The following is a 52,058-nucleotide window of genomic DNA, read 5'->3' as shown; positions in this document are numbered from 1 at the left end:
CTTCTGCTTTTTCAAACACCAGCGCTTCCTTGACAGCCTCTTGAAAGGTCAGCTCTTCCTTCGCAAAGAGCTTCCCCTGAATCCTTTCGTCCCGGAGGCCGCATACGAACCGGTCGAGAAGCATTTCTTCCAGGTCTCGGAAATCACATCTTCATGCAAGATGACGAAGCACAAACACGTAAGCTGGAACAGACTCACTGGCAGCCTGATCTCGCATGTAGAAGGCATGGCGGCATGCAATATGGGACAGCTGGGGCAAGTCTTCAGGAGGGCCACGATGTTCTTATAACTGGTAGCCCTTAATTCTGCTGGTGCCACAAGATTCTGGGCGATTTCAAAAGTGGCAGAGCCACAGACGCTGAGCAAGGTGGCCCCCTTTAGGGTGGCATTTTTAACTGCGTTGGCCTTCAGGAAGAATTCCAGACGTTCTGCATAAGTGTCCCATAGCTCTGGGGACGCTGGATCAAATTCCCCAATGTGACCTTGGGTGGTCATGGTGGCAGCTCAACAGACGTATGGAAGCCGGTCTTCTTTCTTTGTCTGGGGCGACAATTCCCCAGTGGTGAATCAGCTCTTGGTTCTCGTGTTGTTCAACATGGAGGAATAGGATCCCACCTTTGTCGCCAGTGTTATATAGTGGGTCCATGTGAATAAAAGAAGGCATAGTGATAACAGCTCAATACGTTTATTCCATCTTCAGAACAGAACATTGCTGAATACAAGGCAAACCCCTGGCTTTTTATAGCCTTTTACTCCACCCAGACTTCCCATGATTGGTGCAATTGAAACCTTACTAGAGGGCCAATCAGATGGTAGGATTTCGATCCATCACCCGATTGGCCAGCCATAAGTCTGGGCCAATCGATTATGCAGGATTTCAATCCTGTATAACTTACATACATAACATATGGATTAAAATAAAAATATGGCAATATATCCAGTGTAATACTCCATTACAGTGCTAAATTCCTTCCGAGCGTGTGGAATCCTTGGAGAGTTGTCACAAATTATTTACAGGGTTAGGTCTTCTATGGATCCATTGTAAGCACCTGAGAAATGACCAGTTTATCTGAGATAGGCAGCATCTGAGACCAGCAAAAAAGTCAAACAAAATGTTTTGTGGCCAGAGGCTTATTTATTAAATGTGACTACTAGGGAGCTGTTAGGACCATACCCAGATTTGAGTAGCTCAGTGGGTCAGCTGCAGTGAAGTGTAGTGAAGCTGCTTTAAAATTGGAGCAGTAGAATGACTATGTAGGTATATTATACCTTTGTGTCCCTGTTCCATTTTTATGCTCTTCACATATCTATAAAACTTACAAGCTTGTAATGGTCCTTGCTCTCTGCAAGACCTCTGAAGAACACCAGTTGCTTTTATCTTGGAAACTAATGGGTGTTCATGTGAAAAAGTCTGGGTTTCTTCTGTAAGAGTTTGTGCTGGATTTTAAGACCTGCTTCAGCAATTACTTCAGTGAAGTAGATGAAGAGTAGCACGTGTATGACACAAGGCAGGATTCTGAGGGAATCACTGTGTATTGCTGGACTAATTGCTTGCCATTACTGAAGGAGAACCTATTTCCTTGAAACCTTAGGAAAGCAAGGACAAATTTCTGCAAACACTTTCCTGGGTGTGGAAGGAAGCTCCATTGAACACAATGGGAGTTATTTCTGAGTAGATACGCATAGGATTGTGCAAATTTGATAATAAGGGGACATGGAAACATCAGGTGGGAGAGCAGCTAAGTCTTTGGAAATAGCTTGGGAGGCAGTGAAGCAAGAACCTTCCTCACTAAGAACCAGAGTTCAAAGAGGCTAAAAAATCCTGGAAGAATTTCCAGTATTCATTCCCAAAGCCAGCACCTCCGTAGATGCAAAGTGTACTCCACATAAGAGACCATTCTTATTTTATTTGATAATACTGTTTATTGTCCGAAGACTCAAATGTCCACATATGAATTATACAAAGCGTCGGAGACATGCACAGTCTGCTTGTCTATTCAACAACTTTCATGTGTTCCCAGCACAAGAAAATCTCAGCTTTCAGAATCCAACAACAACAACAAAAAATATTCCCCTACCCCCAATATTACTCCACCCCCAAACAACATCCCAGCCCCAGCTCCCCAATAAGCTTTAAATTATGGCAGCAAGTTAGATACTTATTTTTCATACTTACCAAGCAAATATCTGAAAATAATGTAAACTTTTTTTTTTTAAATATTTGTAGTTGCTGGCATGAAGAAGGGGAAACTGTGTCTGTCTCTCTGTGTGTGTGTATATATATATATCTCTATCTATCTATCAGGGAAGGTTCAGTGTGGCACTAAAACCAACAGCTATAAATTAAGCCAATTGAAAAGCCTTTGAAACTGCTTTTCTAGCAATAGATCTTTTACAATGGCTGCTTTTCACACTGCTACTGGAATGGCAACCCTATCTTGCTCACTGGCGGTCACTGAACTGCAGTTTGGCTAGCAAGAAGCAGTCATGTGTCACAACCAGCCTCCAGCTTAGAACAACCTGTGCGTGTTGCAGGGGGAATGAGGAGGGAGGCAGAAGTACTACCCCACAGGTATTCAGAAATAAATGGAGGACTCCACCCTCCATACATTTTTGACATTCTTCCCACTGTATGTTGAAAGCTTCCAATGCAGAACCCCTTTAAAAAAATAATAAGTGCAAATCTAACAGCTAAACAAGGAAGTTAAAAAAAAATAATAGAGCACAGGAATGATACAACTGATTGCCAAAACAAATGGAAAACATTAAAATCAATCAGCAGAGAGAGAGAGAAAAAGAGAGAGAGAGAGAGAGGTAAATGTCACATATGATATAACCATACAGGAAGCAAAACAGGAGTCTTATATTGGACTGAACAGATTTTTTTCCTTTTTCAGTTTTTTTTTTTTTAAATATATTGAAATCAAACAGACTGGTCCAATATGACATCTTTAAAAACTTTACCTTGATGAACAGCATGAAAAGGGCACAGGGTGCAGGCAGGTCTGCCTGGGAGTACTTCAGAACATCTCTCCCAATCAATTTTTTCATCTTGCAAAGTGGGAGGGGGGGAGTACTATGCAGAGCTCAGGGGTCAGAGCAAAAGAACATAATTGGCTCAGAAGAAGAAAGGGTTGAAGGCAGAGCTGGTGACACAGTTCTCTTACAAGCAGCTAGGATCATTTTGTTACTCCAAAAGCACATTTAAACTCACAGTTTAGGCAGGTAGGCCTTGACTTGCCAGTTCTTGTAGTCACATGTTTGGGAGGGGAACACAAACTCTTTGCCTTCTGGAAAGCACTTTTCACTAAGGCTGATTTCTATATAGGGCAGACTATAAGGTCTTAAGCAACTTTTGGCCATGTTAAAAATAATTACTTTGTATAGCCAGAAAAGAGGAGGAGGAAGTGGATTCATTGGTCTGCATAATATAGAATATTTAATGGGACTAGCAAGTCTTTCCACTAGTTGGGAGGGGTTTTGGCACTTGAATTACATCAATGGCACAAGCATGCACAGGAAGTTGATACAGCATCTGGTTCAATTAGGAAGTCTACTGGGCTAACCCAGAGTCTGAAACTATAGTCAAAAGAGCCTTTTATAGTCAAAAGAGATTCTGCACACATCTCTTGCTTACCAACATAGACAGGGCTTAACAAGCAGTAATTAAACTTTGTGACTTGACCAGTCATCACAAAAATATTGTTCCTGAAAACAGGGGCTGCCCTCAATGGGGTGCTTTGACATTTGAAAAGGAGTGCAACTCTTTGCCAATGGAAGGGGATACTGTGACAAAACGGTAATCTTTTGTTGTTATGAGGGCTAACAGGCATGTTGCTCTCAGCCCACCAGACATGCATATAAAGGAAATAAAAGAGAAGGGAATTATTCCAAAGCAGAGTGTAGTTTAATTTGTGATGTACATTTGGAAGATAACATGGGGTTTTACACAGGCAGAAGCTAGTAGAGTAGGGAACTGAAGGGGTGGAAGCTGTTCCCACAGTGAGAGACACCCCCGCTCAAGGCAATAAGAACCTGGTAGGCCTGCTACACAGAATCAGAGGCAACACATCTCCACCACTCATACTGTTCATTCTGGTTCCCTCCACTGCGCCTTAATATATTGGCAATGGTGATCCAGACTCTAAGAAACCATAACACAGGAGAGGAAACCTACTAAGCAACATACGAGAGGCCTTGACATCCCCTTCCTTAACCCCTCCATCTGCCACCATTGTGCCTGCCCGGAAGACCTTATTTTCATGCTGTTTCCAGGAAGTGATGTCAGAGGTGGACCAGTCTAATTTCTTGAAGGCTTTGTTTCTTTTGGCTACTGAACTTTCATGGCCTTGGGGACTCAAGGGTCCTCGATGTCAAGAAACTCTTGCTTTGGTGGGGCCACTCCACGATACCACGCACATGAACCATCACTCCGTTTGATACAGGCATAGTGCTTTGCCTGCCGCCCATTGATGTTCTTCTCTGTCACCCAGTCTGTCCACAGACATTCATCCTGAGAAGAGACATAGCAGGGGATGGAGGGGCAGCGGGAGATCTGCAGACAGAACAGACACCATAAGCTTCTATGATTTGCCATGGCTATTGGTCCAACAGTCATTCCAGTTGCTAGTAAATATTGCACAACACCAGGGGGCTGACATTTCTCCCCAAAACTCATCTTTCTCAAGATTGAAATAGTTGTGATCTTGAGGATCAAATCAGGGAGCAAGTGAACCCCTCTTTCCCATCCCCATCCCCCAACTACCAAAGAACCAATCACTATAACTGTACAGCAGCAGTTATGCAAGTCAATGCATCAGACTGCTGTTTAGGCTTATTAGGGATCTCAATTTGCTTAACATTCAAGATGTAGTCTTCTCAAGAAATCTGTCTTATTGAATAGGAAATGCAGAGTTCTCAGTTGTTGCAGGAGACCTAAATGGCTTCCCTGTCCCCATTCATCCTGCTAATGCTTTGGTTGCAAAACAATTATTTTTTTTCAAACATTCACATAGGTTAGTACAGGTGCCCACCACTTAACAACCTTCCCTTAACAGACATACATGATGGTGGTCAAAGCACAACAAAGAGGCTCTTAATGAGGGAGTCAGTACTCCCATAGCCTGCAGCAGTGTCTGTTTACACAATAAAAAGACCCTTAATGCGCAGAAGAGGCAATCTATCTCTAGTAGCCTGTACAGCCAGCTAGTTTCTGGCAGGGAGTTTACACATCAAAGGCACTAGACTGGGCTGAATGTTCACTTAACAACCTAATCGCATAACAACATAGATAGGAGAATGTATCCCTGTCGTTAAGTGGCGCAAACCTGTGCTTGGAAATAGCAATTTCCCACCCAGCATATGCTTCCATTGCAGTTATGTCAGAGAGAGAGAGAGATTGAGACTGCCTGTGGACATATGCAGTGTTTATTCCTTCATAAATGAAAAAGCAGTGAATAAGTAGGACCATGGGCAGGGTACTGTAATGTATAGCAGAACACTGACATTTCATTTGAGAAATTAAGCCCTAGGGGAAAATACTCTAGTGATTCTGTACAAACTGATGGACTGTCAGGGCTACGCACTCATGCCATTCTTCCAAAATAGTAATTAAATTTTCATTAATATCCTTGGACAAATCCATGCAATGAAAAGTGACTAGAGGTGGGAGAAAACTGTTTTATTTTTTCCACAGAGTTCAGTGTTTTCCAAGGTTAGAAGAGCAGAAAGCAGTGTTACGTGTTTTTATTTCATTAGCACTGTTTTCTCCCAGCTCTACAAATGACAAAAGGAAATCTTTCTTCCCTGATTAGAGTCAAACAACTCAAATTGGAACATGGGATATTCTGTGTGTACAATTTGGCAGAAGTTCTAAAAACTGAAGTGTTCCCATTTGGGCTTACCTTGCACTCACAGCCCATCTGGTATCGCTGATTTAGACTCTTCTTCTGGGTAGCACTCAGGGAATCCCAAGGAATGATAAAGTCGCACAGTGTGATGTGCATCCTGCCATTGCCCTCAGATTTGCCTAGCAAAGCAAAATGGTTTTTAGTTGAGCCACATGTACCACATGCCCACAGAGTTACTGGCAATTCACAAAAAATATCTTTTTTATCAGCTTCCAGTCAGTTCATCCACTAGCAAGTGTTGGTCTTGGCTGGGGGTGTTACAAAAAAAAAAGACATTAATACAAAGCACTTCTCCTATCCTGGGATAGCTTTCTGTTAAATCAATAGATGATTACTGAGGTGCTGAGTCAGACCAAAGTTCTATCTTCTCAGCACTCTGTCTTCCAACAAGCAGCCAGCCAGATGCCACAGAGTACACACACCAGAACCAATCTCCTGTTCATCTCCAGTAGGCGGTAGCTAAAACCAGACCATCCCTGAGCCTCAAGGCTGCAGTTCAGCTGTCATGGCTGATAGCCACTGATAATATATAGAGGATATCCATTTTAAAAGCCATTTCTGCTTAAAGTCAATACAACATATTGAGGCAACAAATGTCATAGATTAAGGGCACAATCCTAACCAGGTCTACTCAGAAGTAAGTCCTATTTTGTTCAATAGGACTTGCTCTCAGGAAAGTGTGGTTAGGATTGCAGCCTAATTTTGTGTGGTGTGTTGCCAGACATATGAATCTGCCTTATAAAGTTTCAGGCTTCTGGTCCATCTATTTCTTGTCTTGCATTGTTTACCCTGGCTGGCATTGGCACTCCAGGGTTTCAGACAAAAGTCTTTCCCAGCCCTACCTAGAGATGCTGCCAGGGACTAAACCTGGAACCTTCTACCCCTAAGCTATGACCCTTTCTCCTCACTGAATTGCTCTACATTTTTCCATTCTGAAAGAGCAAAAGCCTTTCCCTTTTTTGTCTCTCTATACTGCTCCTGTCCTTAAAAAACTTCTGTTGTGTGGTTCTACAGTCAACTTTTTTTCATGCAGAAAAGCCACAGTAATTAAAAGCTTATCCAGGCATGGATTTTGAAGAGCCCTGAACATGTATTTTATCAAAGCAGTATATCACTGCTTGCCAACTGTAGTGCTTATAGTACTTTTAAAAACTGCAGGCTTAGCTTTCTCATCTGGGTTTTGCCAAAAAAGGATTTGGCGAAAAGACAGAAGACGATGGAGCAGTAGATCCACAACATTTGTCCTCCATTGTAAGGAGTAGTGTTGTGTCTGTGCTCCTTTAACCATACATAGTGGAGAAATTCCTCACCGTCGTCATCATCATTTTGCCATCTGTATCTAATTTTTTTCTAGGTATACTATTTACTATAATGCTAAGGATCATGGGTAATTAATCACAACAGTGCATCATTTGCTGGATCAAATGATATCTGGGCAATTCAGTCATGAAACTATTACAGTGAAATAGTTCATCTGAACTGTCTGTTATTTGAGGAATTATTCTGCTTCCATGAGTAGGGAAAAAATGTGTTGTCCAGACAAGGCCTACTTCATAAGGAGTTTCAAAATACCAGGTTCTAACAGACTCATGCCTACCCTGTAGATTACTGCATAACATGCCTTATTACAGCCCCAAGGGCCCTGTTAAGAATGAGCTGGCAACAGAAATGATAACAGATGTTCTTTCATGGAAACACCAGTAGGTGGTGCTTGGTACAGCACTACAAAGAGAATTTAAAAGCAAAGCAGCCCAAGGGCTTCACCTCTAAACTTGTACTTGAACATCAGGGCAGCCAGGAATCCGCACCACCATGTCATGTGGCACACACTTAGCAAAATAACTGGATTTAGTGATGCACACTAGCAGACCCTCTTTTAGCAACTAAGTAACTTTTTAAAAAATGTGTTTTAAGAGCTCATGCAACAATGTGCACATGTGATGGGAGATGTAACACCTGTGTCACAGGTGTCAGGCACTAGCCAACAGAGGTATGTGACATTTGTACAGTCACATTTCACAATGCACTTGCCAAGCTACACATGGCATTGGGAATCATATTTTCACTGCAATGACAAATTCTGGTTGGAGGATGTCCACATCTACATAAAGCCCTGGAGAACTGGTGCTAGCCAATATGGCTCGATGCACCAATGCTCTGACTCAGCTGAAAGCATCTTCATATATTCATTAGCATTTACATAATACTTTCAGGTGTTCATAGTATTGGGTATACATTATTCTCCTTCTCTGGCCGCTTTTTCTCCCCCTCCCCACCCTGGGCTAGCATGAAAACTGACTTGTTTTTTTCTTTCTCCCCTCCTCTCCTGGGTCAGCTCTTTCTTGCTCCTGGAAATAGATGCAGCTGCTGCACCTTCATCTGGCCATCTCCTTCTCCTTCCTGCACCCTATGCCTTTTGGAAAGACAAGGCAGGCATGGGAAGGAAAATGGAAGTTGGGGAGAACGGTAGAGACCAGAGTGGTCGTTTAGACTCCTCACCAGCTGAAGTCTCTGCTGCTCTCCCCAGCTTCCTTCTTCCATCCTGGGACAAGCCTCAGTCTTTTTCAAAAGGTGGGGAGACAGGATGGACTGTAAAAAAGAAAAAACTTCCTGTTTTCATCATAAAACCGGAAGCGGTCCCCCCCCTTTTTTTTTTACAGGACCTTGGGGAGGGCTGCAAAAGGGGGTTGCAGGCTCCTTGGAGCCTCCAGAGAGAACCCACATTGCACCACACAGGGTTAACTGCATTCATTTTAGTTCAGCATGCATTGAATTCAGCAACTTCTAGCCCAGTGATTTTCAACTTTTTTTGTCTCACACACACCGGCAAGGCACTAAAATGGTCAAGGCACACCATTCGTTTTTTGACCACTGACAGCACACTGTGCTGCCAATGAGGGGCTCACACCCCCCAGTGGCCCTACTAATCAACATTGGCATTCTTCAGTCTCGGGAGACTATGTATTGCGCTCTGAAAAGTGGTTCTGGAACAGCGTCTAGTGTGGCTGAAGAGGCCAATTCGGGAGTGACAATCCCTTCCTCACTGGGAGCAAATGTAAACTGCTGCTTCCTGTGTTGTGCCAACGTTGTATGGTGAAATTGGAGTGTCCTCTCCAGTGCATGAAGCTTGGGTAAAGAAGGTATGGAGGATAGGCTGTTACCCCTGCAGCAAAAAAACCCTCTCCACATCACTGAAATGGCCCAATGGAAAGGCAGAAGCCAATATGGTTGGTTCCAGCGGCGTTGCAAGAGTTGCCAGAACATGACTGTATACAGCCGCGCACTGCCTCAGGGACTCCGGCTCCTGATTTTGCCTCAATGTTGACTCCTGAAGCCTTTTCCAAAACTGGATGTAGCCACAAGGCAGTGCAGGTTTAGGATCAGAGTTTTCCTTCTCTTAGATGAGCTGCCTTCCCAGGCTAACGAGTCCCACCTACCCAGTGGCCCTACTAATAAATGACTGTTTTCCAACTTTCTGTGGCATACCTGGGGACCATTCGCGGCACACCTATATGCCACAGTTCAGTGGTTGAAAATGGCTGTTCTAGCCAGCACAGCACTTAAGGCAGGTAGCAGTCTTGTTAAACCCTAAGAGGGCTCTTGGATTTGTGATATTTGCATTCCACCCTTCCTTCAAAGAGCTGAGGGCAGTGTTTGAGCCTCACAACAACCCTGCAAGGTAGCCTATACCAAGTGACAGTGACTCACTCAAGGCCATAACCAGCAGGCCTCATAGCTAAGTACAGATTTATTTATTTATTTATTTGCAAATTTATACCGCTCTTTATCTCCTAAATGGGCATTCAAAGCGGCTTACAAAAAGTCAATAAAAACATAAAATACAATATAAAAATATAAATATTAACAGTCCCTCAAAAAAAGTGTGTAATCTAAAAGTCTAATTAAAAGCCAGGAGCAAAGAGCAGAAGAACCAACAAACACTAAAAAGTACAGAAGCCCATAAAAGTAATGCTTAAAAACTTTAAATATCCATATTAAAAGCTAGAACCTTAGAAAATGAGAGTAAAAAGAAATGTCTTTAAGCCCCACCGGAAAGCCTTTAAGGAGGCAGCAGTTTGTGAACTGAGAGAGGGAATTCCATAGAATTGGTGCCACTGTGGAGAAGGCCGTACTCCTTGCGCCTACCCCACCCACCTCCATAGGTGGCGGCATCCATAAAAAGGCCCTCTAAAATGACAAGAGAAGACCAGCCATATTATATGGAAGAAGGCAGTCTCTCAAATATCCTGGCTCCAAGCTGCATAGGGCTTTAATGGTCAAAACCATCACCTTGAATTGGACCCAGAAACAAATGGGCAGCCAGTGCAGTCACCAGAGCAGTAGCCCGACAGAGTCAAACTGCCACCCTCCAGCTAGCACATGGGATGCCGCATTCTGCACTAGTTGCAATTTCTGAACGTTCTGTACTAGTTGCAGTTTCAAGAGCAGCCCCACGTAAAGCAAGTTACAATATTCTAGCCTTGATGTCACTGTGGCATGTATCACTGTGGCCAGGTCTCTATGATCGAAATAAAGTGGCAGCTGGCGCACCAGCCAAAGATGGGCAAAGGCTCCCCTGGCCACAGCTGCCTTTTGGGAATTCAGGAGCGGCTGTGAATCCAGGTGAGCCCCCAAGCTGCAGACCTACTCCTTCAGAGGGAGCACAACCCCATTCCGTGCAGGACGATACTCTAGCATCTGCATTGTGGATTTCTGAACCAGGAGAACCTCTGTCTTGTCTGGATTTAATCTCAGCTTTTCAACCCTCATCCAGTTCCCAAGCACTTCCAGGCAACAGTTCAGAGCCTCCACAGCCACCTCGGCATTTAAACTTGGGTTTCCAATAGCCAAACCCAACACCACTCCGTCCACTCTCCTCCAGGCTCAAATGGCATCCTCCAAGAAACACAGTGACACTTGTTGCTCTTCCCCTTGATCTTTGCGAGTCAATGACTTTCAATAAGAGACAAGATATTCCTTACCTGCAATGAGATATTCCTTCTTGCCACTAACGTCCAGCGTTACTCCACACACTGCTGAGGAAGGAGCCGTGTAGATAAATTCAATGTCCTGGTCAGGCCCTTTAAACATCTGGAAGGGGAAGTAGTTGGTGAGACCAAGGGCTGGAGAGAGCAATGCAGTTATGCTATGAAGTTAATCTTAAGGACATAAGACAGGACATTACTAGGCCAAAGATCATGGCACCAATAGCTGCTGAGATATTTAATCTATCCATCAGCACTGCCAGTGAGACCACTGTCTAGCCATCTGTATGACAGTGTCAATGTTTAGCCTGTTCAACCATAGCCAATGTAACTCATTTCTAGTGGGGAGGGAGTGCATATTCTACAGGTGCTCAACAACCTCAAGTACTTCCTTTTAGCGCCCCCCCCCCCCTGCAAAATGTTTGGCCAGATAGAGCTGGAGAAGGTAAGGGAATGCAAGGGAACTCAGTAATTGGTTACATGCTGCCTAAGGGTAAGCGGGAGGCACTGACCCAGTTTGGTTCAGAGTGGGAAAGAGTGCACTGTGACCCAAGTTCAGCGAGCTCAAGTATCTAAACATGCTATGGGATAGAAGGTGCAGGTGTGTACTTGCTGCAGGGGCCTTTCAAGCCATTTCTTTTTCCTGCTCATCCTCAAACTGACCCATTCTCTCAATCCCAAAATCTCCTTTGCCTGCAGATGTGTCTGTGAAACACATACAAGGAAAACAACCTCTGCCATCAAGCATGTCTCATTAAAGCAAGGAGTTATCTAAGGAAAACTACCACATGGCTCTTGACTCCTCAAGCATTTTGTGTCTGACTCCACAACTTGTGGAATGAATTGTTGTTCATCATTCACATCAGTCTTTGCATGCTGGCTGCCATAAACTATCGTCTCTGATTTTGCTGTATTAAGGTCATTCTGGGTCCTATCAGACTCTGGTCGAGTTGGCCAGTCCCAGGCTAAGAACCCTTTGGCTCTTGCCCTTAGGCTCACAGCTCTGGGCAAGCCCAGCGTTTAAGTACCTGCAGGTCAAGCAGATGGGCAGGAACAGCAGCAGGCCCCGCCTCCAGCTAATTCCCCTTAGTTCCCCAGGCAACACAGCTCCCATCAGTCTATTTAGTACATCCAAATATAGGTTGTCCCTTGTTATCTGCTGGGGTTCCATTCCAGAACCCCTAGTGGATAAAAACAACAACCGTGGATTAAAAAACAGTGGAAAAATAGATTTAAAGACCCACTTCCAGGTTTCTTGCCCCTCCATTGCTCCTAATGGAATAAGGTCTTGCCTTGACATCTGCAGGGGTTTGATTCTGGGACTCCCTGCTGATACCATCAAATGTGTTAAATAAAAGCAGTTAAAAAAATTAAAAAGTGCGTCCCTTTACAATTATGGTTTAAAAACAGCTTTTCTTACTGTTGTAGAGAGGCAGTCAGCAATTAGAAATGCAAAAGACTCCCTGCCTTTGCCTGGCTCAGCTGAAGAATGGAATGATCGCTTGCAGGACACCTCCACAGGGCTCCCCAAGCCTCCAACTGAGTAAAAATAACGATTGGAACCACTTCCGGTTTTTGATTGTGAAACTGGAGTAGTTTCCAAACATTATTTTTATTCATTTGGAGGCTTGGGGAGCACTGAGGAAGCCCAGAGGAAGACTCCCTGAGGAGTCTGCAGGGCTCTCCGCACAGGCTAAATACTGACACTGTAGGCGTTTGGGAATCCCAACTACCACTAATGCAGACATACCAAAGACACATACTATATCCGGTGGGGGGGGGCAGTCGTGGAGGTTTCCTTGAGGTAAGGAAATGTTTATTTCCTTACCCTGGGGCAAGCCTCTGCTGCCCCAATGGGTCTCCCTTGATGTGCCCCAGCTCTTTTGCTAGCTCAAGTCCAAGGAGAGTAAGGGAGAGGGAAGGGATCAGAGGACAGATTAGGATCTGATACATGCTAATGCTGCCAAGATCCACCCCTCCCTCTCCCATTCTGTCTCCTGCCGGCTCCCTTCCCCACCCAGAAAGACTCCTATTACCCCCCTGCCCACCCTGTAACATCCACCCCAACTGCACTCTCTTGTTGCCACCAACTTACTTTTGCTACCCAAGGAAGTCAGAGTGACAGCAGGCCCCTAGTTGCGCACTGCACATGCCACCATATGGCCATTTACAACAGTGGAACAGTTGTAACATTGTACAGTACAACGTAACAGTGTTCTACTGCTGAAAAGGACAGCCCAGTCTTAGATAGGATGGGTCTGTATGTTGCTGTAGTTTCATAAACAAAGGTAAGTGTGGGTGTGTGGTGCCCAGGGCAAATGCCCCATCTTGTCACGCCCTAGATACACACCCTTGATCATGTTGGCTTTGAACATAAGGCTGGATACATGCTTGTCCAATATCCATGAATTCTCAGAAGCGGTTAGAGGAAAGATGATTGACAGCACCAGACTAGCTCTGCTTTTTCCATGAATAAACCCTCAGATGGAATGAATATGTGCTTGCAAATCTCACATGGTTTGCCACTCATGGATGCAACTTCCCACAAATGTACCGCATGCTTAGTTTGGGCCTAAGAGCAATAAAATTCTGATAGCTTGAATGGTGATGTTCACTCTCTTCTCAGGGGTCAGGGTAGGCCATGTTATTTGAAAGCAACAGGCTTTCAGTACAAAAGTAAGTCCCGCTGTGATCAATGTGGCTTACTCCCAGTAAGTGTGTATATAACTGCAGCCCTATTATTCTTGGCTCAGCCAGGTTTCTAGCAATATAAGTGGTTGAGGTTATCACCAAGGGCCAGACAACCCTGAGTGATTCATATCCTACAGTCTCTTTCCCCTCTCTTTGGAAAATCATCTTACAAGTTCATAAGCATTTGCCAGTTATGGGAGATGTAGTCCGCCTCCCTCCCTATCCTGAGATCATTATGACCCAAAGGACTCCAGGATTTTTGAGGTCCTTGTTTCCCTCACTCAGGTGATGCTTTTATCATAAAACAGGCTGGATGCAAGTATTTCTGTCTTGTTGGCCTGTGGTATGCCAAATTGGAAGTTACTTCAGTTGCTCCAGTCTTGGGCAGTTAAAGACCTGAACCAGGAAAGCCTGTTTCATAAAACCTTTAGGATCCTGGAATTACTTTGGATGGTAGTAACCATCCACCCAACCATCTTTCAAGGTCCTGTTTGCCAACAGTTGTATTGTACTAGTTAGAACAGCAACAAAGTTTATAGGTTTTCTCTGTTTTTATTCTTAATACTGTTTTATGCTTCTCTTTAAAAAAAAAATTAACAACAATAACACTTTGACCAAGTTCCATATGAGATCCCTGAGATACTGCTTGTTTGTTACCTTTATCTGTTTGATCTCATACTGGATGCGTTTGATGGGGTTCCCATAGATGTCATTACCAGAATCCACCTCTTTCTCAGAGACAGCCTTTGCTCTGATCACTGAAACAAAAGACATAGAGTAAATTAGTGGTCAGATACACTATCAGTCCAACTCTTTTCAGGCTTCCTACAATGCCACAGAATGATGAAGAATGCTAATTCTTCATCAACAGGTAAAACCTGAAGTCATTCATCTCTGTGTATATTCACAGGACAATTTATGCAGCCTGCTGCAATCAACATAGTGCCCTCCTCTTCAGCAGTAGAGCACAGCTGACTATTATAAAGAGAGCCTGGAAATGCCCTCTTACTCTGTTTGTTCCAGAGCAAAAGGACAAAGATCTGCACCATCTACAGCCAGGGTAAGGAAGGCTGCTGAAAATGAAGCATGTCACTGAAGGAACTTTTAAAATGCAGTACTGGTTGTTACAATGTGCAGGGCTTAATACAATACAGTAGTTGTTCCTGTTAAACCAATTTGCTATTAAATGTCAGGCCCTCACCTTGTCCTTAGTGAAATTGTCCAGTTTCACACACTGAAACTCCTTCCATGAAAAAATTTCATATTTGGCTCCTATTTAAAATCCTCCAAGAGTTTAATATGAATATCTACTGCTGTGCTGATCATAGCATTGTAAAGCAAAAAAGACAACGCCTAGGGGAGAGCAAGACTGGGCCAAGTTGGCTATAGTGATCAGAGTGTGCACTTGACCAACCTGACCCCCAAACTTTCAGCACAATCAGGGGGCAGGTGAGGGAGGTTCCAGTGCAAGATGTTGCTTCAGGGCTCCCAGCAACTGGATGCTGGGACTGCAATGCCTGGCATTACATACTCTCATCAACTAAAAGGACATTGACATTCCCATGTAAAGCTCAATCCAACCAATAATGGATGGATGTACCTCATTATTCGGTCTCCTATCATCACACATCACAAGGAAGTCCACAAACAGGACATACAATGGCAAGACACAGCCACTGTTACTCCTCAGCAGTTGACAGTATATTGATGCTCTACATACTTCTTGCGTGGCTTCCAATAAATCTATCCTTTGTTGGTAGTCCTATCTAGGGAGTAAGGCTGAACTTGAACCTGAATCCAAAAATCAATTCAGATGTTTTATTTTCTCCTCCAGTAAACTGTAATTGAATCTCATCCTAGAATTCTCTTTGTTGCCTTGAACTGGAACCAGAACTGAACTCCTACACACAAAATGTAGTAAGTGGCTCAAACTAAGTGAATCAATAATAAGCCACTCAGGAAATGCTTCTGAGGGGTGGTGAGGGCTCCTCTCTGCTTCAGCTGTATTTGGAGAAACTATTTTCCAATGAGTTCATCTAAAAATGAGGGAGGGAGGAGGTGAGATGGGTAAGTGGGCTTGTGGTCTTCCTGATTGTTGAGTAGAGGCTTCCCCTGTTGTCCAGCAATAGGGCTTTAGTGTGGAGGATTGTTGAGTTGAGATTGCTGGAAGTTTCCTGTGTTTCTGGAAATTTTTATTAAACATATTTTGTTGGGAAGGTCTTTTGAATTAAAAAAAAGCACAAAATATATTTTGCAAGTTAAATAATTGTTACCATACAGTATACAATTTATACAGTTGCACTGCAAAGAAAGGATTTTATTTTATTCTGTATGAAATGTATCTAAACAGGTTCAAAGTGTCTGAACAATTACCTATGTACTTTTTAATGCCTGAACCAGAAATGAACCAGAAGGTAAAAAAATAATAACTGGTGAACCTTAACCAGAATTGAAACCAGTCTTTTAAATTGTTCCAACTCCCTGAGTCTTTCCATTATCTCGCTGTTTTTAAAAGCCACCTGTGCAGGTAGTCAGCACACCTGACTGCCATAGTTGAAAAATCAGAAATAGGTAGGCTTAAACCTGGCCCATAATGTCCCATGCCCTGAATTAATTCTGGAATGAGGAAAAGGTGTTTTGTACACACGGTTGTTCATGTATTCAGGGAGTGAGAACTGGCATCGAAAATGGGTTCCAAGTCCTGATAAAAGCAGGTTGAAACTAAACCCTGTGCATTTTCTCAAGGCATAACAATGTGATCAAGGGCCAAATGCAAATTCCTGTCAAAATGCATGACCATTCACACATTAGTCTCCCACCGATCAGTCACACATTAGAGTCGCACATTACAGACCGCACTGTACCACAAGTAGGAAGCAGGAGCTTATCAGGTAAACCACACCTAAGAGCACAAAGAGCATAATCATACACCCAGAAACAGAAGAGAGTCAACCCACACATTACAGGGTGTGTGTATGGGTGGGTGTGCATGCATGCTGCAGATTGTTTAGGAATTAGGAGCGCTTATTGCTTAGAAATAAGTACAATAAAATGACTAAAAGGGGAGGGGGTCATAGCTTCTTAATTTTGCTGGATAGATGAATAAGAAGAACGTTGGGTAAGTAAACCTCCAACTCTTTAAGGCCCTGGATTTCCCATTCCATTGCATAATTTGAGGTAGGTTGAGCAACTCTCCTGTTTTCAATACTTTCTCTGCAACTATGAGGGCAAAGGACTCGTGTTTTGAAATTAAATTATAGACGTTGGGAAACTGAACTGAAAACACCATAGTAATGTTTTGGGTGATTTAAAATTTTTTTTTTTCACAATAGCATCATCAGGTCTGGTCATCATCATAATATCCTATATGACAAGTTCCATCAGTCAACTGCAATGCATTAAAAAGTACTGTACTTCCTTCTGTTTGTCATACATATGTTGCCAATCAGTTTCATTGGATATAAATTCCAAAGGGGTAACCATGTTAATCTGTAGCAATGAAAACAACAAAGGTTTTGTGGAACTGTAAAAACTAACACATTTCTTGTCGCATCAGCTTTTGCTCTGATCAGCTTATTCAGTCTGATGCCAGAATAAATGTGTTAGTCTTTGAGGTACCCTAGGTTTCTTTGTTGTTTTTATTGGATGGAGAGTTTCTCTGCTTTGAGAGTGAGTAACTTTTCCTAATGCTGCTAACAAGGGCATGAGGGTGACTCAACATCCTGCTTACCAGCAGATTCTTCAGCTGTAGTTGCCTTAGACAGGGTCAGATCACAAGTCCATCCAGTAGACTGTTCGAACTGTAGTTCTATCTACTCTGGTTGCCTAGGATTGAACCTAGGACCATTGGCATGCAAAGCATATGCTGTACCACCACTGAGCTCTGGCACCGACACATCCCCACAATAGAGTCTACGTCTGTCCAATGCAAGCTGGGTCACTCTGGAATGGAAGGTGGCAGTGGTTACCAGGAGGGTTCATAGGCCCATTTCACTTTGGCCAAGATCCAGGAGGAAAGTCAGTAAAAAGAGACCTTGAGGACTTTCCAAGGTTTAAAGTAAAACACAACAGTGCAAGAATCCTACCTGAAAGTGGTTGTACAGGGGGGCAAATTAGGACAATGCTCTGCACACATCCAAATAGTAGGAACACCCAGAAGTGGCTTCCGCTTGTGTCCAGGATGGCTTCTGAGGCTGAGGAAGGCCCATAGTCCACTCTGTGGCTTTTCCCTCGCCTCAGAATACCTCCTGGACATGTACGGAAGCCACATCTGGTCGCATCCAAGAGGCCCTTTGAGCCGAGGCCTGGCATCTGTTGATGCTGAGCACTGTACATAAAATGCCACCACTCTCTTAACCACCTCTACTGCTCTTTTCCTTCTGTTGTTCTCTAGATCCCCAAAAAGAGAAGGGAACAAGGAAGTGTGGAGATGAGGAGAGTGATGAGCTCCACACTCCCTCTTTTGATTTGTTCCTTTCCTTTACAAAACCAGAGAGTAGGATAAGGATGTGCAGAAGCAACAGATGGGTTCTCCCTATCATTCTGCTGCCTGAGGCAACTGCCTCAATTGGCCTCCTGAACTGATCCTGACTGGGATAGGTTCTTCTTCCAAGCTTAAACCAATGCATTATAAGTCTAGCTATGATTGTCTGGGGATTGATGATGCCAGTAGAATTTACTGAAGTTTCATGAAAATTGGCTGGGATGAGGAGTCTGATGGAGCTCCTCCATTGGGGTTAAGAGTGGTACAGCTGGAGCCAGAGCCAGAGCTGGGTTTCTATATTTGGTAAATTGGTCTGTCCAGGGGAGGGCTTCTTTTTGTTCATCTTCCTAGGTACTTTGGCAGCTTCTGTCTCTTTCTGCTTTGATACTTTCTTCTTTGGTTCTAAGGACAAAAGCGTTGACACTGTCAAAGTCCAGTACTGGTGGTATCAGGTCCAACCAAGTCAAATGCAAGACCACCATCACAACTTGTACCAGGGGTGTGGGTGAAGAAGTCTCAGCTGGTGCAGCAGCCAACAAACAGCTCCAAGGGGCATGAAACTGGTACCAGGACACAGAGGTCCACAAAAGGCTGCCCAAGAGAGTATATGGGCTTGAATGGCAGAAACACCAGTTGCACCATAGAGCCTGAAGCTCTGTTTCCCACAAAGTCACTCATAAAAGAGAAGACTGATCACACATAGTTTGCTTTGTAAAGTGCTCACGACTGGGACAGCAGTTTACTTTGTGCTCCCCACCGAGGCAAAGAAAGACGCAATAGTGGCTGTTGGTTGAAGGCAACTTCTGCCCACAAGACGTGCAGCGCTTGAAGGACACCACCCAGTGAGCCGTAGGCCCACAGCAAAGCCTGAGCAGAAAGGCAACAAATGTGAAGCAAAATCAAAACACAGAACAGAAAAGAAGAAAAATACTGGAAACCAAGTGAAGGAAAAACAGCAAAAGAAAGAAGAGGCAAAGTAAGCTCATTTGAGAACAATCCCAGAAGACAAACTTAAAAAATAATTTTAGAAGTCTCCTACAATTCTATCACTGTGCTGGCAGCAGAAGAACTGCTCAGGAAGCTGCAGGTCATCCCCTATCAGGGTCTGCACTCTCACTCCATGGGGCAGGGTCCACAGCAAATCTTTGGACTGTTCTAGAAGGTTTCAAAAGAGGCCCTTCGCAATGCAGAACCCTGTTGATGTGACTGCACAAATATCGCGAAGTGCAAGATTATCTCATGCAACACAGCGAATGAAAACAATTTTCATGTGAAAGCGTGGGTAACATTTTGCCACACCCAGATTAACACTGCATAGGGTCCTTGGAGAACAGATAAAATTGCTTTGCGGTTCAGATGCAGCTTGCAGGCTGCCCAATAAGCATCCCTGGAATAGACTCTCCGTTGGATCCCTTCCAGTTCTATAATTCTGTAAGTACTCAAAGCAAATGGCTACATTTAAGAAACAGAAAATTATTCAACAAGCTGCTGGGAAAACAGCATTTTAAATGAACCGTTCTCAAATGGCAGGCTGTGGGAGCTTGAAAGCAGGGTGTTGGAGAAAGGCAACTTCTGTTTCTGAACCTGAAAGTGGTTCCAAATTGGGGGGGGGGGGGAGGAAACCTTCTGCTGGGTCCATGTATCAGGAAAAAAATTGTAGTTGTATTCAATAGCCCAGCCATAGAATCAGTTGCCCAGAAAGTCCATGAAATTTTCTTTATGGAAAAAAAACCCCAAAAGAGTTTAGAGCTCCACCCTCATTCAGAAATGTCTTATTTTCCTGCACACCCCCCCCCCATACGCTTACTTTTCTATTAAAAAGAAAAAAAACTATTCAAGGGAATTTACAACATTTGGAAATGTTCAGTGTAACTTGAAAGCTTTCATACTACATTATGTATATTGATCGGTCCTAATATAAGGTATCATGTTACTGTATCTGTAGAGAAGGGTACTATGAGGATTGCTGGACTGAAAAAACCTTTGAAGTCAATTCCAGCCTAGGATTCTGAGTCACTTCCCTTTCACTTCTGTGTTCAGTCCTTTTCAGCTAGGAGTTTCCAGCATCACAGAAAAGAGGAGGACACATCTCTGCTTGCAAGGCCCTTTCCCAGCATTATGCACAACACATGGTACATCCATCATCCGGCTCAGTTTCAGAGCCCTCTGAGTTGAGTTTGCTGCAAGCTGCCTGTGGCCTGGCTCAGATGCTTTTGGCCTGGCCCAGATGATTGTGTGACAGCGGCTGAGAGTTTTTGGGCCTGGCTAATAGTTATGGCTTCAGACTTTTCCACTCACGTGCTGCTGAATCATTGGCAAAAAATGCAACCTCGTCAAGGGAGGATTTTTGTTCTGAACAGTGTGGCTTTGTAGAGGGAATTGCTGCTTTGCACTTTCTAAGCCAAGCACCCAGTAGTTCAGCCAAGTTAGGGGCTGAAGGGAAGTGGGGTGGGGGTGGGAGTGAGGGAGCATGAATCCTAGAGTAAAGATCAAGAAAAGGAAACGCATGTCCTTCTATAGCCCCACACGTGAAGAAAGCTTATCGCTATGGGCTGGGAGATTTCACACTTGAGGACTGAATCTCTCTCTCCAAGACACATAGACCTGGTCTGAGACAAACTGATTCATGAGTCCACATAGTTTAAAAAGGAAGTTAGAATTGTTTCAGACATGCCACTTTTTGCAAGTACAGATCATGCTATGTAATGAGAACCTGCATATCTAAATCACTGACAGCCAGTGCAGTGTAGTGGTAGAGTGTCTAGTCTGACATCAAGGTCCTAGCTTCAAATCCTCACCCAAGCCATGGAGGTCACTAGATGAGCCTGAGCCAGTCACTGTCTTTCAGCCTCCTCTACCTCACAGAGCTGCAACTCTAAAATGGGGTGAAGAGTGACTATGCACAGCAGTCCTGATCTCCAGGATAGAAATATAAATAATAATTCACGACATACAGGTTGAGTCTCATTATTCTCCCGGGTCCCATTCCAAGAACTCAAGTGGATGGCAAAAAATGCACTAAAGCAAATCGATTTTAAAAACAAAGACCCTTTGCTTCTAGTGATTTAAAAACTGCCTTGCTGACCTTTTGCAATGCACACAGAAGCAATCAGTTTCTCTCCAGGCCCTTCTGAGGCAGCAGTCCCTCCCTTCACCAGGAGCCCCAGCAAGGGGTTAAGAATGGGTGATGATCACTGCCATTTAGCCTTCTTTCATGTGCTCAAGGGGAAGGGTGGAGTGAAACCTGCAGAGAGAATGACTGATGGATTGTCAACGGCTGCCCTCTCTGGCATTATTAAAGGACTGTTTTCCTTTAATTTAAAGGGCCCTTCCCATCAGCTTTGAGATAGAAAAATCTGTGGATAATTAGGTTATACCTGTAATCACTTGCATGACTATCTCTCTGCAACAGTAAAAAGCAGTTTTTAAAACTGCAATTTTAAAGGGGTGCATTTTCCCCTTCTCCAGGGATCAGCACATTCCTTCTCATTTACAGTGGCCATTCTTGTTGAGTCATATCCGTGTATAAAAAAATCTATGTATAACAAGGCTGGAGCTGTATATGCTTGCAAGTGTGTCAGTAATCAAGCTGTGAGAAGTTTCAGGGGCAACATTACTTGGGTTTGGCTTTCTTTGGAGGACAGGGCATGCTGGAGGCATATAGAGTTGGTGAAAATCTTTTTAAAATTTCCAAATAGGCATGTAGCATAGGTGGAAGTAAGGAGAATGTACACTCTACAACAGGGCCTATGAGACAAATTCTATCAGGGGTACAAAGTTTCTTCTGGGCCCCTTCCCAAAGGAGAAAGGGGGCAATGGGGGCAGGCACAACGAGGGGGGCAAAATAGGATGGGAGAGGGTGCTAACAGCCACAATAGTCTTTGGAGCTCAGATCTACTAGGCTTCTTGATGCAGAGCCCAGGTCTACCCAACCATACTGTATTGGCAGCTAGATAAAGAAATATGGAAAACCAAACAGTCCTAAACCTCTCTAAAATTTTTGAAATATAGAAAATTGATTGCAGAAAATTAGCATCATTGTATTTAGGCTCACACTAGAATGAATCAAAATGAACTTCTGCAGCAGCTGTAGCCCCACAGCTGGGTCCCTGAGCTTCTATGCACTCCTTCATGGTTATGGGATCCACAAGCCAGTGTAGCAGGCCAGTGTAATGGAAGATCATCAGGTGGATGATGTGGTGTTGACAGTGATCCCATGTTTTGACAGCTGGTTGACAGCTCTGGGAAGGGCAGGGCTGGCTCCACAGCTGTAATCAATCAATGGAGACTCTGATGGACACCTGAGCTTCATTTGACCTTGAGGGGACTTTGAATGGACACAAACTGAAGAGATGGGTCACATGAGCCTAATTTGGACTTAACAAGGTAGCTCACAGCTGAGCTGCACTTTGGATAATGGGACATCCAAGGATAAAATGCAGCTTCAGAAGGAGCTCAGAGCTGCCTGACCCAGACTTATAGCACCAAGACCTACAGGACATCCTAGACCTATGGGATGGACACACCAGGAGAAGAGGACTGCTAGGATGCTGCTGGAGGACTCTGACACAGAGGAACGGACTCTGCTGCAGTGGACTGCTATGGGAAGGATTGGACTGCAGAAGACTGGACTGTGCTGTGCTTTGGAGACTGGATTGGACTTGGACTGGAGGCTTTGGACCTTTACCCACTGAGTTAAGTGGAGTTTTGGGGAGGGAAAGCCTCTGGACAAAAGGAATTTCAGGGAAGTGTTTGTAGCAATAAAGTTGGTTAACTGCTATAGATAAGGAGTTCTGTGTTCATTCCTTTGCACACCACAGCTGTTGTTTCTAGAGATAAGGATGTGTTAATTAGCCAAAAAGCAGGCAAAGGGAGTTGGAATATTTGGAAGGCACAGCCAGTTTCCTCCCAGATTTGACACTGTCAAAGGAGAGTCATGGCTGCATTCCTAGGCCCAGTGTGCATAGCTTGCAGCAGCAGTTAACACTGTATGCACGTGGTTGTATCCTAGCATTATGCGCTGGCAACAAGTTCAGGTGAGATACGAAAATGTCACATCCCAGGAACATTCTGGGCTCCCTCCTTTGGCTCCTGGGCCCGGGTACAAATTAGCCCCTTTACCCCCCTTTCCTAGGTCCTGCTCAACAAGGCAGTAGATCTGTAACTTCACTAGATTCCAATCCCAAAGATGCTTTCTTTGCTTTCTCTTTCTGTTCTAAACTGCTTTTTCTTCTCCCCATTACACACAGGTCTTCCATAAGCCTCTTCTCTTAGCTGGGTGGGTTCACCTTCTCATTTTGACAGCTTTACCTCATTCCAAGTATTCCAGAGGGATTCCTGTATTCAGAGATTATCTGGTAACAATTGACTCCTGTAAAGCATCTTACTTGAGTAGGGAGGACACAGGCAAACTAGAATCCATGCTTCCTAGAACATCTTGTTCCAGTCTTTCTTTAATATAAATCTACAAGCCAAATGAGTATCAGATATGCAACAAAATCCAAAAAATCTGTGCTGCAGGTCAATGTTTATAGTATCTGTCTGGAGTGCTGTTGGTACCAGGTTACTTCATACCACATGTTTCTCCCTTAAAGCAAATAAATATAGTCTGATGCAAGACAGATCCCACAACAGTATCCACACAGCCATAAGTGTAGTCCCTTGACGCAGGGACTACAATGTATTCCCCCAGCCCAGACCATAAAAAGGTTGCCACATGCGGATCTTGCCTATCACTAGAGGTGTTTGTTTCCAGTGAGTAACATAGGATTACAGCCCAAGTCTTACTGAACACAATGGACTTTCTTCTGAATAAAATAAGTAATACCATGTTCAAACGGTGTATTGCACGTGAAGAAGTTGTTATAGTGGTTTCAAAGCTGGTTGAGTTCTATAACCTTTGAGCTGGTTGTTTTGAGTGCCCCTGAGACAAAACCCCCTATCCAGAGCTCTGGAAACATTTGATGAGGTTTTGATACTGTAAATTTGGATGAGTCCCAAAGCTCTCCAAATCACTTTTCAGCCTTCTGCAGTGTCACCAGATGGCTTACTAGCAGGCATGATCAGAGAAGGGGAGATCCACTTGGGGAGGGGGGGTTGTTCTTGGAAAAAAACACTTAACCCACTGGGAATTAGAATTATTTTCTTGGCTGCTATCATTTGGGGGCAGGGTGACAGATACATTCTGAAGAGTATAACAGCAGGCTGTTCCTAATTCTGCCCCCATGGAATTTTTTCCCCCTGTTGTAGGGTGTGTTCAGGGCAGGTACCCTCTTTTTTCCCCATACCAGAAGTGCCTGTATGACAAGGAATGAACTTAGCAAGGAAAACCAAAAGTCGTCAAGTAAACAAGTTATCCTACACTTATGGGGTCAAACATATTCATCATGCCAAATTCACCAGATGGTCAACTTCAGAGAACTGTAAGAAACCTCTAAGTCAAGGGCATCTATGCTGTTAATGGACGTATAAGAGATAGTGCATGAATGGCGATGTTAAGGGGAAAATGTATATGAAATTCAACTCAGCCAAAAATGCAGCTTTGTAATTTGTTTAATTTGCAGAACTTTCCATATGAGAAAAGCCAACAAATCTTTTCAAAAACTGTAAGATATGTGTAAACAGAGGGGTGGAAATCTAAAAAGGACATAATAGTAATGCAATCTCTGCTATAATTTACTGATCTGAAGCTCTGGCAATGCAAAACACAATAATAGTGAGGTCTAAATGGATTCCATGGCAGATGTCCCAGAGAGATTCCCAGAGTGAAATATCACCATAAAGGGATACCAGGCAAGTATGAGGCACACTGTCTCCAACTTTGTAACAAGGAGGCCATCTGATGGAACTGTGAGTCACCTATCAGTTCTAGCCACCGTAACCTGGAAAGTCTTACAGTCTGCTGTGCCCTTCCTTAGTTTAGAGCCCTGCATTGTTACTCTCAGCCAATATCCTGATATAATTAGAACAAGATTGTTATGACTAGCTGTAGGATTGACCCACCAATCTCTGGAATAAGTTGCACGTTGCCAAGCAAGACAAGTCCCAATGAGTGGATTTATTAGTCAGCAAACTCTTTTGGCATGATCCTAAAGAAATGCAATCAATATAGCTAGTCTTACAAGCACTCAATTCAAAATATGTTGGGGAGGGGGGAAGAGACATACAAAATGCAGGTTTGATACTTGTTTAGCAGTCCAATTCTATCCCCTGCCACCAGTGCCAATGTAGCCACACCAAAAAAGTGTGGGCTGCATCCTATGGTTGGGGGGGGGGGGGCAAGAACTCAGGTAAAAGTTGTTAAGCCCTCCCCCATCCTGTGGCTTATCTGCTGACAGTATAAAACACAACCCCCCCTCCCCTCAGCCAGACTCCAATATAGGAATCAAGTCTACCTGGGAGAAAAGCATCTGGAGCAGCAGACTGAGGAAGCTAAGCTATCAGAAGTAAGACAGAAGAGTTTCCATTGCCCCTCACCCATGCAGCCCTTTTATTCTTTAAACCACACATATATCCCACTTCTACTTTCTGTGTATGTTGCTTGGATAAGCAGATATTTTAAAAAGTGCCTCATATCCTTCTGGAATTGGAGTCCCAATTTTAAAATCATTCCCTCCACCACTACAAGCTAGAGAATAAGGGCAAAGACACTGAACGGGTGAGAAATATGTGCCTGCCCACCTGCCTCACTCACTCCATGTATGCATCAGTCAGTTGTCAACACTTCTGCGCTATCATTCTAAGGGAGAGATAGACAATAGGATTCAATCTGCTCTCCAGGGCTTCCCATTTGACCTCCAGGGTAGACTCCAATCCTAAAGACACTTCCTCTTATTATGCATCTCACACCCATTTTCTCCCACACACAGAGGCCAGGAGTTCTTCAGACTCCTCCTTTCCAGGAAGAAATACAAAAGATGGTCAAGGGCTCTTTGATGCCACTCCCACCCAGTGAGAACATTAACCAAGGTTCTGTCAGAGTGCTTCCATTAGACCAGTGGTTCTTCTCACACATTTTGCACCAGAACCCACTTTTTCAGAATGGGAATTTGTCAGAACCCACTGGAAGCGATGTCATGACCGGAAGTGACGTCATCAAGCAGGGAAATTTTTAGCAATCCTAGGTTGCAATCCTACCCACAGTTACCCAGGAGTAAGTCCCATTGACTGTCATTGTTAAAAGAATATACATAGTAGCTTGTTAAAAGTACAGGTCCGTAACATTTCCCCAAATGCAGCCACATACCATGGGAGCATCAAGTCTAATAGATTACAAATAAAATATTGAAATGAATGGGGGCCCACCTGATATTGACTGGTGACCCACCTAGTGAGTCCCGACCCACAGTCTGAAAAATACTGCATTAGGCACCTCATCTGCTCGCTTGCATTGCTATCCTTTCAACCCTTACTCAATTCAAGGGAATGGACTTGGTCGAAATTCAGTTGCAGGTGAGGCTTCTGGAAGCTCATGGAGAGCACATCTCTAGCCACTTACTCCCACAGTCAGCAGCCCTGCTAAACTCAGAAGGTACCATACTTTCCATGTGAGTAATATACTCCCCATCTTTGGTCTTCAGCCTTGAATAGGCAGAAGGAAAAAAGTACAATCAAAGATGGTTACTACCAGTATGTCCGGAGAGGGTGACGCATACATTTCTGATACTTGCTACAGCAAGGGCCCCAAAATGCCCTCTCTCCTTGTTGCTGTGGTGAAGACTTATGTGTCAACAAAACCACCTGTAAGTGCCTCCTAATATGCAGCTTAGGCAAGTGGGGGGGATTGTTCAGTCAGGTACTTTTTTTGGCATTAGGAACAGCACAGCAAGAACTGAATACAACCCAAATTAGTAACACCGGCTACACCTACATCTTGTGGGAACTTTTCCAGGCTCTGCAGTCTCCCAAAACAAGATTAAGAAGTCTCTTACTTTCCGATGCTAATCTAACTGCACATGTAGCAAAAAGTGCACCATGGTTCTAGATTTATCAGAGTGTTCAGAGTCTTTCGCAGCAGAGGCCTCAGTCTTCAAAGACTGCATTTCATGAGCATTCCTCGCCACCAACACACCCTAACAAGTCATTCCCCCTGCCCAGAGAACCCCAGGAACTGTGGTTCTCTCACAGAATTCTTAACTCCCCCCACACCACATCAAACTATAAATCCCAAGACTCTTTCGAGAAAATAGTAATGGTAGTTAGGGAGATAGGAAGTCAATGTATGTGTTTATTGTGCAGTTATGTTCCACTTTATTCTGGATGGTGCAGGAGAACCTGTACTTAGGACAACTTCTCTGGAACAGGGAAAATCTGTCTAGTACTTTCCTGGTACCTTCTCTAACCATGGATGTGCAGTGTGGGGCAACAGGTAAGGCAAAACAGCCCCATCATTGTCCATGGAAAAATGGTGCAGCCACCCCACCTGCTTACACCCAAGGAAGTTCTCCTTACACCTGAGAAAACCCACCTTACACCCCAGAAAGCAGGTGTAAGGAGAGCTTTCTTGGGTGTAAGAAGAGCCTCCTCGGGCATAAGTGGGTGGAGCAGCTGCAGTGCTTTTCCATGGACAACAATGGGGTGGTTCTGCTTCACTTGCCACCCCCACACCACACATCCCTGCCCTCTAACACCAAGGTCACCAACCATGTGTCTTGGTTGCAGGTAACCACTCAAATGGAGATCATCAGTGCTCACCATCTCCATCCTTTCTACACAAACACAGTGCCCCTTGTATCCCAAATGTGTGCTGTTCCAGGTAATCATCCATTTGCTCACTCCAGAACCCAAACACAATGTCAGAAAAAGTCACCAGCCTATTTCCCAGTATTATGAAGCACTCTAGCCTGCCTCAGAAAAATTTCCTGGAAGCAAACTGACACAAATAGTAGAAATTTCCAGAAAGGAACATGCTAGGCTGTAGCAGCAAAGCAAAAGGTCTTGTGGTTCCTTAAAGACACATTTATTTGAAGGTAAACTAGTAAATTAATTGAGCCCCTAATCACCATGATGTGATCCACGATGCACTGGAGCATATGCATATCCGGCCAGGTCAATGTCTTTATACCCTTAGTAACAATTCTTATTAAAAATTACATGGGCGTATATGCAAAGCATACAAACCCTCTTACTTTAAAAAGTAGCACAGTATTTGACTGTCCTGTATTGATTACCTTACTGTTGTAACTATCAGATCTAAATAAGTAACCATGACACATGCTCTTCAAATACAAAAATAGCATTGTATCTTAATGTTTAATCTAAGGCTAGGTCTTTGAAGCTTGCTGTGAATCTTGCCCCTGCTCAGAGATCTGAAATGATGCTCCTGTCTACAAAAGAAAGAAGGTTACAAAGAGAAAAGGGGGGAATCAAAGTGGGAGAAACAAAACAAAAACCCTACTTCATCTCTGAAAACGACTGCCAGGATTAATAAAGTGTAAACAAAGAGGAAAAAATATGGAGCTGCAATTCAAACAATGTATTTTATTTAAAAGCAAGATCTATGGAGCTGCATAAGAAAGAAGTGTGTGCCTCTTTCAGGACAGTGTCAGGATATCTGCAATAGGAAAAGTCCAGCAAAAAAAGATTATATTGCATGCTCACATGGAAAAACCCTGGTTTAGAAAGAAAGGGAGGTATATGTGCCCTCTGCAATTACATTGTCTGTTAGGAAACTTTTTCTAAAGCCAAGGATAGTATCTATGCCTCTGGCAATCTCATACATGGTACTTCTAGTCACAGTACTGCCATGTTGGCCATGCCCTTGCTATGACTTTGCCAGTGGCAGATGAAAGCAACATGGGAGAACTAGCCTGAACCACTGAAGCTGGCCAATAGCATTCACTTGGTCCCCTCATCCCAATGAGTGAGAAAGGCAACAGCCTGAAATATACAGCTCTGGTTTGATTCAGAAGAAAGCCAACTAGGACCCTGGAAATTCAGAACAAGTAGAGGTCAGTATGTTCTTGTGACTAGGGTATTCAGAAATCTGTGCTGCTCTCACTATGTTGTACAACAACCAGTCAACTAAGTGTTGAGAAACAGTTCCTGACCCTGGTGTTGAACTAGCGTATAAGACACTTGCCAAGACACTCTGCCCAGGACAGAAAGGATTGGAGCCAAAACTGGTTGTCCTGGGAGAAGAATCTTAATGTGGGTGTCTGTGTGCCTAAGCATGAAGCCAGACATAATATAAAACCAGATTGCACAGAAGTTGTTCAGTTGCTGAATGAGCCAGGCCTCATTACTGAAATGTCAAGCATGCATATCAAATCAAATGCTACCTCAGCTGCCAGTCTTGCCCCTCCTCACATACTTCAGGTGGGTTGTCTGCCTTTTTTATTTTCAGAGGCATCACCTAAACATTTGTGTGTTTATCTATTCACTTGTTGTCTTATTTGTTAAAAAGGATACTTTCATAAAACTGCCAAACTCTTTTGGAGATTAAAGGGAGGGGAGTTCTAGTTCTATGAAGGGGAGCCAGCAAAGCAAGGCCTTGCACAGCTGGCTTCTGCAGTGAACTCAAATAACTGGGTTGGGCCTTTTTTTTTTTCCTCTGGTGCTGAACCTTGGAGAGGAAAAGTATGTTTAAATCAAACACAGCGAGGGCACTTCCAGATTGGCCTGACTGTTCCAAACAATATTACAAGCGATTTTCCCTATGATTTACACAGGGAAAGGAGAGATGCTGCAAACTGAGCTGCCAGAGCAATCTAAAATCCCATGCTCATGTGCCTTATCAGTTGGGCAGTGCTTCAGGAGATGAGGCAGAATGCAGAGGAGCTTCCTGAGGTCCTATGCTGATCTGACATGACAGCCAGTTGAGTGGAGGTGCTCTGAGGCAATCATAGGAGCCAGAAGAAAGAATCATGCCATCATCAGCTGTCTGCAGGTCCCACATTTAAAGAGAACATGGTGCAAGGGCACTGATTGCACAACCCTAAGGCCACTATGAAATTATGCTGTGGCTGATTATGTGAAATGCCCCCAAAATACAGCATGACTGCTGCTTTCTGCAAACTTTACTACAAGCCAATACAATGAAATGCAAGCCACACAGACAAATATCCATTAGTGCTCTTTGGGCTGCATATCAGCTAGGAAGGTTCCCCAAGGGAAGTGAAATAAGTGCCAATGTCCATGTGTCTGCACACTGATTCATAGTCACAAATATGAGAGGAAATAGGATAAGTACCTCAGGTGAGTTCTTCTGGATCAGGCCAAACCCATTTTATCCAGTTCTCAACAGAGATCCACAGGTTGTTGAAGGTGATGTACATACTGCCTCTGAACTAGAGTTACCATCTAGCTATCTTGCCTAATAATTGCTGATAGATTTTTTTTTCTAAGAAGTTATCCAAGTTAACTGATCATTTTAAAAGCCAATACAATAATTTGATACTGGAAATGTGAACCCTGGGCAAATGCCCCACCCTGCCTCAATTGCTTTCAGCTTAGATGGAGCTACAGAAAGGCAGCTGAGACAAAGAAGATGCCCCCTAATTACCAGTTCTTGTACCAAAGTAATAAAATCTGTAAAAAACAAAAATCAGATATGGCCTGAATACAGAGATGATCACACAGACAGGGTGACTCTCCAGTGGTTGCGCTGACTTTTTCCCAGCAGTGTTTCTCATCAATTCCTGTTTGCCTTCAGAATTTACAGCAACTCCTTTTGCACTGTTTACACACCATCACCCTTTTACACTGAACCACCCTGAAAAGACAGACAACAATTACCTATAGACCAAGGAGGACCTTGCAAAAGCAGGTATTGTTGGAAGGGTCCACACTTTCTATCAGAAAGTACTGTTTGGGATCTGAGTTGTGAAGACTGAAGAGCTACATGACTATGAGTCCATCTGGCCTTCCCTACAGTTCATCTTGCTTCTCTGAAAACAGGCTGAAGTCGACACTATCTGTTGTTGGCCCTAGAAAGCCAACATGGTGCCCACCTTCTTACTAATGATAGGGAAAAACTCTTTCCCCATTCCTGTCCAGCACAGGAATTCACATGGCATGTTCTTCTCTCCCACCCTTCCTCTACTCAAGACTTTTCTCAGGTGAGCATCACAGCACATATTATTTAGCCTGCTACAAAGTTTTATGTGTCTGTCATTCCCCAAGCAGTAGTTGCTGCTATGATGTACATAGCGCCTGACTCCAAACTGATTCATTTTCCTCTATGGCACCATTCTGTACTGAGTCTTTCTTTCCTCTTGGGCAAGGGCATCAAAAGAAACTCCTGCTGAGCCTTAATAACACTTAATAACACTTTAGTTTGGGGGCACTTTTGTTACAATAAAGGACTCTTCAGGAATGGCTACCAGAAATGTATTTCACAAAAATATGAATTTATGAAATAGTAGAGTGTCTGAATCTTTTACACAGGATGAGAAAGACACTGCAGTAATGAGATAATTCTCAAATTATGGGGGAGGGGCAGAGGGAGGCCAGTCACTTTATCATTTCTTCATGTCCCCTTAGCTACTAGTTTTAGATGGCTACAAGTCTACACCGGGTAGATGGGACTCATTAGCCTGGGAAGGCAGCTCGTCTGAGAGAAGGAAAACTCTGATCCCAAACCTCCACTGCCTTGTGGCTACATCCAGTTATGGAAAAGGCTTCAGGAGTCAACCTCGAGGCAAAATCTGGAGCCGGAGTCCCTGAGGCAGTTCATGGCTGAACACAGTCATGTTCTGGCAACTCCTGCAATGCCACTGGAACCAACCATACTGGCCTCTGCCTTTCCATTGGACCATTTCAGCGACGTGGAGAGGGGGGATTTGCTGCATGGGTAACAGTCTGTCCTCCATATCTACCTTACCCAGGCTTCGTGCACGGGAGAGGACACTCCATTCCAGAACACTATTCAGAGCATGATACCATAGTATTCCGAGACTGAAGGATGCCAACTGGTAACAAGTAGCCATTATGTGGCTAAATAGGGGGCATTTGGTGTAGCTTTTGGATTTCATTAACAGCCTCCTTGTCTCCTGCAATACAAGTACTGAGCAAGATGGCTCTTAAATAGATATATCCCAAAATTATTTCACATCTTGAGTCCCTGCTGGTAAATCGGGGCATCAGAAAACAATCTAAATGCATGTTAGAAATAATTTGTTTTCTATATTTTGGGCAATCAGTATTGCTTTCCTCTTATCTCCAGGCCTAAACTGTTTATTTTCTTTAATAAAAATTCTGCTCCCCCCCCCCCGCTATAAACTGGTAAACAATTTAAGAGACATTAAATAGAAATGAACAAGTTACATGATTCAGTTCCCGATCCTGAAGAGCATGATGGGGCTCAAGATATCTTTGCTATTAGATCTCGTGAACATGAGGCCTGGAGGCATGTCTGATAGCAGCCTAAGAGTTGCATGCTGCAAAAAAGGGTTCCAGTCAGTTCAGTGTCCTAATATTCATGCAAGTACAAACAGGGTGCACTCATGCCAGTATCAGGCAGAGCCCCATGGGGGTCTTGGGGGATTGAAGAATCGGCCTTTTCAGCCACACTAGATGCTGTTCCAGAACCACCATTCAGAGCGCGATACCATAGTGTTTCGAGACTGAAGGTTGCCAACATGCAAGATTCATATGCTCAGAGAATGCGACCAGAAAAAATGAAAAAAAAAAAAACACATCTTAGAAATGACTACTCCCCAAGAAGGAAGAGATACTGGAAAGCAAAATGAAACCACAGTCAGCTGGTGCCGACAGAAGTCGCACAGTTCCTGGACACATTATAGAATCAGGGAGCATAGTTTGGGGCTCAATGAGAGCCTGAAACTTCTATGGACACAATCATTGCAGCAGAGAGGCTGCTTTGCCAAAGTATTTCCAAATTCCATTTCCAGAGCGAGATCTGGAAGCCGAGGCCAGGGCTGTTTGTTTAACATGTGAAAATTTAATAAGGGGATTATTCATGGAAAAAGGAATTTGAGTCCCAGCCCTGCCAGGCCCAGCCTTTCAGTAGCGTCCAAGCTGAGCAAATTGGGAAGGGAGAGAGACAACACCTACCAATAAAGAGCAACTGGTGAGTGTCCTAGTATAGAGTGGTTAGTTTAGAAGGGCACAGCTATCTCCCATTATTCAGCTCCTTTTGCCCACTGCCAAGTGCAAAGGGACACACAGTGACGTCACAAAAAGGAAGGATCCAAGCCCTTCTCTTCAGCATTTAGCTGAGCTGGCAGATGAAGGCTTTGATTGAAACAAGATGGAATCATGCAGTGTTAATGTTTCTCTTGAGGACCTCAACCACACTGGGCAGGGCGCCATGGTGTAGACATACTGAAACCTAGTACCCAAGATGCATTGCTCTGGGTGGAAAGAAATGAGAGGCGAGACACCTATGAATGGTATCCAAAGTAATGTATTCTACAAAGCTGGTGAGGCAGCAGGTGGAACAGAACAAGCTATCCAGCCTCTCAAAATCAGGCAGACCAGAAGGGCTTCATTCCCACTGAAGGCAGGGTTGGACAGAGACTCTTTTTCTCAGCTCCAGAAATGGTATTCATCATTTTGCACGGATTCTTTTCTAAAAACACATGCACTTGAGTTCAGGCCTATTTACAAACTACACCTGGAAACCCTGTTCTCCTATCACAAGTATTTAGACACCAGCTGTGGTTCCTCCTAGCAAGGGAAAAGACACATGCCCAGAGGCACCCTCTTTTTATCAAAACTTCCAGGGATACACGCTTGCACTGAAAATGGGCTTTGACTGGGGTTCAATGTGACTGGTCTCACACTAAACCTTGACTGACAGTCACAGGAGGTTTTGAAGACAAGAGATCATTCTGTTTCTCTATTCTCATGCAAAGGAAGGATTCAAAAGCAGAATCAATTCGTCTGATGCTAACACAGACTCTTCTCATCCATAAGAGACGATCACAGGCTCTTAAAATATACAGTGAGCCCAAGGCCTTTGGCTGCCTGAGGTAGCATGCCAAATGCTGCACCCCTTATCTGGTGATGTGCCAGTCTCTGCTCCTCTGACACTCGAGCCCACTGCTCTCCCTTCCTCCACACTGTCCCCCTCTTCCTTTTTCAATCCAGGGAATAGGAAGAGGAATATCAGTGAAAGTGAGCAGATGGCCAAAGTGGGCACCCTTGGTCAACCTGCTGCCTGAGGCAGCCACTTCAGTTGGCCTTATGAATAGGCTGGTCCTGAGAGTGAGACACTTTTGCAAATAGCTAGAGCTCTGTGGGGAGGACAGATTAGCCTCCACAAGGATAAGGATCTTCTCAGAGACCACAATGCTCTCCTTTCCAAAACTGGTCCATTCAGAATTGTCCCTGCTGTCCCTTCCAGAAGTGAGTAAAAACTTTTCTTTTTCAGAAAGTCTTCAAAAATGGCTTATAAATGACTGCTGCATTTTGTCCTTTGTTCTTATGCATTAGATACTGTTGTGTTCATATTCAAGTAGTTGTTTATAGTACTGTATTATATTGGAGGATTTTACCAGTTGTTTATGTTAATATATCTACATTTGTGAACAGCTGTAAGTTTCTACATGAATTATGTGAATAAAAAACAATCTTTAAAATAAATAATAAATTAAAATAAAGGAAGAAATGATAAGCTGGGGTAGAATAGCAGATTGATTTCATGATGCTCCTCAAAAACATTGCTACCCCAGCTATTTCCTGGTGGATTGACAGTGAGGGACAGTGGCATGATGAAAGATATGGCTTAAAGTAATTTGGGGCTCAAGCTTGATTGCTGCACAGGAAGGATATGCGTGTGGTGATGGAGCAACAAGAATGTGGTCTCCCTGGAGTGCAGCCCAAGACGCCCACAGGTTGAAAGTGAGGTTTATTCCACAAGACTGAAAACAAAAGTAGCATGGCATGAACGCAGCAAAAACGGCAACAGAGCTAAGCTGATTCTGGGTGAAGGAAAACAGCTTCTTTCCCTGGAGCCAGGAGCTTAAGCGACTGCAAAGATATTTATATACTGTAAGTAGATGGAAATCAGGTTTCCGCTTTGGGCTGACCCAGGCTTCCTCCTGGCCTGCAAACTCCCTGCTGCTGTCATCAGCCAGGCTGTAACCTCTGATCCTCCCATGCCTCCCTCCATCTGCTTCCTCCACTATGAGTCGGAAGGACTCCAGGCCTTATGATTGTCCTGTAGGCGGCCAGCACCAAAACACCCCAATATCACTGCATTTTGAAATCTCTATGGATTTCATTCATTCACAGGGTTTGCTTCAGGAAGCACGTGCATTAGGTGGGAGAACCCCCAAACCCTGATAGCAGTAAACTATGAGCTGAAGAGAGGGAGAAATGAGAACTTCATGCAGACACTCATTTGAACTATTTAGCCCTGCAAGGGGATGTTGTGTACTGCTATATATGAGTTGTCAGGTCTAACTTCTGAGGGTGGGACGTTTGCTGCCTCCCTCCCTCCCTCATTCCAGCTATGGATCCTTTCAGATTTCCTAATTTTAAATAGATGAAGCCACAGAGATAGGAAAGAAACACTCTTCCCCCTTCTGAGAAGGTGGGCCATACATTTTCCGATTGCCTTTGTGAAGTTTTCGTTTCCTGGTCAGTTCCCTTCCAGTTTCCACTGCTGCCTCTCTCTCTCTCTCTCTCTCTCTCTCTCTCTCTCTCCACTACCAGCTTCTGGCAGCCTAGTTCTGGCAGGCAGAGAGCCATCACCAGAAAAGAGGAATTTGAGTCCGTGGTTGTCTTTGTGCTTTCAAAAGAATTCCTGTGGATCGGGTCAGAATGAGCGTGCTGGGAGGGGAGGGGAGGAGGCAAGAAGAAGGGGGGAGAGAAACACTTTGGGGCTGTTGTTTCAAGAGAAAAAAGCCTATGGGAACGCCTGGCTGGGTGGCAGGGCAGCCTGACGGACCCAGAGCAGGCAGACGACACCCTGGGTAACAATAGCCACTGCAGGTCTGTACGAGGAGAGGGATCAACATCCCCCTTCCCTGCCACTCTCCCACCCAGGCTCTTTTCCAGCCGGATGAAGAAGAGGCAGGGGGGAGGGGGGGTTGGCTGCTCACAAGTGAGTTTGCAGCGGGAGGGAGGACAAGCCGCCCCCCCTTCCCCGGGCGAGGCAGAGCGCTGCGGGGTGGGGAGCCACAGAGGGAGGGGGGCCGTCCTTTTCTTACCTACATCTGCATTGCAAAACGCCTGTTGCGGATGCACCGGGGAGCAGCTGCAGGCGTCGGCCAGGCGGTCCATCCTTCCCAGAAGCAGCACGGCCAGCGAGGCCAGGAGGCTCGGGAGCGCAGCACTCATCTTGCAGAAGGCAGGCAGGCAAGCAGGCGGGCGGGCGGGAGAGAAGGAGGGGCAGGCAGGCAGGCGGGCGGGCGGGCGAGATTCCTTGCTCACGGCTCTGGCCGCCTCATTCAGGCACGCGCGCGCGGGCCGGCGGGCGCGCGCGCTCTCTCTGCCGGGCTCTGCGTCTGCGGTGGTCCCGGGGAGGGGGCTCGCGGGGCTCAGGCACGCAGGCAAGCAACCCCAAAAGCTTGACGGGCGGTGTGGCTCCCGCTCGCTCAGGGGGGGCTGCAGGAGGAGCCCCAAAGCTGGCGCTCGCTGCTGCTGCTGCTGCTGCTGCTGCTGCTGCTGCTGCTGCCGCCGCCTTCCTTCTATGGAGGTGTTTTCTTCTCCTGCCTTCTGCTCAGCCTGGCTTTTTAATGGGCTCTGGGGACTCGCTGCCCCTCCTCCTCGTGGCGCTGGGCCAGGCGGGCGGCTCGCCTGCTCCCGTCGTCAGCGCTCTGGCTGGCGCGCCTCTGGCCCCGGCCAGGCTCTCTCTCTGCAGCCTGCGCTTGACAGCTCCCGCCCTCCTCCGGGGGAGGCGGAGAGCCCAATCCTAGGCGTGTCTACTCGGAAGTAAGTCCCGTTCTCGTCAGTGGGGCTTCCTCCCAGGAAAGCGTGGCTAGGTTTGCAGCCCGGAGCCCAATCCTGTGCATGTCTACTCAGAAGTAAGCCCCATTAGTGTCAATGGGGCTTCCTCCCAGGAAACCGTGGCTAGGATTGCAGCCTGAGGCTCTCCGCTCAGCCACTGGAACTGAGCCACGCAGCGAAAGGGCTGGTTTGTTTGATCACAACTGGGGCTTGCTGTGACTAAAGGAGGTCGCGCCCCCCGCCAGGGCTCCCCTCGCTCGCTTCTTCTTTCATAGTGCCTCCTCCCCAGCCAGTCACATCAGCACGCTTGCGATGCCCTCTCCTGCAGGCTTGCCTTGGTAGCTCTCCGTCTAGAGTGATTTTCAATCTTTTCCAGCCACGACACACTGACAAAGCACTAAAATTGTCAAGGCACACCATCGTTTTTTGACCATTGACAAGCCACACCGCACTGACATCAGGGGCTTGCATCCTCCAGTGGCGCTACTAACACATGATCCTCCCCCAAAGTCCCACAGCACACCTGCAGACAATCCACAGCACACCGCTGTGCCACTGCACACTGGTTGAAAACGCTCTCTAGCAGCCCTAACATCAGAAGACAATCTGCTGCCCATCCATGGCTACAGTCCTAACCTATCCACACTTTCTTGGGAGTAAGCCCGTTGACTATAATGAGACTTACTTCTAAGTAGACATGGATAGGATTAGGTCCTAAGGGCCCATTCCTATCCAATTTTCCAGTGTTGGTGCAGTTGTACCAGTGGGGTGTGGGCTGCATCCAGTGATTGAGGAGCAGTCACTGGGGTTAAGGTATGAGAACATGTGTTCCCTTATGATGGGGCTGCATTGTGGCTACATTTGAGCTGGGAAGTTGGATTGGATTGGGTCCTCAGACAGGGATGCTCAGTGTTAAATGCCACTAAAGGTGTAGCCTGGATGGCAAGATGGCAGTGCTAACAAGCACTCCAGAGAATGTTCTGAAGTGGAACATTCATACTGGAGATCATCTGGGGAAGGATGTAGACTAGTGTTTCTCAACCTGTGGTATGGGTACTTGAGGTGAGTCTGGTGGTACGTGCTGGACCCCCTGGACTCCTTCCACCTGGCATTACTTAAAAAAGCCATCCTGTCTACCCTGAGCCTCTTACTGGTGTTTGTCATGTTGCATCTGGCCTCCCAACCCAGAAGTAGCTGGTAATGATGTCATCACTTCTGGTGGTGCTTCATATAGGTGGACCATGTGAAGTGGTAAGGCGGTGGACAAATGTTGAGAAACACTGATGTAGACAGTCCCTGCAAGCAGTGAACCCGTTGCCATCATGAGTTGTCTTTTTCAGAAAAGAGGAAAGGAGGTTGACATTGACTCTTTGTCTCCAGTTCCTTTTTTGACACAAAGCTGCAAGAAATTTACATACCCCATGCTCCTTGGGAAAAAGAAGATGCTTCATAATACCAATGTTTCAAATTTCAGAAATTCAGGAAACACAGACAAATCCAATCTTCATGAGTGGATTAGAGAGAAGAACTTCCAGGTCAGAGAATGAGAATTATTTGTATGGCAAACGTGAGCTCTGGCATCAGTGATGAATCAGATTTAAATTTTTCCCTCTGAAACTCCATATCAATTCACATTTCATCAGTCTTCTATTCCCAGTTGCTCAGATGTTATTGCAGCAGAAAACCTCTGCACATGCCCAAAGGCACTTTCTTATTTATTATTATTTCACATGCGTGAGGCTTGAGTTGCAGCACTGCAAACAATTTCCAGGGTTACATTCCATTGAGCCCTGGCTCAAATTAAGCCCTCTTGGAAATAGTTTTCAGTGCCATAATTCAGTCCTAAAACCTTTGCTGTGCCAGGTGGAATCTCATTGCAACAGAAAGACATTTTGGTTGTTGGCAACATGGCAGGACATCTGCCCAACATCTTGTTTCAATTGTGTTCCATCTTGTTCTCAACCCCCACTCTAGAGTCTCTGAGAGGGAGATGAGAACCAAAGAGACTGTCTCCTTCTCATCAAAGTCAAAAGTATCATGTGCTGTATTTTGGAATCTCCTTTCAAAGTCCTGACAGGCACTCCAGAATCCCAACCTTAACTCTGCTGAGCTGCATTTCCTAGCATACATTGTCTCTGAGGAGCTAATTAGGTAGGCTGTGCATTATGCTTCATCACAGCCAGTTTAGGGGACTTCTATCCTGAATATGCTCAAGGGGTAGTGTGGGAGTCTTGGGACTCCAGATACCCTAATGCCTGTGTGGTCTCTTTGCAAGAGTCCCATTGTGTCCTGTGTTCTTCCCTTGTGGCCTCTACTTGAGAAGGCAGTGCCTTCTATACAGCACCCATTTTTCTTCTGCTCAATCAGCTCTCTCAGCTGGCATCTCCCCATACACCCAGCTTGTATCCTCCTCCACTCTCTCTGCCTGCCCCCTCATCACAGCAAGCCTCTGGGAGGCTGTCCCCAACAGGCAAGGACGTCTGCATAGCTTCCCAAAGTGGTGGCTCCATTGTCAAGTCAATGTTAAGGCAGGGATGCCCACCGCAGCCTCAGTGATGTTGCCAGTAGCAGAGCTAGGGGATGGAGCTATAAGTACCTCATAGCTCCAAAACTCACCATGTAAGCTTCCCCCTCCCCCTGCTCTTGGGGTCATTCTGAGGAGCAAAAGCAACACCAGGGCCATTCCAAGGAGGAGAGGAGTCTCCCCCACATTGCTTTCGCCCCCAAACAGGCACCAAGAATGAGAGGGGGAGGCAGCTTACACTGCAAGTTTCAGAGCTGTGCAGCTCTGCCCCTCCTCTGGCTCCACTACTCAATGTCACCTATGCTTTCCTCTCCTGACTTGGGACTGCTGGATTGAACTTGCGGCTGATAGGGATCATTGCCCCTGCATCACTATGCAGCCTGAGGATCCCAGACTCATGACCCTAACTAGAGACAAGTCTGAGCCACTGCCAGCCTCCTTGTACAACAGTCATGACAAGTTGTTGGCATTGCCATGGGGAGTGCCCTTGCAATGGTACACAGTCAACTTGAAAGAGAGAAGAGATACCATCCTAGGATTCAGGTATTATAGTCTTTCATTTGATGCAGCCATTGCAACAGGGCATGGCTTGTAACCAGGATGAAAGGATTGTTGGACAGGTAATGTTGAAGGACTGAGATGACTCATTTAACAGCTAATGCCTCCCGTTCTCCCATGAAATACTTCTGTTCCAGAGACTGCGGTTTATGGCTGATGCATAGGCTGCCCCTTCCATTCTTGGGGTAAGATGGCCCCCAGGCTAGTTACTGAGGCATCTGTCTGTAACTTAGACAATTGCTGAAAGTTGGAGCTAAGGAGGACTGGAATGGATAAAAAGGACTTCCTTGATGGCATTAAAGGCTTCATTGCATGAAGATTCCTGAAGGAGCAGGTCATGTGGGCCTACTCTGAATAGTTTGTCAACCAACTGGTCTTTGTTGCATAATCTGGTATGAAGTAGTTATAATAGCAGGCTAAAAAATAAACAGAGGTGCTTCTTGTCCCAGGGACGCAGGAACTTGGCCAGTACGACAACAATCCTTGTTTTATCTCACTATTGCCTATTTTTGGACCTTTCTAAACCACCATCACCACCCCCTGAAACTTCGGTGATGTCCCAGCACAATAAAAATGGCTGGGACATCACTTTGCAATAAACCCTGTTTTGAATTCATCACCATTATAAAAGGGCCACATAAGATAAGAGACAGATCTGATGTGCATTTGTTACCAAAAAGGGCTGTTATGATTTAAGGGGAATTATTATATTACCCTTTTGGAAACTTCAGGATCACAGGCTAGATAACAAGACAGCGTAATGCAAAGAAATTCCTTTTTAGCTTGAAAAGAGACTGGGAGAAAGATAACTTTCAATAGGATTATATTTTTATTGCAAAAACACATAGGTATACATAATGCACATGGAAAATGGTAAGTACCGTATTTTTCGCTCCATAAGACGCACTTTTTCCGCCCCAAAAAGTGGGGGGGAAAGTGTGTGCGTCTTATGGAGCGAATACTAAAAAAAAAACAAAAACCTCCGCCCTGGCCCCGCCCCCTGCCCGCTTGCTCTGCTCTGCTTCCCCAGGCAGTCAGAGGCTGAGCTGGCTGGGGGGCTCCTGCCTTCCCTCCGTGCCGGTGCGGACTGTGGCAACACTGGAGGGCGCCCAGGCCTGCGTGTCTACTCAGAAGTAAGTCTCAGAATCAGTGGGGCTCACTCCCAGGAAAGCGTGGGTGGGGTGGCAGTCTCGCTGCCCAATCCTGTGCATGCCTACTCTGAAGTAAGTCCCATTAGAGTCAGGGGGCTTACTCCCAGGAAAGCCTCTTTCTCCCCCCCCAAGCCTGGAGCATCACAGCCTCTCTCTTCTGCCCCCCAAACCTGGAGCATCACAGACTCTCTCTCCCCCCTCCAAAGCCTGGAGCATCACAGCTTCTCTCTTCCCCCCCCAAGCCTGGAGCATCACAGCCTCTCTCTCCCCCCCCCAAAGCCTGGAGCATCACAGCCTCTCTCTCTCTCCCCCCCCCAAGCCTGGAGCATCACAGCCTCTCTCTCCCCCCCTCCAAAGCCTGGAGCATCACAGCCTCTCTCTCTCCCCCCCCCAAAGCCTGGAGCATCACAGCCTCTCTCTCTCCCCCCCCCAAAGCCTGGAGCATCACAGCCTCTCTCTCTCCCCCCCCAAAGCCTGGAGCATCACAGCCTCTCTCTCTCCCCCCCTCCAAAGCCTGGAGCATCACAGCCTCTCTCTCTCTCCCCCCCCAAGCCTGGAGCATCACAGCCTCTCTCTCTCCCCCCCCCAAAGCCTGGAGCATCACAGCCTCTCTCTCTCTCTCTCTCTCTCCCCAAGCCTGGAGCATCACAGCCTCTCTCTCTCTCCCTCCCCAAGCCTGGAGCATCACAGCCTCTCTCTCTCCCCCCCAAGCCTGGAGCATCACAGCTTCTCTCTTCCCCCCCCAAGCCTGGAGCATCACAGCCTCTCTCTCCCCCCCCCAAAGCCTGGAGCATCACAGCCTCTCTCTCTCTCTCCCCCCCCCAAGCCTGGAGCATCACAGCCTCTCTCTCCCCCCCTCCAAAGCCTGGAGCATCACAGCCTCTCTCTCCCCCCCCCCAAAGCCTGGAGCATCACAGCCTCTCTCTCTCTCTTTCTCTCTCCCCAAGCCTGGAGCATCACAGCCTCTCTCTCTCTCCCCCCCCAAGCCTGGAGCATCACAGCCTCTCTCTCTCCCCCCCAAGCCTGGAGCATCACAGCTTCTCTCTTTCCCCCCCCCAAGCCTGGAGCATCACAGCTTCTCTCTTCCCCCCCCCCAAGCCTGGAGCATCACAGACTCTTGCTCCCCCCCCCCAAGCCTAGAGCATCACAGCTTCTCTCTTTCCCCCCCCAAGCCTAGAGCATCACAGCTTCTCTCTTCCCCCCCCCAAGCCTGGAGCATCACAGACTCTTGCTTCCCCCCCCAAGCCTAGAGCATCACAGACTCTTCGCCCCCCCCAAGCCTGGAGCATCACAGGTTCTCTCTCCCCCCCCCCAAGCCTGGAGCATCACAGACTCTTGCTTCCCCCCCCCCAAGCCTGGAGCATCACAGCCTCTCTTTCCCCCCACCCCAAGCCTGGAGCATCACAACGTCTCTGCAACACAAACACTTTCCCCCCTCTCTCTCACACACAGGCTGCCCTCTTCTCTTACACACACAGATGCTCTGCTCCCCCCCCCACACACACACACTCACACAGCAGGGGAAGGGCACTTTCACTCACCTCATCCAGCATCTGAATGTAAGCCCCCCCCCATCACAAAGAAAAAACTGTCTCCTTGGTCAGAATGCCAGTGTTTGCTTATTGCACAAGCCCCAGGTATCACCATAAATCCAGAGGTTTGTTGTGTCTTGAGAATTCAAGTTGTGGTTGGACTTTGCACTTGTTCATTTGTATTGGAATCACGGAAGAACTGTCGAGGAGGTAGATGTGGTGTCAGCAGTGGCCCCTTTAAGGGTAAGGCCTGGGCATCCAGCAGAGTGTGCTGCACAGCTGCAGCCACTGGAAGGCAATAGGGCCCTCAGGGATATAAGGAGTACCTGAGGCAGAAAGGGTTTGTGGGTTTTGAAGGAGTGCAGGTTGGAGGTAGGAGAGGAGACTGACTGGGTTTATTGAATTTGGAATCTGACTGTGGATTGTGACTGGACTTGGATACCCTGATGGATTTGACTAACCTACCTGGAACCTGACCTTGGACTGTAATTTGGCTTATTGGCTCTGGACTCTGATTTGGCAACTCTGATTGATGGGACTGATTTACTTGGCATCTGTGGACTGGAACTGGACTCACTTTTGCTTGCTGCACTGGTGAGTTGCACAAGGGGGACTGATCAGCCTTAAGCGGGCACGAGGCCCAGTGGATTGGAATTTGGCAGAACATCATTGTAGCAGAAAGATAATGTGATCCCCTATTTGTGTGCACCTGCTTTTGTGAGCTTCATAAATTCTGACTCTAGCGATGAGTTCTTGGGGTTTCCAGAAAACTAGAGTACTCAAACCTTTAAGTCTCTCCATTTGTTAATGACAGTGATAATGGTTCTTAATGCCACTGTTGACTGCTGTTCACTTTACATGGTTCAAATGTTATTCTGTTATAGTTTATTAAATATTTTATTACACTGTTTGGTTCAGAATATTTTTTTCCTGTTTTCCTCCTCTAAAAACTAGGTGCGTCTTATGGTCAGGTGCGTCTTATGGAGCGAAAAATACGGTATATGTTTCTTGGTTCCTACTATTTGGATCCTGTGTACCTAGCTTTATGGTGGTTGCATGTGCTGTGTATTTGGTGCATCCGAGAAGGAATCAGAAAAGGATAGGTTGTAGGGAAGGATTTTAGGGGTCCCTGATCTGCCTAACCCAGTTGCTAACTAAGATGGGGAGAGAAGGGGAGAAAAAAGGGGGGGAAGAAGGGAAAAGATTCCAGACACAAGATATAGTTACCTGTCCTGAGGAGCAGTTGGTTAGGAGGGGGGGAAGAGTCCTATGGAGGACCTCTGCCTTGGAGGCAGCCAGAGAGAGAGCACATGTGGCGAAGTTCTCTCTTAAAAGGCTTTTTTGCTGACCTGGAAGCTGGATGTGAATGACCCAGATGTGGCCTCCTGGATGCGCATGCTCACTACACACAGTGGGACACCTGGAGCATGCAAGAAAAGGATGACTGGGTATCAGCCATGACTGGCCTCCTGGGGGGGGGGGTAGCTTGCTTTCTGTCGCCCCTTCTGGGAATTTGGAGACATGATGTCTATTAGCAGCAGAATTCAAATGGGTCAAATGGCTAGCTTCCCTGACTAGGGAAACTTACACAATAGACAACAATAGGAAACACTTAAGCAACGGTTTACAGTGTTTGAGACAACAATTTGCCCTTTAGACTTTGCTGCTAAAGTCTTTGTTGCTGTGTGCATGGAGAGCTGGAGTTTGTGTAAACTTGTGACTTTTACCAGGGTTTTTGGAAATTGGGCTTGTTTGCTTGGCCTGTATGATATTTTAGTCCATGATAACATAACTAGATATAAAATCACAACTTAAAAGGAAACGGGATTTTCACATAACACATTTGCTGTCTTTGTGACTGGGCTTCCCCAGAGACAGGGAGCTGGCTAACTCTCCTGCTACAATTGGTATCTGTTTATTGATTAGGCAGCCAATCCCAGCTGGCTAAATAAAGGGGTGGAATAGCAGGCTCCTATGACCCTCACTTCTCCAATCAACTAAAACAGGGGTGCTCACACTTTTTTGGCTCTAGAGCTACTTTGAAACCCAGCAAGGCCTGGAGATCTACCAGAGTTTTTTTTACAATCTTCGCGCCATCATAACATATAACATTTATGTGTACATTGTATGTTGGTGTACCTTGAGCCCCACTGAGTATAACAGGACTTACTCCTGAGTAGACATGCCTAGGATTAGGCTGTGAGGCTGCAATCCTAGCCACACTTACCTGGGAGTAAGCCCCATTGAGTACAATGGGTCTTACTCCCGGCGTTTCCTCCCAGAGGCACCTGAAGGGGGGGCGTCGGCACTCAGCGATCTACTTATTTTGCCTCGCGATCTACCGGTAGATCGCAATCCACCTATTGAGCACCCGTGAACTAAAATATCATCAGCAAACCTAGGTTTTTAAGGGTACTCACAGGATTTATCTTGGTTGTTGCTTCTGATTTGTTTGTTTGATGCACCATATTAATGTATCAATGACAGAGTTCACCCATTCCATGAAGGAGTGCAGGACCCAGACTCTCTCTCTTTTCCTCCCAGGCAATGTAATTAGCTAAGGATGAGTAATATCCAGGTTTCTTCCATCCAGGACATCATTTTATTTTCAGTTTGCCTTTGAAGCTTTGTGCTTTCTTTTACCATTTGACTGTCTTGATCAGTCCTATTTGATAAACTTTTCCTTTTTGATCTTCTGCAACTTCCTCTCTATTTCTTTTATTTTGCCTTGTTTATCTACTGCTTTTAATAAGCTCCTTTTAAAAAATGTTCTGGATTACCTGCCTGGTCTTAGTACATAAGAAAGAGGGTTGTGACACTTTTGCAATTGGACAGTCCTTGTTACTTATTGTTTTGGGCTTTGTGCAGGTGGGGGAATCTTCCAGATTTTCAAAACTCCTTTACTGATCAGGGGGAGAAGTTTACAAGGTGGCCTAATTCTGTCTGGATTTCCCCCCAACTTCCGTGGTGGCAGGAGAGCCTCAAAACCATTAGGAGAGGTAAAGGGTAGGAGGACTGTTGCTAACTGTCAGGTACTGCACCTGTGCCTCACCCTCCATTCATGCTCCTCACATGACTCCTCTTTCATCACAAGTACATAGTATGATTACGTCTTATTGCTTTGGCTTTACAGAGCTCTTCTTTACCAGATTCTTCTTTACCTGTCTATAGTTCCTATTTCCCTATACCAGTGGTTCTCAAACTTTTAGCACTGGGACTCACTTTTTAGAATACGAATCTAACAGGACCCACTGGAAGTGATGTCATGACTGGATGCGACATCATCAAGCAGTAAAATTTGTAACAATCCTAGGCTGCAATCCTACCCACACTTATCCAGGAGTAAGTCCCATTTACTATCATTTACTACATTTACTACAAGCATATACAAAGAAGCCTTTTAAAAGAACAGATCTGTAACATTTCCTCAAATGCAGTTGCATACAATGGTAGCATCAAGTCTAACATATTAAAAATAAAATATTGAGATGAATGGGGACCCACTTGAAATTGGTTCATGACCCACCTAGTGGGTCCCGACCCACAGATTGAGAAACACTGCCCTATGCAACTTGGTAACTTGAAGGCCAGCATCCTGAAAGGCACCAAGCATGGCCCATAGATGCAATAAATAGTCTTCTCAAGTGGTGCTGAGCCCAAATATATTGTTAATGTGTGTGAATGAAATAGCCAGACAGAGGCTCAAGATCCAATCTTAAAGTTTCAATCTGAAGGGCACTGTTATTAATTGAAATAGTCCTTGAGGAGTTGCAAAGGCCATCTTTTTTCTATCTTCCAACTGCAAGAAGTTTTACCAATATCTTTCATTAGAACAAGCACTGTGAGGAATCATTCTTTTCTCAACGAGTCTTATCAATATAGTGGACCCTCACTTTACAATGGCAATTCATTCCGGAGACACCACTGTATTGTGAAAATATTGTAATGTGAATGCAGTAATGCATTTTTCTTTTTGATAATTCATTCCCAGACCTTGGAAGTTGAAGTTTCTGCCACAGGACTCAGGGCCCAATCCTATTCAATTTTCCAGCATCGGTGCAGCTGCAATGCAGCCCCTAGGTAAGGGAACAAATGTTTCCATACCTTGAGGAGGCCTCTGTGACTGCCTCCCCACCACAGGATGCAGTGCACACCCCATTCGCATGGCTGCACCACCACTGAAAAACTGGATAGGTTTGGGCCCTAAGTTATTTCCCCCCTAAAAATTATTTAAAAGGTGCCCACTGCGCTCTGTAGGGGTTATGGTTATCAGTTTACACAATGTTGTAATTATAAAACTCAAATTGTTGCGAGGCCAATCAGCCACTCAAATAAGCAACTCAGAATGACTCGGTACACAGGGATGAAGGTTCACAGGCTTTTATTGAATTGTATACAATTGGTTCACGGGACTCATGTCCAGAGTATGGACCCTGTCTGAACACTGGTTCTTAACTTTTAAACCGCACAATCCTTTGCCTGAAAATCTAGACTTCTCATTCGCTGAAAGTTTGACATCATAAATGGGGCTAATTCTTAATAGTATGCAGATAAGATACCATTTACATACAAGATGGAAAATAGGTGGGCAACAAGTGAGCAAAACCATTGGCTGGCTCTCATTTACATACAGGAGGGGTTTCATCTCAAAACTTTGCCAAAATTACACAATTTCCAAAAGTTTCCAAAACCAGTAGGGTTCTCTGTAACGTTATTCCATCCAGCACTGACACTCACATTTATCAATCTAACTAGGGACCTCTTTTTGAAAATAGGTTTTCATACTATCCTCATTAAAGAGAACACACAAACACTTAAAGATGGGTGTGAAGACCTTAATTTGGCAGAACTTCTAACCTATTTATTGACATATATTCCTTTCAAACCCTTCCAATTAGGATGGCCTTACTAGTGCCACTCATCTTATCTCTTCTGCATCTTTTCTTCTGGGTTTAGTATATTCCCTGTGGGCCCTCTGCAAACCTGTGTGAACCAGAGACTATTAAACTTCTTTTTACAATTTTTACTCTATGCCTTAATTCTTATTGTAACTATTGTGACTAATTACCTATTAAGTGGTATAGTGGTGTATATAAGTGACCTCTTTTATATATTTTAACATAAAGCAAGCCAAACTCTCACTGTATATAGGATTTATCTTAAGAAATCCTTTTCTCTTTTACCTTTAAACACATTACATGTTCTCCATTTCAGTCGCAACTCAAACAGGGGCTTTCTCAAGAAGGTTCTTGCTTATCTCATTAAATGTATTCTTTTCCTAAACTGCAGGTGTCTGTGTCCAGCTAGCTAAAACCCTATTTCAGCCTGCCAACTGATAAGGATATTTGCAATGTTAAACTCTTTGTCTAGTTTTTCTTAAAGTTCTAAAATCAAGCATTTTGTTTGTTTAAGACTTACTTCTACCACTATTACATGTTCCATATATGTTGGTTACACTTTTAAAGCAAAGACTATATATCCATATATGTTTTTCCCTTTTTTGGTAAACTTAGAGGAATAACAAGTGAGTCTTGGCACCTAACATGGCGTTAACCTTGGCCAGCCCTGTCCGCCTGCTAAGAAGGAGTCTTACCTCCCTTGTTGCCCTACTCCCTTCTAAACTCTAATGTGTGTAACTTCTAGCAAACTTACAGCTTCTAAAAATAATTTTTCTTCAAGCAGCTTGCCCCTGTTCTGTGAGACTAACTATGATGTTTAAATAAAACTCCTTTTTTCCTTTATGCTGTAGCAGTGTAGCCTTTAAGCTATTTAAGCATTTGTTTCTAAAAATCAAGCAGCTCTCTTATATTGCGCATTTAAACTATTTCTTAGTACTCTGCTTATACTCTACTGGGCTATCCAGGTCTAGGGTCAAAGGTCACCATGCCTCAAAATTACAAGGCTGCTTCTCTCAATACACACAGAGAATTGTGTGTATTATTAACCTGGCTAAAAATGCAGCTTGCAGCTGAAATTCTATCTAAAAGGCTTGCATTTACATCAGCATTGGCTATATCTTTCCTTCCATAAATGCAGTCATTCTGTTAAACACTGCAGTTGGTTGAGATGCTACCAAATGGTTGCATTTGCATCACTGATGAACTGGAGGTTGTCCGTGACTTTGTGTACCTTGGCTCAACGATCTCCGACACTCTTTCTCTCGATACCGAGCTAAACAAACGCATCGGTAAAGCAGCTACCACGTTTTCCAGACTCACAAAGAGAGTCTGGTCCAACAAGAAGCTGATGGAACATACCAAGATCCAGGTCTACAGAGCTTGCGTCCTGAGTACACTTCTGTACTGCAGCGAGTCATGGACTCTTCACTCACAACAGGAGAGGAAACTGAACGCTTTCCACATGCGCTGCCTCCGACGCATTCTCGGCATCACCTGGCAGGACAAAGTTCCAAACAACACAGTCCTGGAACGTGCTGGAATCCCTAGCATGTATGCACTGCTGAAACAGAGACGCCTGCGTTGGCTCGGTCATGTCGTGAGAATGGATGATGGCCGGATCCCAAAGGATCTCCTCTATGGAGAACTTGTGCAAGGAAAGCGCCCTACAGGTAGACCACAGCTGCGATACAAGGACATCTGCAAGAGGGATCTGAAGGCCTTAGGAGTGGACCTCAAGAAGTGGGAAACCCTGGCCTCTGAGCTGCCTGCTTGGAGGCAGGCTGTGCAGCATGGCCTTTCCCAGTTCGAAGAGACACTAGGCCAACAGTCTGAGGCAAAGAGGCAAAGAAGGAAGGCCCATAGCCAGGGAGACAGACCAGGGACAGACTGCACTTGCTCCCATTGTGGAAGGGATTGTCACTCCCAAATTGGCCTTTTCAGCCACACTAGACGCTGTTCCAGAACCACCATTCAGAGCGCGATACCATAGTCTTTTGAGACTGAAGGTTGCCTACTACTGTCTATCACTCATGAGATCCTGTTGATGGCAGTCATGAGACCATCATAAAATGAATAACATTGCAGGGTGGTTCAACACAAGGCACACAGGCCACATGCAGTGCCTCAAAAAGCCACACTGCTCCCACCACCTTCCACTTCCTCCTGTTCCAGCAGCTTTTCAGTCTCCCTGCTGAACTGTTCCAGCTTCTCCTTCTCTGGAGAAGCTGGTACAGCGTGGTAGGGTGATCAAAAAGCCCTGCTGCATCCATCGCCTCCTCTTCCTCCTCCTCTTCCACCTGCTTTGGAGGCTCAGAATCCAATTGGTAGTGACATTATCATGTCATTGCCAATTGCTTCCATGCCTGCTCACTGGGGGGAGGGGGGTGATGCTGGAGTCATGCTGCCCCCTTGCTATTAAAAGTTGGACTGCCCTAACATTGTATAGTGGACCTTGTTTGTAAAGTTATTTAATTGTAAAGTGAACCCATTGTAAAGTGAGGGCCCATTGTACATCTGTTTGGGATGTAGGATATGCATTGAACTTAGCTATCTGAAGGTGCAGTCCTAACCCATTTTCCCGTACTGACATAAGGGCAATGCAGCTTCAAGGTAAGGGAACAAACATTGCCATACCTTGAGGAGGTCTGCGTAACTGCCCCCCAACTGCAGGATACAGCACATGCTCCACTGGCACAGCTATGCCAGTGCTGGAAAGTTGGTTAGAATTTCACCCTGAGTTACTTGCCAGAAATCAACACTATCAGGCTTTGGTACTAGGACAACAGTCTTCTCCAGTGGTTTCCAAACTTTTTCAACTGGTAGCTCCCTTGACCTACTGGGCCATTGGGCGTGGCTTCCCATTAAGGCTACAATCCTATACGTTGTATAGGACAGCAGGTTTTTCTTGAGGATTCCCCTGGCAGGTTTCTGTGGCTCCCCATGGAGCTGTGGCTCACAGTTTGAAAACCACTGGTCTACTTTAATCATTCTGATATGGCTCTATAATCCTCATATGTAACAGTGGGGCATGTTGTGCTCCACTTCTTTCCATCTTTCTTGGGGCAGTGGCCCAATGGTTTTGTATCACCTTGTCTTCCTGTGGAAGACCAGACTGTACTGCTGTTAGTAAGCCTTACAAATTCATTTGTACCATTTATAAATAGAATTGAGATGAAGCAAGATTTAAGTTTCATACAACTTATACTGCAGAGGCAAAAAAAAAAAAAAAAGCAAAATGTGGAGGGCTTTCATGACAAAGGATCAAATTTCACTGCATTCAGAAGCCAGAGGTCTGTGTCCCTAAACAAATGCAAGTTGGTTGCCATGGCTACCAAGTCAAAATCCAGATATGCTCCTGTCTGCTGTGTGCTTTCATTGTAAAAGAGAAGGCACCTGAAGAAATAATGTCCACACCTTATCAACCTGCAAGGAACTCAGACAAGGCTATTCAGTTGAAAGAAAACTAGGAATAATTCAAATGCTGGTTCCAGAACTAAGCACAAAAACCTAATGGAAACAGATTCCATGGCACATAGCAGTGACATCACTGGGGGCAGGGAGGGGGCAGACCATACCAGGTGACACACACAGGGGTGTGTGATACCATTATTGGCCATAATTGTGAAAATCTTGGTAATTTTAAATAATGCTATCATGTCATATATCATTTGATGCGTAATTTAATGCAGAATGCAATGAAACAAAACAAGCTGAAATGTCTGTATTCCATCAAAGCTTATAGCCAAATAACCAGAAAAAGAAAACATAATTGAATTATGTAACAAAAAGTGGATTTTCTTAACTCAGAACTGACCAATGAGACTTATTGTTCTGAGAGCCAATGAGGTGTGATTATGACACAGTGGGGAACCAATAAGATGTTAGTATGAGCAGTGCTATACCTGGGGGGCAATGGGGGCAAATGACACTGGCGCTTGGGCACTTGGCTGACATCCCTGTGACCTGCTCCTCCACCACCAGTTTTATCAGCAAGGTTGGGAACCACACTAATAGTAGCTGCGCTCTCACAGCCACTGTTGGCATGATTCTATGCCAAACTGAGGGTCACCCTCTTGTTCTCCCCTTTCTTTAAAGGGGAGGAGAAGGCAGCCCTCAGAATGGCTGAGTAGCCAGCTGGAAGCAGTGGTAATCTCCTCTGATTTTGGAGGAGGCATGCACTGCTTCTCGGTCCAATGGAACTTTTCGTATCACCGCTAAGCGGTGCGAAAGACTCAGTTGAAGCTTTTTTGTGGCACTGGAAGTGGTGCCAGGAGATGAGCACAACTTCCACTCACTTGCTAGGCACCGCTTCCAGTGGCATGAAACAGTTCCAATGGAGCTTTTTGTGCCACTTAGCAGAGGTGCTCCTTCAGAACCTAGGCCACCTTCTTACTACTTGTTTTCTTTTTCAAAGGGGCAAAGAAGGAGACTGTGCAGAAGTAATTGCAGTGATGATGACGTCATTGCAT

General features: G+C 45.2%; 1 protein-coding gene across 1 annotated transcript; it reads right to left on the bottom strand.

Annotated features, from left to right (window-relative positions):
• Positions 1 to 2,220: 2,220 nt before the first annotated feature.
• Positions 2,221 to 36,812, bottom strand: TIMP2 (TIMP metallopeptidase inhibitor 2). Its single transcript, XM_066617238.1, has 5 exons — positions 36,188 to 36,812; positions 14,243 to 14,343; positions 10,892 to 11,000; positions 5,904 to 6,028; positions 2,221 to 4,555 (listed from the first exon to the last, which is right to left on the bottom strand). The coding sequence occupies exons 1-5, from the start codon at positions 36,315 to 36,317 to the stop codon at positions 4,358 to 4,360; spliced, it is 663 nt and encodes a 220-aa protein (XP_066473335.1). The 5' UTR covers positions 36,318 to 36,812; the 3' UTR covers positions 2,221 to 4,357.
• Between the last annotated feature and the right edge of the window lie 15,246 nt (positions 36,813 to 52,058).

The sequence above is a fragment of the Tiliqua scincoides genome, chromosome 2 (assembly GCF_035046505.1).
Source record: "Tiliqua scincoides isolate rTilSci1 chromosome 2, rTilSci1.hap2, whole genome shotgun sequence".
NCBI lineage: Eukaryota > Metazoa > Chordata > Lepidosauria > Squamata > Scincidae > Tiliqua > Tiliqua scincoides.
This window is presented reverse-complemented; position numbering and strand designations above follow the sequence as displayed.

Coding starts and splice junctions, on each gene's coding strand:
- TIMP2 (XM_066617238.1), bottom strand. CDS start 36,317: ATGAGTGCTGCGCTCCCGAGCCTCCTGGCCTCGCTGGCCGTGCTGCTT. Junction 11,001..14,242: donor ATGAGATCAAACAGATAAAG/GTAACAAACAAG, acceptor TTCCCCTTCCAG/ATGTTTAAAGGGCCTGACCA. Junction 4,556..5,903: donor AGATGGGCTGTGAGTGCAAG/GTAAGCCCAAAT, acceptor TTCTGTCTGCAG/ATCTCCCGCTGCCCCTCCAT.